This window comes from Anolis sagrei, chromosome 3 (genome assembly GCF_037176765.1).
Source record: "Anolis sagrei isolate rAnoSag1 chromosome 3, rAnoSag1.mat, whole genome shotgun sequence".
Taxonomy (NCBI): Eukaryota; Metazoa; Chordata; class Lepidosauria; order Squamata; family Dactyloidae; genus Anolis; species Anolis sagrei.
Window position 1 is genome coordinate 186,439,153 of NC_090023.1, and position 65,613 is coordinate 186,504,765.

Below are 65,613 nucleotides of genomic sequence, written 5' to 3' on the forward strand. Positions count from 1 at the left end.
GTGTAGAAGGGCCTGAGGGCTCTTCCACCCAGAATAACCCCCAATATTTGCTTTGGACTGGAATATCTCAGTCCACACTGCCATATATTCCAGTTCAGAGCAGATAATGTGGGATTTTATTCAGCTGTGTGGAAGGGGCCTGAGTCTAAACTGAGGCTGCATTTAGACTGCTAGATTATTCCGTTTCAGGATGAAGTGTAAATAAATACATTGAACTGGATTACATAATAACACTATGTAACAAAATTTGGAAAAAAATAATTTGTTCCTGGTTTGAAAGGGTTATTTCCGGTTTAAATTGTGTGGCATTTACTTTGAAAGTAGTTGTTTTACTACAGGAACTTCCACACAGCCCTATATCCCAGAATATCAAGGCAGAAAATCCCACAATATCAGTTTTGAATTGCGTTATCTGAGTCCACATTGAGATAATGTGGGATTTTCTGTGTTGATATTCTGGGATATAGAACTGTGTGGAAGTTTCTGTAGTAAAACAACTACTTTCAAAGTAAATGCCACACAATTTAAACCGGAAATAACAACTTCAAACCACGAACAAATTATTTTTTCCAGATTTTGTTACATAGTGTGTGTTTTAACATCTAACCTGAGAATGAGGGCCCATCCAGACAGGCCCTATATCCCAGGATCTGGTCCCAGGTTTTCTGCTTTAAACTGGGGGCCCTTTTACACAGCCCTATAACCCAGAATATCAAGGCAGAAAATCCCACATTATCTGAGTGTGGACTCAGATAACCTGGTTCAAAGAAGATATTGTGAGATTTTCTGCCTTGATATTCTGGGGTATAGGGCTGTGTGGAAGCGCCCTGGATTATATGAATCCCCACTGCCAGACAATCTGGGATAAACAGAAAATCTGGGATCAGATCCACAGCTGAATAAAATCCCACATTATCTGCTTTGATGTGGAATATATATCAATGTGGAGATAGGCCTTTTCCACACAGTTCTATATCCTAGAATATCAAGGCGGAAACTCCCACAATATCTGCTTTGAACTAGGTTATCGGAGTCCACACTCAGATAATGTGGAATTTTCTGCCTTAATATTCTGGATTATAGGGCTGTGTGGAAGGGCCCTGAGTCTCTTTGAACAGTGTAGTATGTGGTTTAGGAGCAAGATTTCCCCTGCTCAATATGAATGTATTGAAATCCCTGGGGCAGGAACCTATTTCCTATTGTTAAAGGGCCAGATTGCGCTCCAGAGGTGGTATAGAAAGGACTTCTTGGCAATAATAATAATAATAATGATGATGATGATGATAGACAGCAGAAGTAATTATAAAAGCTTACACAATACGAGGATTTAAAGATCTAACTGCAAAGAATCTGGCACAAGGTAGTACAACTAGGCCTATAAAGCGTAATTAGTATTATACATATAAAGTGAAATAAAATCCCTATGTAAAAATCCTGATCTTGGAGGCGAAAACAGTTCCAAGTCCTATCCTAATCCTTCCCAATAATAATGCAGAATTATTTATTTACTTACTTTATTGTTCTCACAGTGCAAACATGGCACAGATACAATTAAAAACCCCAGCAAATGCGCTCATAGAATCATAGAGTTGGAAGAGACCTCATGGGCCATCCAGTCCAACCCCCTGCCAAGAAGCAGGAATATTGCATTCAAAGCACCCCTGACAGATGGCCATCCAGCCTCTGTTGAAAAGCTTCCAAAGAAGGAGCCTCCACCACATCCCAGTTCAAAGCAGATAATGTGGGGTTTTATTCAGCTGTGTGGAAAGGGGCCCAGAATATCAGGTTAGAAAATCCCACATTATCTTCTTTGAACTGGGTTATCTGAGTCCATACTGCCATATATTCCAGTTCAAAGCAGATAATGTGGGGTTTTATTCAGCTATGTGGATGGGCCACCAGAATATCAGGTTAGAAAATCCCACAATATCTGCTTTGAACTGGATTATCTGAGTCCACACTGCCATATATCCCAGTTCAAAACAAATATAGGGTTTTATTCAGCTGTGTGGAAGGGCCCTTGGTTCCTCAGCTCCATATCATTGAGCCATAACAGTTCTAGGTGTTCCTTAGGCTTGGGATTGTTCTACATTGCCATATAACCCAGATTATCAAATCAGACAATCCACATTATCTGTTTTGGTCTGTATTATGTAAGGAGCCTTCTACACTGCCATATAAAATCCAGATTGTCAAATCAGACAATCCACATTAGTTGCTTTGAACTGGTTTATGTGAGGCCTCTTCTACACTACCATATCCAATCCAGATGATCCGATTTGAACCGGATTATATGACAATGTGGACTCATATAATGCGGTTCCAAGCAGATAATCTGGATTGGCTGGGCCTTTGTTCAGAGTAGGTTGCAGAATGGAAGCCCTGGGTCAATGCTATGGGATATTGGCAAGTGTTATTACAATCTCTCTGTCTCGCTTTCTCTGTGCCAGGATTCCATAGCTTCAAGTAGTGTCAAACCGGGTTAATTCCACAGTGTAGATGCATTTCTGGGTGCCTGCCAGGATTCCAGCAATGAAAGGGACGTTAGTTTGCTGGCTAGGATGCGGAATGAAGCCAAGCCCCTGAGCAAGGCCGAGGGGTCGGGACAAAAAGGAGTCCTTGGCCTGCGGTTCACCCCACAGACCTCTTTACTCTGAGGAATCCGCCCCACCAGCAAAGCCAAGCGACGGAGGAAATGCTGCTGCTGCTCAAGCTGATGATGCAGGGCTAATCGGCGGTTCAAACGCAGGTCAACGGAGGGGAAAGAGGTTAGCCTGGCCAAAGGTAAACACACACATACACACAGAGAGCGCGGAGAGCCGGGGCAGGCCTCTCCCGCCTTTGGGAGGCACTCCAGGCATACACACGTCCACACCTAGACTGGGGGAAAGGGGTTTGGGTGGCAAGAGGTAAACAGAGAAAGGGAGATCCCGGCAGTCACATATATAGGTGTGTGTGCCTTTGTATGCAGCATATATACACATACAAACACACACATAGTGGTGGTGGAAAAGGTAAATAAAGAAGGGAATCAGGGCAGTCCTTGAGAGGGACTACTAGATAATACACATCCAAATATACATTGTGAGGGAAAGAGGTTTTAATGGCAAGAGGTAAACAGTGGTCCTTTCTACACTGCCATATAAAATCCAGATTATCTGCTCTGAACTGGATTATATGGCAGTGTGGAGTCATATAATCCAGTTCAAAGCAGATACAGTAATGTGGACTACCTGGTTTGACATTCTGGATTATATGGCAGTGTAGAAGGGGCCAGAGAAAAGCGGGATCAGGGCAGTCTGTGTGTGTGTGTGTGTGTGTGTATGTGTATGTGTATGTGTATGTACACAGGCTAGGGAAAATCAGGGCATGTATGTGTGTGTGTGAGAGAGAGTGTGCAATCACATCTACACACACATTCACACATGTATACACACACACACACACATATAATATATATTCACACACATCCATACAAACACATATCCATACACAGACACATTACACACACACATCCATGTGCACATATATATTCACACACACAAACACATATATTCACACACATCCTTACATACACATATATATCTATATAATATATATTCACATACACATCCATACATATATTCACATACACACATATATTCACACACATCTATAAATACACACTATATATATATATATATATATATATATCTTCACACACACATATTCAAACACATCCATACATACACATATAATATATATATATATTCACACACACATCCATCCACACACACATATTCACACACACATCCATCCACACATACATTATATATATATATATATATATATTCACACACCCACACATGTATTCAAACACATTCATACACACATATAATATATATATTCACACACATCCATACACACACACCATATATATTAATACACACACATGCATATATATTCACACACACATATAATATATACATTCACACACACATCCATCCACACACACATTATATATATCCATACACACAGACATATATTATAGATACATATAATATATTCACACACACATATATTCACACATATCCATACACACATGTATAATATATATATTCACCCACACATCCATACACACACACATATTCACACACATCCATACACATACTATATATATTCACACACACACACATATATATATATTCACACATATCCATGTACACATATACGTGTTTACCTTTGGCCACCATCTAGGTTTAGATCTATATTGTGAATGCAGCTTGTCCCTACTTTCACTGCCTTGGCTCAATCCTCGGGCATCCTCGCTTGGAGGGGCACCAGGACTCTTGGGAAGGGAAAGCGCTCCCCGAAGGACACCTCTCCGGGTCCCATAGCGCTGAGCCATGGCACTTCAAGCGGGATCAGGCCGCTTTCCTTCGACAGTGTAGAGGCGAAACCAGAGTTCACAGCGGACAGGGCAGGAGAAGGGTTGGATCCGGCTCCCCCCCCCCCCCCCCCCGCAATGAGATCGGAGCCTCTGAATCTATGAATGTATCTATCTATCTAATAGAAGAGGACGGAGAGGGCTGGCTCTCGAGGGATCAGCAGAGGCGGGATTCAAAGGGAGAGAAAGCAGGAGATCCTTTGGAGAGGAAGCGGCGGCGACGCTGGGCTTTCCTTGAGCGGCGTGGAAGTGACAGAAACCCCTTTTCTTCCTCTTCCAAATGCGGGGAGTGAGAAGGCGGCGAGCGGAGGAGAAAGAGAGGCTCCAGGAGAGGCTTTCCCCCCGAATCTCGAGTTGAGCGTCACGTCTGAAGGCGCCTCGTGAAAGGAAGTTTCCCCGAGTCCTCCTCCTGGTGAGTCCGCCTTGAGATTGGAAGTCGGGAGAGAGGTAGGTGGGGAAGCTGGGCTGTGAATTAAATAATGCAGGGTGGTGATGATGATTAAGAGCAAAGAGTGTAAGCTTGCCAAGTTGCCATACATAGGGCAGTACAGATTCAGCCTGAGCCTGAAGGGATATTGCACTTCATCACACTAGAGAGAAAAAATCCACTTAAAAAAATTCTCAATAAAAAATGATTAAAAAAAAGAAAAAATCCAGTTTAAAAATTTTCAATAAAAATATAAAAAAGGAAAAAAATCCACTTTGAAATTCTCAATAAAAAAATATAAAAAGGAAAAAAAATCGACTTAAAAATTCTCAATAAAAATATTAAAAAGAAAAAAATCCACTTAAAAAAATTCTCAATAAAAAATTATAAAAAAGGAAAATCTCCACTTAAAATTTCTCAATAAAAATTATAAAAAAGAAAAAAATCTACTTAGAAAATTCTCAATAAAATATTTAAAAATCTACTTTAAAAATTCTCAATAAAAAATATAAAAAAGGGAAAAATCCACTTTAAATAATTCTCAATTAAAATAATATTAAAAATCCACTTTTAAAAAATTCTCACTAATATATATATAAAGAAAAAATCCATTTAAAAAATCTCAATAAAATTATACAAAAAATCCATTTTAAATCCTGGGGTTTGTAGTTTAGTGAGGCTATTAAAAGCTCCTCCCTAAACTACAAACCCCAGAATTCTGCACAAGGCAGAACCTGGATTTTTCTCTAGTGTGATGAGGCCCTATGTAACACAATTTTTGTTCCTGGGTTGCAAATGTCATTTCCTAATTGGTTCTATCATAAAGACATGGAAAAAGTTTATTAAACTGCCCAAACTTTGAGTCTCAACTACTTCCATATAGTTTGTAGCAGCCACCAAAATGAAGTTTCCAGAGTAGAAAAACAACTTTTGAAGTCAGTACCACACATTAAAACAGGAAATAATATTTTTGAACCAGGAACAGAATATATATATATATATATATATATATATATATATATATATAAAATACACATACAAATTGTGTTCCATAGTGTATAGAACTCTGGTATCTTCCTATCAAGGATAGGTCAAAAAGTAATGCCTCCAAAGTTGGGGAAAAGTGAGTTCTTGTAGGTTTTTCGGGCTGTATGGCCATGTTCTAGAAGCATTTTCTTCATGGCCATACAGCCTAAAAAACCTCTAACAACACAGTGATTCTGGCCATGAAAGCCTTCGACAATACATTGGGAGAAAGTTGAAGACTGTCTATTTCTCATGGAATAGAATAGAATCACTTTATTGTCATTGTACTGGGGGTGGGTCAAAAAGTAATGCCTTCATCAAAAAGTAATGCCTCTCTACCTCTAACTTTTCTTTCTTTCACAGCTATTGGATTATCTATGCATGATATGATAGAGGTAACCTTACTATCCTGTTTGAGTCTTTTCTTTTTTTCTAATGGACTGATTTGAACCAGGAATCTGAGCTCAAAGAAAGAGTCCTCATTGAATTTCTGGCAAAAGAAGGTTGTGTGTACCTAAAGAAATCCATCATTGCTTGAAGAATGTTGATGATTTGGCGCTTTGTGACCTGTATGGACTTCTGAAAAGCAACCTACAGTGGTTTCAGATTCAATGACTTGAATGACTTCAAACTACAAGAAAGGAGATTCCATCTGAACATTAGGAAGAACTTCCTGACTGTGAGAGCTGTTCAGCAGTTTTTCAGGCTGTATGGCCATGTTCTAGAAGCATTCTCTCCTGACCTTTTGCCTGTATCTGTGGCAAACATCCTCAGAGGTTGTGAGGTTTGTGGAAACTAGGAAAGTTGGGTTTATATATCTGTGGAAGGTCCAGGATGGGAGAAGGAACTCTTGTCTGTTGGAGCTAGGTGTGAATGTTGCAATTGGCCACATTGATTAGCATTTGATTAGCATTTGATGGCCAACAAACCTCGCAACCTCTGAGGATGCTTCCCACAAATGCAGGCGAAAGATCAGGAGAGAATGCTTCTAGAACATGGCCACATAGCCTCAAAACCTACAACAACCCAATGATGATGATGATCTTCTTGGGTGGGAGTTGGTTGTCCTTCGGCTTGCATGGAAAGGGTCAGTAGAGGTGGGACCACACTCTCTCTGCCTCAGGTGAAATCCCCCCCCCCCATATCCCAGCTTCTGATCCGAGATTGGCAGCTTTGAACTGGATTATACGAGTCTACATTGTCAGATAATCCAGGATAAGAAGAAAATCCAGGAATCTGATCCTAGGATCTAGAGTAGTATATATCTAGCCTCAGAGAAGGTGAGGGCAACCCCTTTTTCTGAGCACATTTTACCTCTATATAGGGGGTCAGGACCCTTGGAGGGTTGCCAAGGGGTTGCCAAGAACCATCAGAAAATGCAGTATTTTCTGTTGGTCATGGGGATTTTGTGTGGGTAGTTTGGCCCACTTCTATCACTGGTGGGGTTCCAAATGATCTTTGATTGTAGGTGAACTATAAATCACATAAACCAAAACTCCCAAATGTCCCCAAACTTCAACAGTGTTCACATTTGGGCATATTGAGTATTCATGCCAAGTTTGGTCCAGATCCATCATTGTTTGAGTCCACAGTGCTCTCTGGATATAGATGAACTACAACTCCAAAACTCAAGGTCAGTGCTCACCAAACCCTTCCAGTATTTTATCTGTGCAAGTATGGTTCCATTACATTGTTGGTGGAGTTCAGAATGCTCTGATTGTTGGTGAACTATAAATCCCTACAATCAACAACTTCCAAATGTCAAGGTCTATTTCCTCCAAACTCCACCAGTGTCCACATTTGGGCATATTAAGTATTTGTGCCAAGTTTGAGACCACAGTGCTCTCTGGATGTAGGTGAACTACAACTCCAAAACTCAAGGTCAATGCCCACCAAAACCCTTCCAGCATTTCCTGCTGGTCATGGGAGTTCTGTGTGCCAAGTTTGGTTCAATTCCATCATTGGTGGGATTCAGAATGCTCTTTGATTGTAGGTGAACTATAAATCCCAGCAACTACAACTCCCAAATGTCAACGTCTATTTTCTCCAAACTTCAACAGTGTTCACATTTGGTCATATTGAGTATTTGTGCCAAGTTTGGTCCATATCCATCATTGTTTGAGTCCATAGTGCTCTCTGGATATAGATGAACTACAACTCCAAAACTTAAGATCAATACCCACCAAACCCTTCTAGCATTTCCTGCTGGTCATGGGAGTTCTGTGTGCCAAGTTCGTTCAATTCCATCGTTGGTGGAGTTAAGAATGTTCTTTGATTGCAGGTGAACTATAAATCCCAGCAACTACAACTCCCAAATGATGAAATCAATCCACACCAGTATACAAAGTTGGGTGTATCTTGTAAGTAAAGGTAAAGATTGTCCCCTTGACATTAAATCCAGTTGTGTCCAACTCTGGGGTGTGGTGCTCATCTAAGCCAAAGAGCCGTCATTGTCCATAGACACCTCCAAAGTCATGTGGCCATTTGTGCCAATTTTGGCCCAGTGAATGAAAATACATCCTGGATATCAGATATTTACATGATGATTCATAACAGTAGCAAAATTACAAGTTGCTAAGAAAATAATTTCATGGTTGGGGGGTCACCACAACATGAGGAACTGTATTAAGGAGTTGTGGCATTAGGAAGGTTGAGAAATACTTTATATGGGGGGGGATATAGGGGAGGGGGGTCTTGGGGTCTTACCTCCCTCCTTTTGTGATTCTCCTGCGAAGGTTTTGGCTTCAGAGGAAAAGAAAGAAAGAGAGAAATCCTCGCTCTAAGGGCGCTTCTCTGGGAACCCCCCCTTTATCCCCCCCCCCCCGAGGCCAGGGCAAAGGTTGCCCCCTTCCGTGCCAGGGGTGGCTTGGGAGTGGGCCAAAAGGCAGCAGACACGCACTGCTCTTACGCAAGCTGAAGGTTCCCCCTCTTTCTTTCTTTCTCTCTCTCTCTCTTTCTCTCCCTCCCTCCTTTCGCTTCCCATTCACCCAGTCACGACAGGGCGGTTGGAGGGGGGCACCCAGGCCCAGACAAAGGCGGCCATAGAGTCCGAGGGGGGACGACAACCTCCCCCCCCTTGTAAGGAAGGAAGGAAGGAAGGGTCCTCCACATCTCCAACGCGGCTTTGCCTGACAGCCACGAAGCCCCATTGGAGACTGTGAGCAGCAAAGGGAGGTGGACCCACCTGGAGCCCCTTTCAGGAGGAGGAGCCCCATTCAGTGAGACTGGGATTTCGGGAATGATTGGGATGGGGGGGGGAGGGGGAGGCTGCCGCTGAGCTGCTAAACTTGTTGACCGAAAGATCGCAGGTTCCGATCCGGGGAGCGGGGTGAGCTCCCGCTGTCAGCCCCAGCTTCTGCCAAGCTAGCAGTTCGGAAACATGCAGATCTGAGTAGATCAATAGGTGGGAAGGTAACGGGCGCTCCAGGCAGTCATGCCCTTGGAGGTGTCTGCGGACAACGCCGGCTCTTCGGCTTAGCAATGGAGATGAGCACCAACCCCCCCAGAGTCGGACGCGACTGGAATTAATGTCAAAGGAAAACTTTTACCTTTACTAAGATGTTAGTGGACGTCGTGCCCGTTCTGTGACCGACTCCGGTTAGGACTTAAAAGGCGAGGCTAGGACAAGCATAAACTAGACCTACACCCCCGTATCATGCACGCGTTGGGATTTAATGCAGTTGGACTGCATTCGAATGTACTTGAACTGCATTCTAGTGCACTTGAACTGGATGATAATTCTCTGAAACTGTATTGAACTGCATCTTAGTGCCCTTGAATTGCTTTTTAGTGCACTTAAACGTCATTATAGTGCACTTAACTGCATTCAGCTGCATGATAATGCACCTAAACTGCATTGAGCGGCATTATAATGCACCTAAACTACATTGAGTTGCATTATAATGCACAGGAACTGCATGGTAGTGCACTTTAACTGCGCTAAACTGCATTCTAGTGCACTTGAAATGGATGATAATGCTCTGAAACTGTACTGAACTGCATCTTAGTGCCCTTGAACTGCTTTATAGTGCACTTAAACTGCATTTAGTTGCATTTAATGCACCTAAACGACATTGAGCTACATTATAATGCACCTAAACTGCATTGAGCTGCATTATAATGCACCTAAACTGCATTGAGCTGCATTATAATGCATGGGAACTGCATTGTAGCGCACTTTAACTGCATTGAACTGCATTCTAGTGCACTTGAATTGGATGATAATGCTCTGAAACTGTATTGAACTGCATCTTAGTGCCCTTGAATTGCTTTATATTGCACTTAAATGTCATTATAGTGCACTTAAACGGCATTGAGCTACATTATAATGTACCTAAACTGCACTGAGCTGCATTATAATGCATGTGAACTGCATTGTAGTGCACTTAAACTGCATTGAACTGCATCTTAGTGCACTTGAACTGCTTTATAGTGCAGTTAAACTGCATCGAGCTGCATTATAATGCATGTGAACTGCATTGTAGTGCACTTAAACTGCATTGAACTGCATCTTAGTGCACTTGAACTGCTTTATAGTGCAGTTAAACTGCATCGAGCTGCATTATAATGCATGTGAACTGCATTGTAGTGCACTTAAACTGCATTGAACTGCATCTTAGTGCACTTGAACTGCTTTATAGTGCAGTTAAACTGCATCGAGCTGCATTATAATGCATGTGAACTGCATTGTAGTGCACTTAAACTGCATTGAACTGCATCTTAGTGCACTTGAACTGCTTTATAGTGCAGTTAAACTGCATCGAGCTGCATTATAATGCACGTGAACTGCATTGTAGTGCTCTTAAACTGCACTGAACTGCACTATAATGTATTTAAGCTGCATTGAGCAGCGTTATAATGCACTTGAACTGCATTATAATGTTCTTAAACTGCATTGAACTCCACTATAATGCACATTAACAACACTGAACTGCCTTATAATGCACCTGAACTGCATTGAACAGCATTATAATGCACCTAAACTGCATTGTACTGCACTTAAGCAACACTCAACAATATTATAATGCGTTTAAAAGGACATTGAGCTGCATTATAATGCACTTAAACTGCATTGAACTACATTACTATGCACCTAAACTACACTGAGTTGCATTATATTTACAACACATTGAGCTGCATTATAGTGAGCTTAAGCTGCATTGATCTGCATTATATGGGTCTACACCAGGCCTGGGAAAACTTCAGCCATCCAGATGTTTTGGACTTCAACTCCCACAATCCCTAACAACCTGAAGTCCAAAACACTTGGAGGACCGAAGTTTGCCCATGCCTGGTCTACACTGACTATGCGATGCAGTTCCATGATATGGCAGTGTAGATCCAGCCTTAATGGGACCTGGTTTCTGTGGTATGGGGCCTCTTCTTTCAATGGAAGGGCTCCCCACTTTAACCGCCATGGCTCAATGCTATGGAGCTGGAGTTTGATGAGGCAGAGAAAAACTTGTCAAACCACCAATCCCAGGAGCCCTGGCAAGAAAAGTGAAGTCAAACTGTATTCATTCCTAGTCAAGGGAATCCTCCTTCCCTTCTCCCTCCCCCTTCCCTTCTTCCTTCCTTCCTTTCTCCTTCCTCTCTTCCTTTCTCCTTCCTTTTTCTGTTTTCTTTTTTCTTTCTCTCTCTCCCTTGTCCTGGCGTCGGGACTTATCACTACTACTACTACAACTACTACTACTACTACTACTACTATATAATTAATTGTTTCCGGGATCCTACGATTCTTTTGGAAGGAAGAAAAGAAATTGGGGAAAGGAATGGGAGAAAGTCAGGATGGTATTATTAGTAGTAGTAGTAACTATTATTACTACTATTACAATTCTTATTTGTATCCCGCTTTTACCTCCGTGATGGAGACGAACACTAATTGGAAAGGAGTAAAAAAAAACTGGGGGTGTGAGAAAGACAGGAAGGAAGTATTATTATTATTATTATTATTATTATTAGTAGTAGTAGTATCCTGCTTTTATCTCTGGGATGGAGACGGACACTATTCATTCTTTTGGAAAGAAGAAAGTAAATCGGAGAGGGGAGTGTGAGAAAGACAGGAAGTAGTTAGATTATTATTATTATTATTATTATTATTATTATTATTATTATTATTGGATTGCTGTGAGTTTCCCGGCCATGTTCCAGAAGCATTCTCTCCTAAATGCTCACAACCTCTGAGGATGCCTGCCATAGATGCGGGCGAAACGTCAGGAGAGAATGCTTCTGGTACATGGCCAGAGAGCCCGGAAAACTCACAGCAACCCAATAGTAATAGTAATAATAATAATAATAATAATCTAATAATAAACTCACAGCAACCGAGTGATGCCGGCCATGAAAGCCTTCGACAACACGTTGTTGTAGTATATTTGTATCCCGCCTTATTCATTCTTTTGGAAAGAAGAAAAGAAATGGAGAGGGGAGGGAAGAGGAGAGGGAGAAAGACAGGAAGGAATAATAATAATAATAATAATAATAATAATAATAATAATAATAATAATAATAATTTGTATCCCACCTTTCATCTCCGGGATGGAGTCAGACACTATTCATTCTTTAGGAAAGAAGAAAAGAAATCGGAGAGGGGAGAGGGAGAAAGACAGGAAGGAATTATTATTATTATTATTATTATTATTATTATTATTGGTATCCCGCCTTTCATCTCCGGAATGGAGACGGACACTATTCATTCTTTTGGAGATAAGAAAAGAAATCGGAGAGGGGAAGAGGAAGAAAGACAGGAATAATAATAATAATTACTATTATTACTATTAGATGATGATGATGATGATGATTATTATTATTTGTATCCCCTCTTTTATCTCCGGGATGGAGACAGACACTATTCAGTCTTTTGGAAAGAAAAAAAGAATTCGGATAGGGGAGAGGGAGAAAGAGAGGAAGGAATTATTATTATTATTATTATTATTATTAGATTATTATTATTATTATTTGAAACACAACAAGATGAGTCCACAGCAGACAAGATCACTCTGCTGGCTGTTGTATTGGATGACACGTCAGACACTTCCAAGTGTCTAGGACTCTGTGATGTATTATCATTATTATTATTATTATTATTATTATTATTATTATTGGTATCTCGCCTTTTATCTCCAGGATGGGGACGGACCCTATTCATTCTTTTGGAAGGAAGAAAAGAAATTAGAGGCGGGAGAAGGAAAAAGACAGGAAGGAATGATTATTATTAGATTATTATTATTATTATTATTTTTATTATTATTATTATTGGTATCCCGCCTTTTATCTCCGGGGTGGGGAAGGACCCTATTCATTCTTTTGGAAGGAAGAAAAGAAATCGGAGAGGGGAGAGGGAGAAAGACAGGAAGGAATAATAATAATAATTAATAATTATTATTTATTATTAATTATTTATTATTATTATTATTATTATTATTGGTATCCCGCCTTTTATCTCCGGGATGGGGAAGGACCCTATTCATTCTTTTGGAAGGAAGAAAAGAAATCGGAGAGGGGAGAGGGAGAAAGACAGGAAGGAATAATAATAATAATTAATAATTATTATTTATTATTAATTAATTATTATTATTATTATTATTATTATTATTATTATTATTATTATTATTGGTATCCCGCCTTTTATCTCCGGGATGGGGAAGGACCCTATTCATTCTTTTGGAAGGAAGAAAAGAAATCGGGGAGAGGGAGAAAGTCAGGGATGGGGGGGGGGAGGCACTAAAAGACAGAAGGGCTGCCTGTGTTCCCCTCCCGCCGCCCCTCGGCCTGACCTATATAAGAAGCCCAGGGCCTTGCTTGGTGGGGGGAGCTTTGCTAGGGGCCCTGGCTCGGAGTTTGGGGAGGGGGCACCTCCCTGGGCATCCCGGTGGGGAGGGGGATGCCCAGGGAGGTGCCCCCCCCCTTCCCCTGCCTCCCTCCTCCTGACCCGCGGGCCCTGCGGCCTTTCCCAGGCGCTGACCGGCCGGCGACCTACAGCCCGGACCGTGACATCTGAATGAACCCGGCCGGTTCCTTCGCCAAGTTCACTGTCCATCAAATAACGAGATACGGTGGTCTGAACACTGTTAATTACCGCAGGGAAGGAAGGAGCGGGGGGGGGGGGGGGACCTTTATTATCTCCGCAGCCATCTATTATACAGTCGTCAAGCCCGGGGAGAAGGGAGGGGGCCAGGGAGGGAGGGCCAAAGAGTGAAAAGGATAATTAAAGACATCTTGGAAGGAGGTCAAGAAATTAACAGCCTCCTACCAACGGGCCAAGAGAGATGGCCCTGGCTTGGGAAGAGGGTTGTTTGGGGAGGGAGGGTCCCGCTCCAAAGGCAGCCCATCCAGAGGAGGACGAGGATTATAATCTATAGAAATCAACATGTCATGTTCGTTTGTGGGATCAACAGAACTCCAAAACGACTGGACGAATTGACACCAAATTTGGACACAAGACACCTCTCAGGCCAATGAGTGACCATCACTCATAAAAATACTGAAAAACAAAACAGAAGGGACTTAAAAAGCAAACCCCCCCATACATTACAATGCACGCGAAAAACCACACATATATATACACAAACACAAACATATACATACATCTATGCGTATACACACACAAAACACATACACAGAAAGGGGAGGAGGAAGGAAAGAGAGAAGGAGGGAGAGAAAGAAAGAGGAAAAGAAGGAAAGAAAGAGGGAAAGAAGGAGGGAAGGAGAGAAAGAAGAAAAGAAAGAAGGGTATAGGAGGAAGGAAGGAGAGAAGGAGGGAGAGAAAGAGAGAAAGAGGAAAAGAAGAAGGGAAAGTAGGAGGGAAGAAGAGAAAGAAGGAAAGAAAGAAGGGTAGAGAAGGAAGGAAGGAGGGAAAGAGGGAGAGAAAGAAAGAGGAAAAGAAGGAGGGAAGGAGAGAAAGAAGGAAAGAAAGAAGGGTAGAGAAGGAAGGAAGGAGAAAAGGAGGGAGAGAAAGAAGGAAAGAAAGAAAGGTAGAGAAGGAAGGAAGGAGAGAAGGAAATAAAAAAGTGAAAGATTAACAGAACTCAAAAGCCACTGGACGAATTGCCACCAAATTTGGCCACAAGACACCTACTAACCCAAGGAGTGACCTTCACTCAAAAAATAATGATTTTGGCATTTGGGAGTTGTATTTGCTGGGATTTATAGTTTACTTACAATAAAAAAAATTCTGAACTCCACCAATGATGGAATTGAACCACACCCATGATCAACAGAAAACACTAGAAGGGTTTGGTGGGCATTGACCTTGAGTACTGGGAGTTGTAGCTCACCTACATCCAGAGAGCACTGGATTTTGAACATTTTGGATTGCTGTGGAAACAAAGATTGGCGAGAACGCTTCAGTTGAGATGACTTTTCCATATGATAACTCTTTTAGGAATGAATTTTCCTTCCGAGTGGCAGATTTCTCTCACTTCCTGTTGTCTCAGTCCCATTCTTAACTATGTGTCATTTGTAAATCTGAATGTTTGTAACTCGGGGACTATTAAACCAGGCATTGAAGAGCCAGACCCATTTATATTCATATAACCCATCCATGTTCCATTTTTGGGACATATAATGACATAAAACTACCTTTCAAAAGACCAGCTGCTCTACTGAGCTTTCGTGGTATTTTTTAAAAAGAGTTATTAAAAGTTGAGCTTTGGCTGTATCTATATTGTCCAGTTTAAACTGCATTATTGGGCAATGTAGATCCAACCATAGGCCGAGGAGCTTATTTAGAGTAACAAACTCTAAGGTGCATCTATAAGGTAGAATTAAGTCATGTTATGGAATCATAGAAGTTGTAGCTTGGTGAGGGACCAGCACTTATTTGGGAGAGAAGGCTAAAGACCTTGTGAAATGACAACTCTCAGGATTCCATAGCATTGAGCCATGGCAGTTAAACTTGTGTCAAACTGTATTAAATCCCCAATGAAGATGCACCCTACAAATGGCAAGATTCCATCTCTGGCCTGGAGAGCATTCAGTGCAGCCTTTTGGGATGAATCCTACAGGGAGCCTGTGCTAATTAAAGTTAGTCATTGACATTTGGCTGTTTTCTTTTTCTCAGTTTACCACAAAGATTCACCTTTAAAGGCAAGGTCAGGAGGGCAGGGGCTTCTGGTTCACTAGAGGGTCAGCCTGCCATCCGCATTTAGCTCAGCCTTATGGGGCAACGTTTTCTCCAGCTTTGACAAGGGAAGACACAAAAAGAGGGTGGAAAACCCTTATTCAAACTTCCTTCTGAAATCTGCTTTTCCAATGGGACCTCCAGGTAAGATAAGCCTAGGTGGGGTTCATATAAAGTATCTGCTGGGGTTTGGTTCCAGGTTAGACCACACCTGGAATACTGTGTCCAGTTCTGGGCACCACAATTGAAGAGATATTGACAAGCTGGAATGTGTCCAGAGGAGGGTGACTAAAATGAGAACAAGTCCTATGAGGAGTGGCTTAAAGAGCTGAAGAAGAGAAGGCTGAGAGGAGACACGATAGCCATGTATAAATATGTGAGGGGGTCAGGGAGGAGGGAGCAAGCTTTTTTTCTACATAAATAAAAATGTAATGTTCGTTTGTGGGATTAACAGAACTCAAAAACCACTGGACGAATTGACACCAAATTTGGACACAAGACTCCTAACAACCCAATGTATGTCCTTCACTCAAAAAAAATAATTTTGTCATTTGGGAGTTGTAGTTGCTGGGATTTATAGTTCACCTACAATCAAAGAGCATTCTGAACCCCACCAACAATGGAATTGAACCAAACTTGGCCCACAGTTCTCCCATGACCAACAGAAAATACTGGAAGGGTTTGGTGGGCATCCAGAGATCATTGTGGACTCAAACAATGATGGATCTGGACCAAACTCTACATGAATACTCAATATGCCAAATGTGAACACTGGTGGAGTTTGGGGAAAATAGAATCTTGACATTTGGGAGTTTTAGTTGCTGGGATTTATAGTTCACCTACAATCACAGAGCATTCTGAACCCCACCAACGATAGAATTGGGCCAAGAACCCCCATGTGGGCCACAGCAACGCGTGGCAGGGGACGGCTATTAGATAATAAAATGGCATCCCTCATAAAATGGCAAAATCAATGGGCTTTTGGGGTTTTTTTGGAATTTTTACTGAATAATTTTAAACCATAGACATGGAATCCTTGGATAGAGAAGGCGGAGTGTGACTGGATTTACACTGCCATATAATGCAGCTTGAACTGCACTGAACTGTATTATATGGGTCTACTGCATTTCAAATTGTGTAGAGCCACAGTGATGTCATGGGTTAAACACTTGTTCTGCTAAACTGCTGACCTGAAGATTGATTGAACTTCTGACCTGAAGGTTGCCAGTTCAAGCTCCCATCCGTGAGCTCCAGTTCCTGCCTACCTAACAGTTCAAAAACATGTAATGTGAGTAGATAAATAAGTACCACTTGGGGGGGGGGGGGAGAGAGATGCTCCAAGCAATCTTGCCAGCCACACAATCTGGAGATGACAACAGAGGCTCCTCGGCTCCAAAATGGAGGAAGCGCCTCCCCAGAGCCAGAGATGAGCTCCAACTCCAGAAGCCGGAAAGGGAAGGAGAATCCTCTGCCTTTGTTTGTGTTTGTGTGTCTATGATTGTATGTTGTTTGCCTATGTGTGTAAATGCTGTAATCTGCTCTGACTCCCGTAGGGGAGAAGGGCGGAATATAAATAAAGTGTCTTATTAGACCCACCTTCTAATAGTGTCCAGAAGCTCAACTGAGGAGGCATCTACGCTGTAGCATTCATGCAGTTTGACTCCATTTTGACTACCATGGCTCATTGTGATAAAAATCATGATAGTGTTAGTTTACAGTAGACTTTCGCATTCTCTCCTACATAGTGCTCACCAAACTAAAATCCCCATGAATGGGGGATTGACAATGAATAATACGTTCTGTAGGCTATATTTCAGATGAAGGAACTGCCAAAACCACCTCTGGGGGCCCTTCCACACAGCCCTATATCCCAAAATATCAAGGCAGAAAATACCACATTATCTGAGTGTGGACTCAGATACTTACTTAGGCGATCCCTCATTGGCCGAGTAGGATAGTCTTTCAGGATCAGAATACTTGTGGGTCTGTAGGTGGCTGTGGACCCCTATTCTTGATATGCATCTTCTTCCGCAGTGAGGGCATTAGTTTCCAGGTGGAAGACAGCCCCGGTCAGGGTTGGCTTGATGCGCCTTCCTCTTGGCACGTTTCTCTCTTTCACCCTCCATTGGTGCCTCTTCAAATTCTGCAGCACTGCTGGTTGCAGCTGACCTCCAGCTGGAGTGCTCAAGGGCCAGAGCATCCCAGTTCTCAGTGTCTATTCCAGACATTTTGAGGTTGGCTTTGAGCCCATCTTTAAATCTCAGATAACCCAGACTCAGATAACCCAGATAACCCAGTTCAAAGCAGATATTGTGGCATTTTCTGCCTTGATATTCTTGGTCATAGTGCTGTATGGAAGGGCCCTGAGTATTCCTTGCTTAAGAAAACTGAATAAAATTGAAAGGTTCATTGTAAATCCACAGGAAAGTTGGCAAACACAGGCTGGATCTACGCTGCTATTTTATCCAGTATCTGATTCCAGATTATCTGCTTTGAACTGGATTGGATGGCAGTTTAGATCCATATAATCCACTTCAAAGCAGATAATCTGGATTCAGAAATTGGATTATATGGCAGTGTTGATCCAGCCAGAGAGAAACTGGCCTGAATTCCATTGCTAGTCCTATCTTTTCAGTGGGATTGACCTATGTGGGCACTACCATTCAGCAGTCATTGAATGGGTGTACTAACCAATAGGATTGCAGCCTTATTTTGGTGACTAAAAGTTTCAGAATCTCCCAGCCAGAATGGCTGACAAAATTCATATCCATTAAGATTTTTTTTAAAAAATTATATAATAATCTTAATGGGTGCTGACTAAATTGGGTAGTCATCACTGGGCTGTGGCACAGCTAGCTGATAGCCAGCTGCATTAAATCACTACTGACCGAGAGGTCATGAGTTTGAAGCCAGCTCAGGTTGGAGTGAGCTTCCAGCCATTATTCTAGCTTGCTGTTGACCTATGCTGCCCGAAAGACAGTTGCATATGTCAAGTAGGAAATGTAGGTACTGCTTTATGCGGGGAGGCTAATTTAACTAATTTACAATGCCACAAAACCTTCCAGCACCATGCAGAAGAATGAGGAAGTACTCCATCAAAGGACCTGGCGTCTCAAGCGGATGGTGAAGTGGCAGCTCCCCCTGTGGCCAGAATCTAGCATACCCTCATGAAGCCGGAATAGCTGGAATGTTAAATTGCCTCTGTGTCTGTCTATATATGTTGCATGTCTAATTGGCATTGAATGTTTGCCATGTATATGTGCATTGTAATCCGCCCTGAGTCCCCTGCAGGGTGAGAAGGATGGAATATAAATTCTGTAAATAAATAAACAAACAAACAATGAACCAGTAAATCATCACCTCATTCTGAAAAAAAATGTATAATATCACAAAGGATTACCACCTCACCTGCTTCATAGGAAACCTGCTACAAAACAGGAGCTTTTTTTGTTGAGTTCCAGGGCCAGAGAAGCAGATGGTGAAAACAGATGAAAGACCTGCCTCAGGAGAGTGGGCTTGCTCCATCAGTATTTAACATTTACACAAATGATCAGCCCACTGCCAGAAGGGACAGAGAGCTTCATCTATGCTGACGACTGTGCCATCACCACTGAAGCAGGGAGCTTTGAAATGGTTGAACAGAGCTCTCTGAAACTTTAGATACTCTTACTGCCTATTACAGAAAAGAAACAACTGATACCTAATCCTTCTAAAATGTGCATGTGTGCTTTTCATGTTAAGAACAGACAAGCATTTCAAGCTCTGAGGATTACCTGGGAAGGAATTCCACTGGAGCATTGCAGCACACCAAAATACCTGGGAGTTACTCTGTACCATGCTCTGACATAAGAAGTACTACCTTAATATCAAGCAAAAAGTGGGTGCTGGAAATAATATCATATGAAAGCTGACTGGCACAACCTGGGGATCACAACCAGACACAGTGAAGACATCTGCCTCTGCGCTTTGCTACTCTGCTGCTGAGTACGCATGCCCAGTGTGGAATACATCTCACCACATTAAAACAGTGGATGTGGTTTCTAATGAGACATGCTGCATTATCACAGGATGTCTATGCCCAACAGTACTGAAGAAATTATACTGTTTAGCAGGTATCACACCACCTAACATTTGTCAGGAAGTAGCAGCCTGTAATGAAAGGACCGAGGCTTTAACATCTCCAGCCAATCCTCTCTTTGGATATCAGCCAGCAAGCCAATGCCTTAAATCAAGAAATAGCTTCCTAAGATCTCCAGAGATACTTGCAGGAACACCTCAGCAAGCAAGAGTCCAAAAGTGGCAGGTTAAAACCCGGAACCTCATCAGAGACCAGATGAGAAGTTCCTTCCTGGACACACACAGAAGGCGACTTTGACTTGGAAGGCGCTGAACAGACTGTACTGTGGCAACATGAGATGCAGAGCCAGCTTTAAAAATGGAGCTACAAAGTGGAGTCCACAACATGTGTGTGTGGAGGAGACCAAACCACAGACCACATACTACAATGCAGTCTGAGCCCTGCCACATACACAATGGAGGACCTTTTCATAGTGACACCAGAGGCACTCCAAGTGGCCAGCTTCTGATCAAAGGACAGTTAGTATAATGCCAAGTTTTTAACTTTGTTTGTGGTTTTTTTTTAATGCATTATAACTATATTCTTAATTTGCTTCTGACATAAATAAATAAATTGGCTGCCCTTTCATGGATCCAAAATCCATTGCCTGAGTTGACTACTGCATCCTAATGGCAACATCAGTCTGAAAACACACATGAAATAAGTACAATAAATCTTATTTAAAACTCATCAGGGGAAAGATATTGATAAATTATTCCAAGCCACGAATAGAGAATTTGTGCTACTCTCAAGTTTATGATGGTTTCCAGCTTCCATCAATTCTAAGCAGCATGGCCAAAATAATCCCAGTAATATCTAGAAGGCAACCAGTCTATACTGTCTTTCAGCACAGAAATATGGCTCCATGTATTAACTAGAGCCATGTTGCAGTTTCAAACAGATGACAGCAGTGATCTAGTCAAATATGGTTGAAGACCAAACGTTTGTGCTAGTTTTGGACTCTCTCCACGGGATGGGGTGAGCTCACATTGTTAGCTCCAGCTTCTACCAAGCTAGCAGTTTGAAAACATGCCATTGTGAGTAGATCAATCGGTACTGCTTCTGTGGGGAGGTAATAGTGCTCCGTACAGTCATGCTGTCCACATGACCTTGGAGGTGTCTACAGACAACGCCAGCTCTTTGGCTTAGAAATGGAGATGACCACCAACCCCAGAGTTGGACTCGACTAGACAATGTCAAGGGGAAACCTTTACCTTTACCTTATTGTGTTCACTTAAATGGACCTTCCAAATGTTACTTTCATGATACCATGATTCTAAATAGGAAAACATATTGCATATTGGATTATGACTCCGTAAACAAGGGTTTTAATCCCTGCTCATCCATAGAAACCCATCTTGAGGGAGTCACACTCTTGGCCTCAGGGGAAATCAATGGCAGCCCCCCCCCCCCAATTTATTTATTTATTTATCGTGTCAGGAGCAAACCAAACAGTTGTGTTGTATTTAAAAAATAAAACACACACACACACACACAAAGTCTGCAAACTTGGCATTCTATTAAATGTCCTTTGAGCAGAAGTTGGCCACTTGGAGTGCCTCTAGTGTTGCCATAAGAAGGTCCTCCATTGTGCATGTGGCAGGGCTCAGGCTGCATTGTAGTAGGTGGTCTGTGGTTTGCTCTTCTGCACACTCGTATGACGTGGACTCCACTTTGTAGCCCCATTTCTTAAGGTTGACTCTGCATTTTGTGGTGCCAGAGTGCAGCCTGTTCAGCACCTTCCAAGTCACCCAGTTTTCTGTGTGCCCAGGAAGGAGATTCTCATTTAGATTGAGGTTCTGTGTTTTAGCCTGCCACTTTTGGACTCTCGCTTGCTGAGGTGTTCCAGTGAATGTCTCTGTAGATCTTAGAAAACTATTTCTCTATTTAAAACCTTGCTATTGAGGTTCTCCATAGGACCACTAAGAAAATTTGTTTTGGCAAAAGCCAGCATGCTGTCCAAGTAAGGTGAGCATGTCAGCAGAACATTGGTGTGCTGGCGAGAGCATGAGTTTCATCTAGTTTTGACTCCTCATTACAACCATGAACTTTAATAAAACCAGCACACAATTTTGTTCACATTTATAGTGATTAACTGCACACCATAAATATATGCATTTTGCAGTTGTTTCTTCCATTACCACCAGGTGGAGAAAACTGCAGCATTTTAATTTTTTAGCAGTGGTAGTAGAAATTAGAAGGTGAGCCTGGGGCGTTCATGCCAGCTGTTCAGTTTCTCCAGATAGTATATATACAGCTAAGCGTTACCTGTGGACCTTTTCTTATTCTATATGCAGTTTAGCAGTGTTATTGTTCTCCTCTTACAATAGAGAGACTCTTAGACATTGTCACAAATCTAAATAGTTTATGAGATCTCATTGTGAAAAGGGCAACATGTATAAGCACAGATGAAAGTACAGAAACCAATTTAATCACCTGTTAGTGTGTAAAATATTAATGTTGTTGAAAAGCTCCAGGCTAAAAAACATAACAAAGGCCCCTTCCAGACAGATCCTGTATCCCAGGATCTGATCTCAGGTAGACTGGATTATGTGAGTCCGCACTGCTAGATAATCTGGGATAAACACAAAACCTGAGATCAAATACTGGGATATAGGGCCTGTCTGGAAGGGTGCATAGACATTTATTTTTTTCAAACTCAACAACAGGAGAAAAATATTGCTTATGATTTTTTGAAATATTGATGAAATCAGAGTAACATCTGTGCCAAGGGAGTCTATAAAACAGACTATGGATCCAGAGTAAACTTCACTAACTTGGGCCTCTTCTACACTGCCCTATTTCCCAGATTATCTGCTTTAAACTGGATTATATGAGTAATCAATGACAGATAATCTGGGATCAGATCCGGGGATATAGGGGCAGTGTGAAATGGGCTAAACATGTAGGATTATAATTGGTTTTTAAATGCTGTATGCTATTGCAGGCCTGTAGCGAGGGGGGGGGGGGTGTTAGGGGTTCAAACCCCCCCCCCCGAAATGTTTCAGATTTTTTTTAAAAAAAACCTAGTTTACTCATGAATTTTAACTGGTTAACCAAATCCCCATGCTAAGTCTATGAGATGCAAAAAATCAAGAGTCCCTCCAGAACTGCAAGCACTATCTCAAACAAATATTAGCAATTTATTCACACTGTCATTACTTGCAGCAATAGCCGATGTAGTTGTTCTGGTACAGCTGTACCAGGAGCTCCAACTTTATTTGCTTTGTATTGTTTGCTTGCAGTCCTAGGTTTCAGGGACTCTGCAGATAGGTGGCTTCTTTGGTTGCAGTCATAGGGCAAGTCACCTGTCCATCATTGTTAAGTTTTGGTCCCGCCCCTTGCTCAGGGCAATTGGGAAGGGAAGGGAGCCATTTTTAGTTAGTCTCAGCAAGGTAAGCTTATGTATAGGATGTGTGCAAGCTTCCCCTGTACAAAAGCTTCAACCCTTAAGACCTTCCGGGGGAGAAAGGTCTTAAGAGTCTCCAAAGAATTTCCAGGAAAACAGCCCTAAAGACCAAAGAACTCCAGCTGGAGAACATCTACTGCCTTGCTGGTAGGTCCACTCGGCGTTCGAGACAAGTTCGACCCGGTAGTGGAGCCCACATCAGTAAGGGTTTGATTACAGTCAGCCTGGGAGAAGTTAAAAAGGAGATTTTTCTTTAAAGAAGAAGTTATTGAAGACAGTTGCCTGTCCTTTGTGGGCAAGATTAGGAATTCACCTGTTGCCTAAAAGCTTGGAATCATTTGCTTAACTTTACTGAAGACAAGAGAAGTTTCTGTTTGATTGTTCATTAATAAAAGACTTTGTTGTACTTCTCAAGCCATCTAAAGACTGTTTGTGGTGGAATCCTCTGAGAACTTATCTTTAGGCCCCTTGGCTTCCCGCTGGGCAAAGGTTGCACATCCTGTTCTAAAGACAATTATTTACAGGCCCAGCGCACAACAGAACAGTAGTGAAGCAACCAAGTTGGGGGGGGGGATGTTGAATGCTCTCATTAAGGAGGCCAGACTTGGCTGAGGTGGTTGACAAGGGTGGAGCTGCAGGCTATTGAAGGCTGCTCTGCCCCCTGCTGTGCTCTTTGCTTCAGCGTGAGCTAGGAGGCAGGTTTCAATCCCCCCCTGCGAAATTTTCAACCCCCCCCCCCGAAAATTTCAACCCCTCCCGAATTTTTTTTTCTGGCTACGGCCCTGTGCTATTGCTATTGCTTATTGCTTATTGTGTCTTTTTTTGTTTTTGAGTTTTATTTTATTTTAACTGTTTTGTTTTGATTATTTGTTATTGCCTTTGTTTATTGATGTGCTTTGGTCTTGGCCTCATGTAAGCCACACTGAGTCCCTTGAGGATATGGTAGTGGGGTACAAATAAATTATTATTATTATTATTATTATTATTATTATTATTCCCCAATCCCAAATAATCCCAAACTAGTTTGAAACTGAATCTGATTCAACTGGATTGGTATGCATTGTACCTGTATGCTGAATACATGAAGTTTGTGAGTTACTTTGAAAAAAGACTATTTTGGTCTCTTGAGAGCATGATTTAAACCAAGATGTTTTAAGGCAGAGTAGATATTTTGGGGCAACTGAAGAGAACACTTATGAAACTCTATTATATATGTTTTTGTGCATTGGCATATCTTTGTCCCTAGCAGTTCAAAGACACAACTAGGTATATCAGTTTAACAGCTGAGAAACCTAATTGCCTTGTATGAATACCACAGTTTTTTAATTCTTCTCAGGAAGATAATACTTTACAAAAGGTTAGTGTTTCTAACAAGATCATGCCTTTCCAAAAGATACCTGGCTTTCACAAAAGGTTATGAATACCATTTTCCAAAAGATTATGTGACTAAAAGTTTTTGGCTTGGTTTTTCATTTCACATTTTCATATTGTTAGTTTTATTAAAAAGCTTGTTGATGCACATTGAACTATTCATTTTAGTGGTGTAGCAACACACTCGTATTCTTTCCACATTATTTCTGACTCAGTACCAAATTTTCTGTTAAAGAGGTAATGCTCAGGAAGACGTCTACTTCATTAAATGAGGAATATCCATATGCTGGCAGAGTTTTGTGCTCCACCAGTGTGCTTACTGGATCTAGGCCCTCTTCCACACAGCTGTATAAAATCCACACTGAACTGGATTCTATGTCAGTGTGGACTCAGATAATCCAGTTTAAAGCAAATATTGTGCCTTGATAGTCTGAGTTATATGGCTACATGGAAGTGTCTTGTTGTTGTTCATTCGTTCAGTCGTCTCTGACTCTTCGTGACCTCATGGACCAGCCCACGCCAGAGCTCCCTGTCGGCCGTTACCACCCCAAGCTCCCTCAAGGTCAGTCCAGTCACTTCAAGGATGCCATCCATCCATCTTGCCCTTGGTCGGCCCCTCTTCCTTTTGCCTTCCACTTTCCCCAGCATAATTGTCTTCTCTAGGCTTTCCTGTCTCCTCATGATGTGGCCAAAGTACTTCAACTTTGTCTCTAGTATCTTTCCCTCCAGTGACCAGTCGGGCTTTATTTCCTGGAGGATGGACTGGTTGGATCTTCTCGCAGTCCAAGGCACTCTCAGAACTTTCCTCCAACACCACAGCTCAAAAGCATCGATCTTCCTTCGCTCAGCCTTCCCTAAGGTCCAGCTCTCACATCCGTAGGTTACTACAGGGAATACCATGGCTTTGACTAGGCGGATCTTTGTTGCCAGTCTGATGTCTCCACTCTTTACTATTTTATCGAGATTGGACATTGCTCTCCTCCCAAGAAGTAAGCGTCTTCTGATTTCCTGGCTACAGTCTGCATCTGCAGTAATCTTTGCACCTAGAAATACAAAGTCTGTCACGGCCTCCACATTTTCTCCCTCTATTTTCCAGTTGTCAATCATTCTTGTTGCCATAATGTTGGTTTTTTTGATGTTTAGCTGCAACCTGGCTTTTGCGCTTTCTTCTTTCACCTTGATTAGAAGGCTCCTCAGCTCCTCCTCGCTTTCGGCCATCAGAGTGGTGTCATCTGCATATCTGAGGTTGTTAATGTTTCTTCCAGCAATTTTCACCCCAGCTTTGCATTCATCCAGCCCCGCACATCACATGATGTGTTCTGCATACAAGTTAAAAAGGTTGGGTGAGAGTATGCAGCCTTGCCGTATGCCTTTCCCAATCTTGAACCAGTCTGTTGTTCCGTGGTCAGTTCTGACTGTTGCTACTTGGTCCTTGTACAGATTCCTCAGAAGAGAGACAAGGTGGCTTGGGATGCCCATCCCACCAAGAACTTGCCACAATTTATTATGATCCACACAGTCAAAGGCTTTAGAATAGTCAATGAAGCAGAAGTAGATGTTTTTCTGAAACTCCCTGCCTTTCTCCATTATCCAACGGATATTGGCAATCTGGTCTCTCGTTCCTCTACCTTTTCTAAACCCAGCTTGAACATCTGGCAACTCTCGCTCCATGTATTGCTGGAGTCTTCCTTGCAGGATCTTGAGCATTACCTTACTGGCATGAGAAATAAGGGCCACTGTACGGAAGTTTGAGCAGTCTTTCGCATTTCCCTTTTTTGGTATGGGGATATAAGTTGATTTTTTCCAGTCTGATGGCCATTCTTGTGTTTTCCATATTTGTGTCTTAGAAAGTAATTTTCTCTTCCTGTTTCCCTTATAAATGAAATTAGTTTAACCTTAATTCCAGTTTTTAATCCCAATCGGAACAGATCAAACAGCCATGTGGGAAGTCAAAACATGATTCCATTGTCCGAGTTGTGTCTCATACTTAGAACTATTTGATGTAGGCCTTTGTTTCTATTTTCAGAGTGACATTTCAGTAGTTACTAATGTCATCTTAGTATTGGTTTTCCATTGAGAATAAATTACACTAAGTGTTTCTAAATGACTGAGCGATCCCTCCAGGTTTAGTCATTAATGTGAAGACGGAGCAAGATTCATTTCTAGCTGTGATGATTAATATGCTTTACTTGGAATTAGGTGATTAATGTTATTTCCTTCGGAGTACTCCTTCTGTCCTAAATATATGAGAGTTGCCGCTGCTTTTTTTCAATTATTCATTGAGGATAATGTCTTCTGAGTGTCTATCATCACCATATGAGGTTTTTATTGCTTTATATAGAATCACTAGCCATTCCCTGCCACGCGTTGCTGTGGCCCAGTCTGTGTATATGTATTTTGTATGTTTATGCTATGTGTATATGTGTTATATGTATATGTGTGTGTATATATTTGTGTATATGTGTATATATATGCCTGTGTTTGTGTATATATGTGGTTTTGTGCATGCGCTGTAGCGTCTTTTTGCTTTTTTGGCCTTTTAAGTCTCTTCTGTTGTGTTTTTCCATGTTTTTATGAGTGATGATCACTCGTTGGCCTGATAGGTGTATTGTGTCCAAATTTGGTGTCGATTCATCCAGTCGTTTTTGAGTTATGTTACTCCCAAAAACAAACATTACATTTTTATTTATATGGACTAGCCGTCCCTTGCCATGCGTTGCTGTGGCCCAGTCTGTATATATATTCTTTGTGTGTGTGTATATGTGTGTTTGCGTATATATATGTGGTTTTGCACATGAGTTATAATATTTTTTTGGCTTTTTAAGTGTCTTCTTCTGTGTTTTTCAGTGTTTTTATGAGTGATGGTCATTCATTGGCCAGATAGGTGTATTGTGTCCAAATTTGGTGTCGATTCGTCCAGTCGTTTTTGAGTTATGTTAATCCCACAAACGAATATTACATTTTTATTTATATAGATTATGTTCACTAGGGGCCACGGTGGTGCAGCGGGTTAAACCACTAAGCTGCAGAACTTGCTGACTGGAAGGCTGGAGGTTCGAATCCACAGGATGGGGGTGAGCTCCCATTGTTAGCTCCAGCTTCTACCAACCTAGCAGTTTGAAAACATGCAATTGTGAGTAGATCAATAGGTACTGCTTCCGTGGGAAGGTAACAGTGCTCCATACAGTCATGCTGTCCACATGACCTTGGAGGTGTCTACGGACAACGCTGGCTCTTCAGCATAGAAATGGAGATGACCACCAACCCCCAGAGTCGGACTCGACTAAACTTAATGTCAAGAGGAGACTTTTACCTTTACCTTATTATGTTTACTTAAATGGATCCTCCAAATGATACTTTTGTGATACCATTATTCTAAGTATAAAAAGAGAGTGATTTTCTAAGTGTTTAACCATTCTGGAGTGAGAAACTTGCTGCCTCCTTTCATGTATGTTTGTGTGTGTGTGTGCTGAGGGGCGAAGTGATCCTCCAATGCTACAAACTCCATCTATTTTTAGCTCTGACTCCAACCACCATCAGCTGTATCCACAGTGGAATATCTCCATAGGCAAGAGAACATTTATACATCTGGTGAACATTATACAAATATAAAGACAAGACAGGACTGCTATCTGGCAACATTTATTCCTGGAAGTTCTTGAACTTGCTGAAATCTTGTACAGAATTTCATCCAGAGTTCAGTTCTCTACAGCAGCATTTTGTTGGACATATACTGTATTACTACATCATTGACCATAGCAGCATGGTGGTCATCACAATACATTTAAAACATACAACACCACTACACAATACCTGATGGATCTAGGCTAACAATGATGAGATTAAGTGGATAATCCTAAAAATGGACCAAAATTGCAAGGGTATCTTTGAAGTACCACAGTCTAAGGAAGCTTTCCTTGAACTCACACACTCTAGATCAGTGTTTCTCAACCTTCCTAATGCCGCAACCCCTTAATACAATTCCTCATGTTGTGATGACCCCCAACCACAAAATTATTTTTGTTGCTACTTCATAAAAGTTATTTTGCTACTGATATGAATCGTAATGTAAATATCTGAGATGCAGGATGTATTTTCATTCACTGCACTAAATTTGGCACAAATACCCAATACACCTAAATTTGAATACTGGTGGAGTTGGGGAGGATTGATTTTGTCATTTGGGAGTTGTAGTTGCTGGGATGTGTAGTTCATCTACATTCGAAGAGCATTCTGAACTCCTCCAATGATGGAATTGAACCAAACTTGCCACACAGGACTCCTATGACCAACAGAAAATACTGGAAGGGTTTGATGGGCATTGACTTTGAGTTTTGGAGTTGTAGTTCACCTACATCCATAGAGTACTGTGGACTCAAACAATGATATAACTGGACCAAACTTGGCACGAATACTCAATATGCCCAAATGGGAACACTGGTGAAATTTGGGGAAAATAGACCTTGACATTTGGGAGTTGTAGTTCCTGGGATGTGTAGTTCATCTACATTTGAAGATCATTCTGAACTCCACCAATGATGGAATTGAACCAAACTTGGCATACAGGACTCCTATGACCAACAGAAAATACTGGAAGGGTTTGATGGGCATTGACTTTAAGTTTTGGAATTGTAGTTCACCTACATCCAAAGAGCACTGTGGACTCAAACAATGATAGAACTGGACCAAACTTGGCACGAATACTCTATATGCCCAAATGTAAACACTGGTGAAATTTGGGGAAAACAGACCTTGACATTTGGGAGTTGTAGTTATTGGGATTTATAGTTCATCTACAATCTGAACCCCACCAACAATGGAATTGGGACAAACTTCCCACACAGAACCCCCATGTCTTGAAGGAACATGCTGGTGTGAACCTCCCTCCAGCCTCACATGTTCTTCCTCTCCTGCACATGCTGCCATGTGCTGAGCATGCCTGCTCTTCCCTCCCCCACTTGGCCTCTCAGAAACAGCCCTCCCCTTGGCTGAAAGGCCAACCAATCACAGTAGAGGAGGTATTTTAGTGGGAGGATTCACTGACTGTTTCCAAAAAAAGGAGAGAAGACAGACGGAGAGATCTTCAGCCTTCTCTGCCAAAGGGGTTCCTAAGATCATCAGATATGTATGTTTTCTGGTGGTCTTTGGTGACCCCTCTGAAACTGCCTTGCGACCCCCAGGTTGAGAAACGCTGCTCTAGATAGGCCTACAACCCTACAATGTGTAGCCAGCATAGTTTCTGGCTCGCTTGTTTGAGGATAACAGCTGACCAAAACATTTTGAGGGTATATACAACTAGGAAAGGCTGAATGATACAGTCCAGGAATGGATTCACCATCTCAGAAAGAATTGCACAAAAGTCAAAACTATCTCTGAGATGCTGGGATGCCACACTAACTGAGCAGACAACAATAGAAATACCCCTTGCATTGCTCTTCTTAAAAATGCCACTTTCCTGAGTTACTAAACACATAACCAGACTTTCTTGCCCTCAGATAATCCTATATGCCCATTCCTTGGACATCCAGAGAATGGGAAAAACTACTAGCAGCTTTAATTTGCAGCTTGCTGACAGAGTGTTTCCTACTACGAAGTTGTTAGTCACGGCAGAAAGGAAAGCTGTCCATCCTTGGCCACTAAAGCATACTTGTTTGTTTCTAAGAAAATAGTCCATATGATCCAGATTAGAGAGATTATCTGCCTACTTCTCCACTTTTGCAATAACTTGCCTAGTTTTCACTTGCCTAGTTTCCAACAGACCTCACAACCTCTGAGCATGTCTGCCATAGATGTGGGTGAAATGTCAAGAGAGAATGCTTCTCGACCATGGCCATACAGCCTGGAAAACTCACAGCAACCCAGTGATTCTGGCCATGAAAGCTTTCGACAACACACTGCTCTAGATGTTTCGTCATACAAATCCCATCAGCCACGCTCAACAAAGCCATTGGCGAGGGAATTGTGACAATGTAGGAGAACATCTTCCAGTCTTTCAATAAGATACTTTTATAGACTTTGACTTAGATGATCCCTCGTAGTCCGAGGATGATGGTCCTCCAAGGTCATGGTGGTGGGTCCGTAGGTGACTGTGAAGCCCTATTCTTGATCTGCATCTTCTTCCACAGTGAGGGCATCGGTTTCCAGATGGAAGGTGGTCCTGGTCGGGGTTGGCTTGATGTGCCTTCCCTTGGCACGTTTCTCTCTTTCGCCCTCCATTCGTGCCTCTTCAAATTCCTCAGCACTGCTGGTCACAGCTGACCTCCAACTGAAGCGCTCAAGGGCCAGAGCTTCCCAGTTCTCAGTGTCTATGCCAGAGTTGTTAAGGTTGGCTTTGAGCTTATCTTTAAATCTCATTTCCTGTCCTCCAATGTTCCATTTTCCATTCTTGAGTTCAGAGTAGAGCAATTGCTTTGGGAGACGGTGGACAACATGGCCAGTCCAGCGGAGTTGGTGGCGGAAGACCATCGCTTCAATGCTGGTGGTCTTTGCTTCTTCCAGCACGCTGACATTTGTCTGCTTGTATTCCCAAGAGATTTACAAGATTTTTCGGAGGCAGCACTGATGGAATCGTTCCTGGAGTTGCATGTTATGTCTGTAGACAGTCCACATCTCGTAGGTGTATAGTAGGGTTGGGAGGACAATAGCTTTATAATAGTTTTATAGAATACCAGCACTGAAAATGGGTTTCATTAAGATTCGTCAGGATATGTTCATGAATTTACTTTATTACTGGCAAGGTTCTTCAATCCACACGCTGATCTTTCAGATGTTATATAGATGGAGCTTTAGGCCAAAGTAAACTCTTGAGTCCATGTCCATTTCCGATCTGTATGCCATGCTCCTTTTCGGTTGTCCTCATCTAAAGATGGGCATAATTCTCTTCTCTTACAGCTCCTCTTGTATTTTTACGAGGGTTGAATGAAAAGTAGTGCCTCTACCTTCGTAACTCCTCAACAGATGACAGTAATGGTATGCAGCAGTTCCTCTACAGTTCCATTTTGGCGGGAAGCCTTAGCATTGAACAGTTGTGTTGTTAAAGTGAAAAGTATGGAACCCTGCACAGTCAGTCAATGTGACTTAAGCAATGTGTAGTCATTGAATTCTTGACAGCAGAAGGTGTCACCCCAAAGGAGATTCATCAGAGAATGCAAGCTGTTTATGATGATTGTGTTGATGTGAGTACTGTGCATCGTTGGGCGAGTAAGTTTAAAGATGTTGAGGTGGGAATATCTGACTTGCTTGACAAACAAAGAGTTGGGCATCCTGTGAAAGCAACCACTGAGATCCACAAGCAAAAGGATGACAGATTGATTCAGGACAATTGTCGAGGACCCCCTGGTGGCGCAGTGGGTTAAACCCCTGTGCTGGCAGGACTGAATACCGACAGGTTGCAGGTTCGAATCCGGGGAGAGCGTGGATGAGTTCCCTCTATCAGCTCCAGCTCCTCATGTGGGGACATGGGAGAAGCCTCCCACAAGGATGGTAAAAACATCAAAAACATCCAAGCGTCCCCTGGGCAAAGTCCAGCCCCAGCTTCTGTCAACTTAGCAGTTCGAAAACATGCAAATGTGAGTAGATCAATAGGTACTGCTCCGGCGGGGAAGGTAATGGTGCTCCATGCAGTAATGCTGGCCACATGACCTTGAAGGTGTCTATGGACAATGCCGGCTCTTTGGCTAAGAAATGGAGATGAGCACTAATCCCCAGAGTCAGACATGCCTAGACTTAATTCTCTCACACCAGAAGCGACTTGCAGTTTCTCAAGTCGCTCCTGACATGATTTAAAAAAGGACAATTGTCGTATCACTCAGAGAGAAATTTCAAGCATAATCAACATTTCACAAAAACGTGTGAGTCACATTATTGCTTTGCTTGGCTATTGGAAGATCTGTGCAGGATGGGTTGCGGAGACAGAGTGTCGACTTCTTCCATGATGGCTTCAGAAAATTTGTTCATTGTTGGCAGAAATGTATCCAATTGTCTGGTGATTATGTCAAAAAGTGAATAGTGGTAGTTAAAGAGCACATTCTAAGGATTATTTCTGCATTTGATTTATTAAAATATTCCCATCCAAACCCAAGTAACGAAGGTGGAGGCATTACTTTTCATTCAACCCTCGTAGATCATCCATTCGGTCCGCAACTGGTCTATCAATGCTCCTTCCAATGACTCTTGCCTTGTGATGCAGGAACAGTCTTGTCCATAGTTGTGAGAACCTCTGAGTATCTTCATCAGTTATATCTATAACTTAAAGACCACTCTCAAAAATCTGCATATTGGCAGAATTCCTACTCTACCTGCATTTGACCTATAGATACTGAGTTTCTCCCTCTTGTCGTTGTTCCTTCCGAGACATTCACCTTTGTAACATCTCTTCTCCTAACCAGTAACATCACATACACAGCCACATACACCCACAAGAAAGTGCAACTACGAACCATAGAGGATGTTATTACTGTGGATGCATATTTCTGAACAAAAATGGATGCTAACAGACTGACAGAGCATTACGGATCAAGGATAGAGACGTCACTCTCTTTCTCCACTTGCATATTTCCCGAACCGATTGTTAGGAAGGAAGGGTTTTGTGCAGGCGGAAAAGCTACAGCTGGAAAGGAATTGGTATTTTGCCCCAGATCTATTATGATCCTAAGCTAGAAGTTGTGGTGGAGATATTGGTGCATCTCAAGTGTTTGGCTTGCTTTTTCTTCCCGGTTTCAAAGGATGAAAATGCAGCTGCAGGCCATCCACGGGATGTACGATCGGCACTGTTTGCATCTTAGGGAAATGAGCTGTGGCCAATTCCCAGCGAGCGGTGTTGACCAGTTCGATAGCAAGCATTTTGAGGATAGCCTGGGCCAATTCTTTGCCAATGCAGTGTCGGACTCCGCCACCAAAGGGAATGTAGTGAAAGCGGAGGGCGCCTCCTCCTTTGTGCTCCTCGCGCTCCTCTTGCGACACCCCAAATCTCTCTGGATCAAAGGTGTCTGGGGGACTCTGGTAAATGTTGGCAGTCTCATGTGTATCCCGGATACTGTACATCACGCTCCAACCCTTGGGGATCTGATAGCCCTAGAAGAAAGAGAAAGAAGAGAAACAATACAGAATCAGCACCAGAGACAGCAGCCTGCAGAGGACAACCTGCTAAATGAAAGCAAGGAGGAAACAAAAAAATTCTGGATTTTCTAGAACAAATGCGATTTCTTTGCAAGGGGGAAACCAAACTGGTCTTTCTGAAAGACGTTTCTAAATAATGATAATGGATGATGTAGAAATTTCAGAGCTTTGGTTATGGGAGAATGACAGTTTCAGGGAATATATAATGAAGTCAGGAGCCTCTGGTGGCGCAGTGGGCTAAAGTGCTGAGCTGCTGAACTTGCTGACCAAAAGGTCGCAGGTTCGCATCTGGGTGGTGGTATGAGCTCCCGCTGTTAGCCCCAGGTTAACCCGCTTCTGCCAACCTAGCAGTTCGAAAACATACAAATATGAGTAGAATCATAGAATCATAGAGTTGGAAGAGACCTCATGGGCCATCCAGTCCAACCCCCTGCCAAGAAGCAGGAATATTGCATTCAAAGCACCCCTGTTGAAAAGCTTCCAAAGAAGGAGCCTCCACCACACTCCAGGGCAGAGAGTTCCACTACTGAATGGCTCTCACAGTCAGGAAGTTCTTCCTCATGTTCAGATGGAAACTCCTTTCTTGTAGTTTGAAGCCGTTGTTCCGTGTCCTAGTATATCAATAGGTACTCCTCTGGTAGGAGGGTAACAGCACTCCATGCAGTTATACCGGCCACATGACCTTGGAGGCGTTTACGGACAATGCCGGCTCTTCAGCCTAGAAACGGAGATGAGCACCAACCCCCAGAGTCGGACACAACTGGACTTAATGTCAGGGGAAAACCTTTACCTTTATTTACCTTTTATAATGAAGTCAACAATGTACTATTCTGTCATTCCAATAACCATAGCTACACAAAAAGTACTTTAGAGCAAGGACAAACAAACATTAGACATATATCAACTGGTAGATCTCCACACAAGCTGTACTCGGTTAGAGAGGATTTCTGGCTCCCAACTGATTAACAACCACAGCAACAAAATCTTCCCCTCCTCCTGCAACATTATACTGAAATTCCTACTAGGCAAAAGATCTCATAAACTGCAATCCCTATCTTCTTCCTTTTTTTGTCATGTCAGGAGCGACTTGAGAAACTGCAAGTCACTTCTGGTTTGAGAGAATCGGCCATCTGCAAGGACGTTGCCCAGGGGATGCCCAGATGTTTTGATGTTTTATCATCCTTGTGGGACGCTTCTCTCATGTCCCCGCATGAGAAGCTGGAGCTGATAGAGGGAATACGTCTGCGCTCTCCCCAGATTCGAACCTGTGACCAGTCGGTCTTCAGTCCTGCCGGCACAAGGGTTTAACCCACTGAGATGCACAACACCAAGAGGTGGGGGTGTTTAAAATGGAACAAAGTGTGATAAAAAGGTAAAGGAAAATGTTTCCCCTGAAATTATGTCTAGTCAAGTCCAACTCTGGGGGTGGTGCTCATCTCTATTTCTTAGCCAAAGAGCCAGCTTTATCCATAAACACCTCCAAGGTCATATGGTCGGCATGACTGCATGGAGTGCCGTTACCTTTCCGCCTACCTCTGAGGATGCTTGCAAAAGATGCAGGTGAAACATCAGGAGAAAATGGCTCTAGAACATGGCCATATAACCCGAAAAAACCTACAACAACCCAGTGATTCCGGCCATGAAAGCCTTCGACAATACAAACCCTCAATAATCATCTACTAGTGAGCACTCCTGTTCATTGATCTGTCTAATATTTTCCTAGTGCACAGCATTAGTGTTAACATATCCATAACCCATTCTTTTTGACACATAAAAATTTAAAAAACCACACAAACTTCCTGACCTGCCTCTCACAAGCGCCTTGGGGATTCTTTAGTGAAGTATCTTCTGATGGTGCCACATGCTCTTGAGATCTCCTCCACAGTCTTTCTATGCAGATCAGTATTAATTCTGATAACTAATTCTGATTTTTTCCCCTCATAGGAGAATGAGGATTTTCCTGCATGCCAGAACCAAGCTAGGTTGAAAAAGATGCTTCCCCTACCCAAACACTACCATGGAATCACTTTTCATTTCATTTTCTATGTGCATTTCATCCAGAAGAGTTACATTTAATTTGGCACACATTCATCTCCAAGCAGGTTAAAGAGCTAGACCAAAACATACATTTTATTTCTGACTAGCCGTCCCCTGCCACGTGTTGCTATGGCCCAGTCTGTATATATATGTTTTGTGTGTGTATATGTGTGTATATGCATGTGCATATATTTGTGTATATGTGTATATATGTGGTTTTGTGCATGCATTGTAATGCATTTCTTTTATTTTTTGACTCTTTAAGTCTCCTCCACTGTGTTTTTCAGTGTTTTTATGAGTGATGGTCGCTTGCTGGCCTGATAGGTATATTGTGTCCAAATTTGGTGTCAGTTCGTCCAGTGGTTCTTGAGTTATGCTAATCCCACAAACGAACATTACATTTTTATCTATATAGATACTAGCGTCCCCTGCCATGCATTGCTGTGGCCCAGTCAGCTGATCTGGGAAATAAAGTAATGAGTAAGTATTGATTTCTAATATATGTAATTTCTTGATGCTTGTTGGATAAACAGTATTTCTTCTTCCTTTGTCAGTGTTGTTGTGGCGATTATCTGGTTTGCCTACTCTGGAACATGCAACATATCATTGCCCTTCTTTAGGGGTCCCTTTCAAATCTATGATACTATATCTGTGTGTGTGTGTGAATCATATATATATATATCTATATCTATGGCTGGATGGCTCTTTGTCAGGAGGCCTTTGACTATGTTTTCTTGCCCTGGTGAAGGTAGTTGGACTGGATGGCCTTTATGGGGCTTCTGTGTGGGAAGTTTGCCCCAGTTCTATTGTTAGTGGGGTTCAGAACGCTCTTTGATTGTAGGTGAACTATAAATCCCAGTAACTACAACTTCCAAATGTCAAGGTCTATTTTCCCCAAACTCCATCTGTGTTCATATTTGGGCATATTGAGTAACAGTGCCAAGTTTGGTCCAGATCCATCATTGTTTGAGTCCACAGTGCTCTCTGGGTGTAGGTGAACTACAACTCCCAAACTCAAGGTCAATGCCCACCAAACCCTTCCAGTGTTTGATGTTGGTCATGCGAGTCCTGTGTGCCAAGTTTGGTTCGATTCCATCGTTGGTGGAGTTCAGAATACTTTTTGATTGTAAGCAAACTATAAACCCCAGCAACTACAACTCCCAAATGACAAAATCAATTTTTTGAGTGATGGTCACTCCTTGGGTGAGTAGGTGTCTTGTGGCCAAATTTGGTGGCAATTCGCCCAGTAGTTTTTGAGTTATGTTAATCCCACAAACTAACATTACATTTTTATTTATATAGATATGTTGAAATCACATTAGTTTTTACAAGCCTATATATAATCCAAGCAGCCACCTATTTTATGGACAAAATCAATGTTGGGCTTTAATTACCATGTTAGTTTAGAGTATTGTAATATGGATGGAGATTTCAAATTATCCAATCAAAGCAGTTGATAAATATTTGTATTTTTAAAAAATTGATCTTGCATGAGCTCAGCACTCCTTCCTTCAGGTTCTACTCTTCCCTAAACCAGGAAAACCTCTAGATCACATGCACATACTCTCCATGGAATCCATAAAATTGATCAGACTAAGCTTTGGAAATTTGTCTCAACCCAACCACATAGATTCTACCCTTGTCCACCATGAGACCCAAATAGATCAACTCACATCCAGCTCAAAGGTTTGTAGGGCTGTCCGATAGCCTCCAGACACTGGGGGCAGCAAGCGCAGGACCTCCTTGATGACACAGTCCAGGTAGCGTAGACGACTCAACTTCTCCAAGGTCAAGTAGGGTTGGCAATAGCACTCAGGCCCTTCCAGGTTGCCATATAGCTGACTGACTTCCTCTTGCCTGGGTGCTGAATGAAGGCAATTTGTAGTCCCATGTGTGGTTTTCTGAGGTTCTGTAGCAGCAGAAAAGGAGTGATCTTCCCCTTCTGTCTCTTTGCATTTTTCTCCTTCCAGTCTGTGATGAAGGGGAAGCTTGGAGTCCCAATCTTTGTTTCCTTTTTCATGGCCATGCAGGTTCTTTTGGCCAGACTTGGAATTTGCTGGAGACTCCTCAGCTGTGAAGCAATGACATTGCTTGGTGAGGTCATGGGACGCCAGCTCCTGCTGGATCTTTTCCACGACCAAAGGGTGTTGCAGCAGGAGGAGGATCATGGAAGTGCTTGCACTGGCAGTGGTGAAAAATGCGGCGAATATCAGTTCAATTGCAGACTCCTGCAAGATAAACCAACACCAAAGGAGTGTGGATCAGAATAGACATTTTCATGGCACACAAAGACTGTATCAGATGGGAGGTCTACTCCCAAGCCTACCCACTGAGATTTAAGTTCAGATAGAACAGTAGGAGAGTTTTCACCAGAAAGGGGAACAAAAATAACATTATCTCATAACACTAAAGGTAAAGGTTTCTCCTTGACATTGAGTCTAGTCGTTTCTGACTCTGGGGGATAGTGCTCATCTCCATTTGTAAGCCAGAGTTGTCCCTAGATGCCTCCAAGGTCATGTGGCTGGCAAGACAGCATGGAGTATTGTCCCCTTCCTGCTGAAGCAGTACCTATTGATCTACTCACATTTGCATGTTTTTCTGAATTGCTAGGTTGGCAGAAGCTGGGACTAACAGCCGAGGCTCACCCTGCTCCCCAGATCTGAACCACCAACCTTTCAGTCAGCAAGTTCAGCAGCTCAGCAGTTTAACCTGCACCACCAGGGACTCATAACACTATATTAACAAAATTTGAAAAAAAATTTGTTTCTGATTTGAAAATGTTCGTTCCTATTTACTTGTGCAGTACTTACTTTGAATGTAGTTGTTCTGCTCCAAAAACTTCATTTTTGTGGCTGCCACAAACTATATTGAATTGGTTCAGACTCTATGACATAATCATTGAAAAGTTCTAGCAAAATGTGCTGCATGATATCCCACAAAAACAAAGTTTTGCCGTTTAATAAACTTTTCCCATTTTTAAAATGATAGAACCAATTAGGAAATGACATTTATAATTCAGGAACAAACATCATGTTACATAGTGTAATCTAAAGGGGATGAGGAATGATTTGAAAAAAAAATTCACGTGAGCCCATTATTCAGTTGTGCTGATCAGAACTATATGGCTCATGTGCTGGTACAGCTGTACCAGGAGCTCCAACTTTATTTTTTTTTTCTGTTATCTGTTTGCAGTTATAGGGCAGGCCTCCTGCCCATCATAATTAAGCTTTGGTTCCACCCCTTGTTCAGGGCTCTGGGAGGGAAAGGAGCCATTTTTGGTCAGTCTCACACAAGGAAGCTAGACTATAGGACGTAGACCAGGTCATCCCGTAGAAAAGCTTCTTTTCTCAAGAGCATCCAGGGAAAAAAGCATCCAGGGAAAAGGAGAATCCAGGGGAAAGGAACATCCGGGGAAACAGAAACAGAAATTCCAGGGAAAAGGTCCCAAGGCTCTGGCTGAGAGCTCACAGCCTCACAGCAATCAGAGGAAAAACAGCCCTGAAGTTTTCAAAGAATTCTCTGAGGGAGGACAGCACTACAGATCCACAGAATTCCAGCTGAAATATCTTCAAGCCTCAGCTGGTAGGTCTACTCGATACCCAGATGCATTTGGAATCGGTAGTAGGACCCACACCGAGGAAGCATAGATAGTAAACAGCCTGGGAGAGGTTAAAAAGGGTTTTTCCTACAGAGAAAGTACAGTTAATTAAAGTCAGTTACCAGTCCATTGAGGACTAGACTAAGAAAGCCTTGAAGTGTTGCTTGAACCATTGAAGATTTGTTGTTTGTTCTATAATAAAGACTTTGTTGTATCATTAAAGACTCTAAAGACCATCACTTCAGAAAAATCCCTGAGAACCTCTCTTTGAGGCACCCCTGGCTTCCCGCTGGGCTTAAAGTATACATCCTATAGAAAAGTACAGCTATTACAGGCCCAGCGCGTGACAGAACAGCTCATATAAGGTTTCTGCTCTCTTATGTGTAGGCTTGTGTAATAAAACTACCTTTTTAGCTGGCTAGGCCGAAGCCTGCTTGGCAGTGTTTGGCCTCCTGGTTGTTGAGCAGAGAAGGAGGAGGAGTCAGGCTGACTCCTGATTGGGTGTAACAATGAGGGGTGGAGTCAGCTGAATGGAGGGAAAGGAGCTGTCTTATCTGACAGGGAGAAGAATCTGAGTTTGAGACAGAGTAGGATGCAGATTTTGGAGAGCAGGGAACTGACAGAAAGGAAAGGGCTTTTAGCTAGTCTCTAGGTTAGGGAATAAGGAGAAGACATTGGGCTAGAGCTTTGCTAGTTTAGAGAGAGACTAGTAAAGGAGAGCTGTGTCTTATTGAGCCTAAGAGAGGTCTCAAAGATACCTTATAACCCTGTGTGAGAGGCAGACTGAGGTCTGTGCTGTGTATAACTGTGTCTAATAATAGAACAGTTGGTTAAAGAGACTCACAGCTGATTAAGCTATTCTGTCAGGAGAACTGTTTGTGTTTAAGCAACCAAGTTACTGCAACTGCATCAAGATTTTGTACCACTCATTCCATCGAGTTGTTGTTATTCTCAAGTTAAAATAAACTCTTTATTAGTTTACTGTTAACTGGTGTTCGCCTCAGTCCATTCGTTTCCCACAAAAGTCATTCTCTCAACACATCTTTTAGTCTCCAGTCAGCCATTGAAGTTCAAGTGCTCAAACATTCTTTTACTTATTATATAATCACACCCTTTTGGTTCCTCAGGCCGGCATTTCTGAGGTGGTGGCAGCTATATTTTTACCAAGTACATCGGTCACTTAGGGTCAGCCTTTGTTCCACGCTATATCCAAGGGCGGAGGTGTGATCGTGGTGTCCACCCTGCCTCGATAAGCTTCTAATTCCTATTAGAGCTTGCTACCCAAAAGTAGTGGTTCCCAACCTGTGGTCTATGGACCACCAGTGTTCCACAAGTACGAGAATATGGTTCACGATCTCCCCATTACTACACCGTTGCCTTGAAACTATGCTACAACGAGAACAGCTGGATCCACAGTTGTCAGCCCAGAGTCAAACTGAGATGAATCAAGGCATTTTTCCAATCCAACTTTACCATAGAATGACTTCTTTTCATTTTATATCAATGTTTAATCCAGGAGAGCTGCCTTTGCTATAGCACACATTTCTCTCCAAGCAAGTTTAAGAGCCAGGCCAAAACAACAAAACATGAAGGCCCTGCTTTGATATTAAGGGGTGCCATAAAGTCTATGTACTCCATGCGTAATTACACTGGCTTCCTAATCTCATCATCTAGTTTATTTAAAAGGAGTATATTTTCCAAAGCACACGCAGAGCTCAGAATGTTTCAATAGCCACAAGCAATTTGGGTGCTAAGACACATTCATTCATTCACGTTTAATAATAATTTTATAATTACCCTTCCAAGACAGTTTACAACACCCAATAAAACAACACAATGAAACCATACAAAAACAACATTAAGGTGTTAAAATATAATCACTTCACACAATGAGTAAAGACAAAAATAAAAAAAAACTTTTAAAAGATATAAAAATAAAATTAAAATAAAAGATAAAATAAACAAATAAAATAAAATAAAATAAATAATAATAAATAAAAAGATAAATAAAAAGATAAAAGGAGCAGCAAAACAGAATTCTCAAATACTGGCAGCAGACAAACAAGCAGCAAATTATCCCAAAGATGATTGACATTTTAAAATACATCTTTAAAGCAGAGATTAGAATGACATTTCTTCCCACAATCCTACCAAGAAAGCTCATGATATATTTGCCTTAGGGTTACCATACTCACAAAAAACAGGAAGGTACAGAACAACATATCTACATTTTAGGCCAAAGTAAGTGTTAATTATTCTATGCATCATATGAAGATATCCTCAAACAAAGCAAAGAGAACTCTTCAAAGCAAAAATATCTAACAGCGTGTAAGGAAATATAATAAGATCAAGCATACACCTTCAGGCAAACTTTAGATTCTGCCACCAATGATAGAAAGATATTCTATCTATTCCAATGAGTGTTAAGTTATGTAAATACAGAGAAAGAGGAAACAAAAAGGAAGTGTAACTTTTAGCTAATGGTGACTGAGGTTGGTGGCTGGGGAATCGATTCCAGCATTTATTGACAGCTTAAAGGAGACTTTCATGGCAGTGAATCTGTTTTGAGATGAGTTTCAGCACCACGGACAGTTCCCTTAAAATTCCAGGTTTGGTGTAAAAGGAAAAATAGCTTTCTATAGTAAACTTAAATAGTAAAGTCATACACAAAGCAGTGTATTGTATATCTTTATATCAGCCTTCCTCAACCTGGGACCCGTGGCTTTGCAGGTGTTTCAGACTCCAACTCACAGAAGCCATAGCCAGCTTGTCCGATGGAAATCATTCTGGAAGCTGAAGTCCAAAACACCTGAAGGGTCACAGGTTGTGCAGGCCTGCCTTATATAATGCTGGCTATGCTGGTTGGAGACGACTGGAGTTGTAATCTGACACATGAGGAAAGCACGTGTTTGAGAAAGACTATCAACATAGCCAATTCACATAAACAACACTATTATTTTATTCCCCAAGGCCCCTTGTGCACTACAATGTAAAATCCAGGTTATCTGCTTTGAAGTGGATTATATGGCAGTGTAGACTCATATAATTCAATTCAACAACAACAAAAATAACAGAAAAGCTTACAAAGTATGAGGATTTGAAGATCAAACTGCAAAGGCTCTGGCACAAGCCAGAAAGGTGGTCCCAGTGGTATTGGCACACTGGGTGCAGTGCCTAAAGAACTTGGTTTGCACTTAAAAACAATCAGCATTGACAAAATTACCATCTGTCAGCTGCAAAAGGCCCCCTACTCGGATTTCCGCGCATTATTCACCAATACATCACACAGTCCAAGACACATGGGAAGTGTCCGACATGTGATCAAATACAAAAGCCAGCATAAGGATCTTGTTTGCTGTGTATTAGTATTGTTATATATCAAATAATAACACTTTATTTATTTTTCTGCCCTATTTCCCTGAGGGGACTCAGGGCAAATTCCAGCATACACAAAGGCCAACACTCAATGCTTAGAAACAACCAAACATAAATAAAGGTAAATGCTTACCCTTCCGGCTCTGGGGAGTGGTGCTCATCTCCAGTTCTGGGGGGGGGGGGGGGTGCTTCTGTGCTGAAGAGCCTGTGATGTCTGTAGACACCTGCTAAGTCATTTGGTTGGCATGACTGCATAGAAATTCCTTTGTGTTTTAATGTTTGATTTTATAGTGTTGTCAATTATATTGGTTTTTGCATTTTATGTATTTCATTTTCTGGTTTTGTTATGTTTTTGTAATATTGTGTTATTGTACTGATGGGCATGGCCTCATGTAAACTGCCCCGAGTCCCCCTGGGGGAGATGGAGTGGGGTATAAATAAATAAATAAAAATAATAATAATAATAATAATTATATAGAGCGCTGTTACCTTCCCACAGAAGCAGTACCTATTTATCTACTCACATTTGCGTGTTGTCAAACTGCTAGGTTGGCAGAAGCTGGGGCTAACAGTGGGAGCTCACCCCATCCCATGGATTCAAATCACCAATCTTCCAGTCAGCAGGTTCAGCAACTCAGCAGTTTAACCCACTGCACCACAACAGTTTATCTACTTTTATAATTTGGATCATATGACAGTGTTGAAGGAGCCCAAAAAATGTTCATATTCAACATTTTTTCCCACTCTCCTTGGTTTAGGTAGCTGCATATATTATATGAAAACCCATCAATCAGCCCATGTGGTTCTGTTTATCATCTGGACCCTGGAAACGTTTACTTCTGACTGTTCCAACACATTTCAAGTGTCAAAGCAACAGTGGTTGACTCAATGGCATTATTACCCATTTCATTCTTTGCTTTCAAATCGTTTCTCATTGATGTGGTTTGTGCCTAAGAGTCAGAGTAAAAAAATAAAAACTTGCAAGGAGTAACATTAATTTCAAGTGACAATTTCCTCAAATGTGGTTGGGATTATGCCTAGTATTGAACTGCCTTGCTTCCACCCCCACCACCCTATTTTTAGTGTGGCATATAAATAAAAGTACACTTATCCAGCCTGTACCTTATTCTGATTTGTAGAGGAGAGACTTAGTACAGAATGAATAACACTATGTAACATTATTTTTGTTCCTGGGTTATAAATGTCATTTCTTAATTCATTTGATCATACAAACATGGGAAAAGTTTGTTCAACTGCCAAAACTTTGTTTTTTGTGGGACATCCTGCAGCACATTTTGCTCTAGTTCTTCAATGAATATCTAATAGAAACTCAACCAATTCAACAGTTTGTGGCAGCCACAAAAACGAAGTTTCTGGAATATAACTACTTTCCAAGTAAGTCTCTCACAATGAAACAGGAAATAACACTTTCAAATCAAGAACAGATTTTTTTTCAAATTTTGTTACATAGTGTAACAGGCCTACTTTGAACCTTTTCACTTTCATCATGTTTAAAGCTGTCAACCTACTGAAGTCTCTAGGTTGGGTTTTCCATCAGCTTTGTTTAGCTCAAACACCACTGCTTTTCAAAGGAGTTACTACTTAGAAATATGAGCAAATCTTCAAACACCAGACTTGTCGGCTGCAAATATTTCAACAGACAACATTGGATTATTCCCAGGATGAACACAGGAGTCTGTTTCATGTGCCCACAGATCAGAACAGTTTCACAGAGACCCTGAAACTCTTTATGAATGTGAGACTCAATGGTAGTAGGTGAATTGCTTTTAATGTTGCCTACATGCAGCTACATGCAAGAGGAAGGCAAATTACTTTCCCCGTCTATTAGTATTCAAGTACCTTTGCCTAGGAAGGTGGTTGTGTTTTTCTTCTCGAAAATGAACAGAACTTTGCTTGCCCAAAAGTTACATTCCCTCCTTAAAGGAAAAGCATCCTATAAATTAAGAAAAACCCATTTTCTGATTGAGTCTAGTAAAGCCTGGGTTTAGTCAATGCCACAGGAAGGCTATTGTGAAATCTAATATATGGGGAATCCAAGAGAGAATTATTCCACCTTTCTCATAAATGTATTTTTCATTCCTATCTCACCCAGGGTTTTAACCTTAACATTTTATCTCATACATCTGGCCCACCTATTGTGTTTGATTTTACTATGCCATTTTATATTGCCTATTTTATTTTATTTGTTATTTTATATATTTTGTTATAATGTATTTCTTTGCTATTTTGTGTCTAATTATGTTGTATTACTTCGGGCTTGGCCTCATATCAGCCACCCCAAGTCCCCTTTGGGGAGAGGGTGGTGTGTTATAAATAAAGATTATTATTATTATTATTATTATTATTATTATTATTATTATTCCACCACAATGCACGGTTGTCATATGTTTTCAAGTTTCCAACATATGGCAACTCTGCAGAAGGGTTGTCTTGGCCAAACGTATTCAGAGGAGTTTGCCATTGCTTTCCTCTGAAGCTGAGAGAGTGTGACCTGCCAACTGAGTTTCCATGGCTTAGGGGGAATTTGAACTCTGGCCCTTTGGACTCAAAACTATGACACCACACAGGCTCCTCCAAAATGCACTTTAAAGAACTTTGAAGAAAAGGAAAACCTAAGAATCTCTGCCATAATTACATAAAGGAATGCCCTCTGCACATGGCCAGAGACACCTATGCATTTATCCTTCTTTACAGGCACAGGATCTAAGCCTCACAATGGCAGGGTCTCCTATTTCTTGTAGGAGAGGGTAGAAGACCTGCTTTCCCCCTTCTAGACTCTCTTACCTTCAGCTCCTGCATAGTACATTCCTTCCCACTCTCCTTGGCACCATGGATGATGAAGTCAAGGGCATCGCTGTGGGCTTCGGGATCCTTCCGCTGCAGTTTCTCCAGGATCGCTTTCTCCATGTAGTTATGCAAAAGGTCCCGGGCCTTTATTCCCTGCAGGGAAGATGGACAGGGACGTTCAGGGAAAGCTGAGAGAGAGGCCCCTTCTACACTGTTTTATATCCCAGGATCTGATCCCAGAGTAACTACTTTGAAGTGTCAGATAATCTGGGATAAGCAGATAATCTGGTATCAGAGGCCAGAGAGAGAGAACATGTAGGACTAGTGCCTTGGGAGCTGCCTTGATTAACTTTCCCTTTCTGTAGTGTAGCTTCCAGCCTGTCTCCACTACTCTGTCACTCATGAGTTTCTCCCAGCGCTGCCTCCAGAAAATGCTGCAAATCTCTTAGGAAGACAGGCAAACAAATGTCAGCATGCTGGAAGAAGCAAAGACCACCAGCACTGAAGCGATGGTCCTCCGCTATCAATTCCGCTGGACTGGCCACGATGTCCGGATGCCCGACCACTGTCTCCCAAAGCAGTTGCTCTACTCTGAACTCAACAATAAAAAAGGGAATGTTGGAGGACAGGAAAAGAGATTTAAAGATGGACTCAAAGTCAACCTTAAGAACTCTGGCATAGACACTGAGAACTGGGAAGCCCTGGCCCTTGAGTGCTCCAGCTGGAGGTCAGCTGTGACCAGCAGTGCTGTAGAATTTGAAGAGGAACGAATGGAGGGTGAAAGAGAGAAATGTGCCAAGAGGAAGGCGCATCAAGCCAACCCCGACCGAGACCACCTTCCACCTGGAAACCAATGCCCTCACTGTGGGAGAAGACGCAGATCAAGAATAGGGCTCCACAGTCACTTACAGACCCACCAGAACACTGATCCTAGAAGACTATCCTACTCAGCCAACGAGGGATCACCTAAGTAAGTAAGTAAGTAAGTCTCCCTTACAAATATACCTGTTTTTATGTCTGTCTCATCCTGCATTTTATTATTATCTGTACATGTGGCCTGCTCACTGTGATTGTGTCTGATTTTTCTCTGTATTATTTTGCTTTTTAAAAAATTATTATTATATTTTTATGCTTTACTTATCCTATTGCGATGTTCATTTCATGCTTTTGTGTTATGTTGTTTTTATGTTATTGTAATTGCACTACAGGGCTTGGCCTCATGTAAACTGCCCGGAGTCCCCTTTGGGGAGATGGTGGCGGGGCATAAACATAGATGATGATGATGATGATGATGATGATGATGATGATTATTTATTACCATATTTCTCCAAGTAGGAGTGCACCAACTTTTCGAAGCCAATCTATTCTTGCTCAAAGGAAACCGTGAATCTGAATGGATCTGCCCACTGGTTTGCCAAACCATCAGAGCAAGGCTGACTTGTTGTGGCTTAAATGAATTATAGTATCATCATCATTATATTTATTTTTGTCCTGCTTTTATCTCTTGATTGAGTCACGAAGCAGCTCACAACATAGAATCATATAACTGGAAGAGAACACCACTACCCCCATCAAAGGTGATTAACCCAACCTCCTGCCATGCAGAAAAATACAATCAAAGCACTTCTGACATTATTTGCTTTGAAGTGGATTGCATGAGTCTACACTCCCATTTAATCCAGTTCAAAGCAGATAATCTAGATTTTATATGGCAGTGTAGAATGGTTTAAATCACTGAAGCCACTGCCCAGCAGCCAGACGAAGAACACATACGAAAGTAGGAGAAAACAACATCAGTGCTTTGTGGTGTATGTAATCCCCACCTTGGTCTCCAATTGGTTCCAGGATTTCCATAAAGTCATCAACACAATCAAGCAACTTTCTTAAATACTGCTTTGAAACTGCAGCTGGATCCACACTGCCATACATTCCAGGATCGGATCCCAGATTATCTGCCTTGAACTGGATTATACAAATCTACACTGCCAGATAATCTGGGATAAGAAGACAATGTGAGATCAATGTATTGGCAAAGGCTTTCACGGCCAAAAATCACTGGGTGGTTGTATGACTGTGTTCTAGCAGCATTCCCTTCTGATGTTTTGCCTGCATCTGTGGCTAGCATCTTTACAGGATCCTCTGAAAATGCCAACCACAGATGCAGGCAAAACATTAGGAGAAAATGCTGCTAGAACACGACCATACAGCCCGGAAACTACACAACATCCCAATCTGGGATCAGATCTTGAAATATAGGACAATGTAGATCCTGCCCTCATTCAATGGCTAGTGTGGATAGGACAATGCACCTGACAGCAGCCCTACCTTACGTAGGCCGCTGAAGGGGACATTGAGGGGCAAAGAGAAGAGGTTCTCCACTAGCTGCTCAAAGGTGCTGGAGAGTTCCTTGAACTGCTTCTCATCCAGACGGAGGCCCAACAGGATGCGGGCCGCGATACGGAAGGTCATGGCCTTGGCTGAGGAGTAGACCACCACTGGACCCCTCTCCCGGCACCAGACACGTAGCTCCTGGCTCACCACCTTCTGGATGGCCGGCAGGTAGGTCTCCAAGGCAGCACGGCTGAAGACCCTGGACAGGATCTGGGGTGGAAAAGGAAGGAGAGAGTCAGGACAGAGGGTCGCCTTCCACCTGGAAACCAATGCCCTCACTGCAGGAGAACATGCAGATCAAGAATAGGGCTCCACAGTCACCTACGGACCCACTGCCAGATCTTGGAAGACAATTCTACTCGGACAACGAGGGATTGCCTGAGTATTGATTATTAGAAAGATGCCCTGTGTTAGCTACACAGAGAAACTACTTCAAATCCTATCTGTAACTGGACTAATAAGCAATGTACCTGTAAGCTGAATACATGAAGTTTGTGAGTAAACTAACTATGTTACTTTTTAAAGAAGTCTACTTATTTTGCCTCTTGAGAGCATGATTTAAACCAAGATGTTTTAAGGCAAAGTAGATGTTTTGGGGCAACTGAAAGAACAATTCTGAAACTGTGCTATATATGTGTGTTTTTTGTACATTGGCATATCTTTGTCCCTAACGGTTCAAAGAGATATCTAGGTATATCAGTCTAACTGTTGAGAAACCTAATTGCCTTGCATAAATAGTAGTGGATGTTTACCACTAAGGAGAAGGCTGACTCAAGTGAGTTTTTAACTTCTCAGAGAGATTCCTGATTTTCCCAACTGGTAATGAATGCCATTTTCCAAAAGGTTATAGAGATTTCTGTTTCCCAAAAGGTTATGGTATCATTTTTCCAAAAAAAGGGGGGGGGTCAGGAGCCACAGTGAAATTAGCTGGCCCTTGAGAGCTTTCTTCTTGGAAAAGCCTGCAGAAGGAAAGCAGAGAGGGGGCCAGTGTGGTCTCCCTGGGCAGGGAGTCCCGGAGGCCTCTCTTCTCTTAGGCAGCAGACACAAAAGACACACACAGACAGAGGCCCAGCCTTCTGACCTTCCTGCGTTGCCGGTGGGCATCTGCATGGGCACTGAGGAGGGTATGGGAGCCCAGCAGGATACGGGTGCTGAGTGGCCACTGGGCGCTGACCAGGCTGTGTTCTCCTAGCAGGATCTTGCGCACGTTCTCCGCCCCGCTGACCCGGATGACCGGCTTCCCCAGCAGGTGCGTCTTGAATACCGAGCCATACTTCTGCCTCCGGGAGCTGTGGAAGGCCGAGCCCTGCAGGAGAGAGACATATAAAATCCAAATTATCTGCTCTGAATTTGATTATGTAAAATCCAGATTATTTGATTTGAACTAGTTTATGACAGTGTCAACTCATGTCATTGACTTCAATGCAGTTCATCTGCATTCTGAAATTGGATGATATGGCAGTGTAGATCCAGCCTTAGGCCCCATCCACTGCCATATAAATTGGCTCTGAATTGGATTATATACAATCCAGATTATTTGATTTGAACTAGATTATATGACAGTGCCGACTCATGTCATCGACTTCAATGCAGTTCATCTGCATTCTGAAACTGGATGATATGGCAGTGTAGATCCAGCCTTAGGCCCCATCCACTGCCATATAAATTGGCTCTGAATTGGATTATATACAATCCAGATTATTTGATTTAAACTAGATCATATGACAGTGCCGACTCGTGTCATTGACTTCAATGCAGTTCATCTGCATTCTGAAATTGGATGATATGGCAGTGTAGATCCAGCCCTAGGTCCCATCCACTGCCATATAAATTGGCTCTGAATTGGATTATATACAATCCATATTATTTGATTTGAACTAGATTATATGACAGTGCAGACTCGTGTCATTGACTTCAATGCAGTTCATATTCATTCTGAAATTGAATGATATGGCAGTGCAGATCCAGCCATAGGCCCCATCCACTGCCATATAAATTGGCTCTGAATTGGATTATATACCATCCAGATTATTTGATTTGAACTAGATCATATGACAGTGCTGACTCGTGTCATTGACTTCAATGCAGTTCATCTGCAATCTGAAATTGGATGATATGGCAGTGTAGATCCAGCTCTAAGTCACATCCACTGCCATATAAATTGGCTCTGAATTGGATTATATACAATCCAGATTAGTTGATTTGAACTAGATTATATGACAGTGCCGCTTTATGTCATCGACTTCAATGCAGTTCATCTGCATTCTGAAACTAAAACAGTGTCGATCCAGCTCTAGGTCCCATCCACTGCCATATAAAATCCATATTGTCTATATTGAACTGGATTATACAGCAGTGTGGACTCATATAATCCAATTCAATGCAGTTCATCTGCATTCTGAAACTAAAACAGTGTCAATCCAGCTCTAGGTCCCATCCACTGCCATATAAAATCCATATTGTCTATATTGAACTGGATTATACAGCAGTGTGGACTCATATAATCCAATTCAATGCAGTTCATCTGCATTCTGAAACTAAAACAGTGTCGATCCAGCTCTAGGTCCCATCCACTGCCATATAAAATCCATATTGTCTATATTGAACTGGATTATACAGCAGTGTGGACTCATATAATCCAATTCAATGCAGTTCATCTGCATTCTGAAACTACATTACATGGCAGTGTAGATCCAACATTAGGCCCTGTTGACACTGCCATATAAAATCCATATTATCTTCTTCGACATGGATTATATGGACTCATAGAACACCATGTAATGTAATGTTTGTTCCTGAGTTATAAATGTCATTTTCTTACTGCTTCTATCATAAAAACACAGGAAAAGTTTCTTTCACTGCAAAATTTTTGTTTTTGTGGGACATCCTGCCGCACATTTTGCTCTAGTTTTTCAATGAATATCTCATAGAGTTGCAACCAATTCAACATAGTTTGTGACAGCCACAAAAACAAAGTTTCTGGAGTAGAACAACTTTAAAAAAAAAAAAAAGCACAGCATAATTAAATGGGAAATAACACTTTCAAACCAGGAACAGCATTTCTTTTCATTTTTTTACATAGTGTAATCCACTTCAATACATTGTGATGTTGAAGGCTTTCCTGACTGGAATCACTGCTGTGAGTTGCTGCGAGTTTTCCGGACATCATGGCCATGTTCCAGAAGCATTCTGGAACATGGCCATACAGCAACCCACTTCAATACAGTTCATCTACATTCTGAAACTGGATGATATGGCAGTTAGGGCCCCATTGACACCATCATATAAAATCTGGATGATTTGCTTTGAACTGGATTCTATCACAGTGTGGTGGACTCATACACAGACAGTCCCTGAGTTGGCTCAATGGGTTAAAACCTTGTGCGGGCAGGACTGAAGACCAACAGGTTGGAGGAGATTCGAATTGGGGGAGAGCGCAGATGAGCTCCCTCTGTCAGCTCTAGCTCCCCATGCAGCGACATGAAAGATGCCTCCCACAAGGATAGTAAAACATCAAAACATCCGGGCATCCCCTGGGCCAATTATCTCACACCAGAAGGGACTTGCAGTTTCTCAAGTTGCTCCTGACACCAAAAAAATAAAAAATAAAAATCCCTGGGTTACAAACATCCGACTTACAAACAACTCATAGATAAGAATGAAGTGATACAACAGGAAGTGAGAGAAATCTGCCCTTAGGAAGGGAAATTCACTCCTGGAAGAGTTATCCTGGGGAAAGGGGGTCTCCACTGAAACTTTCTCACCAATCCTTGTTTCCACAACAAGCCAATTTCCCCCCAAATCTAATAATCACACGGATAGAAAGGTGAAATCTTCTGAACAAGGGTACAGACAACAAAGCAAACACCATAGCAGTGTTAACCCTTCCCTATGTTTTTATATATCTATATAAATAAAAATGTAATGTTCGTTTGTGGGATTTATTTATTTTTTTTGGTCGTGTCATTAACAGAACTCAAAAACCACTGGACAAATTGACATCAAATTTGGACACAAGACACCTAACAACCCAATGTATGTCCTTCACTCAAAAAATGATTTTGTCATTTGGGAGTTGTAGTTGCTGGGATTTATAGTTCACCTACAATCAAAGAGCATTCTGAACTCCACCAATGATGGAATTGAACCAAACTTGGCACACAGGACTCCCACGACAAACAGAAAACACTACAAGGGTTTGGTGGTAATTGACCTTGAGTTTGGGAGTCGTAGTTCCCCTACATCCAGAGAGCACTGGACTCCAACAATGATGGATCTGGACCAAACTTGGCACGAATATTCCATAGGCCCAAATATGAACACAGATGGAGTTTGGGGGAAATAGATCTTGACATTTGGGAGTTGTAGTTACTGGGATTTATAGTTCGCCTACAATCAAAGAGCATGCTGAACTGGGGAAAACTTCCCACAGAGAACCCCTATGACCATCAGAAAATACTTAAAGCCATCCAGTCCAATTCCCTTCACCAGGGCAAGAAAACATAATCAAAGCCCTCCTGACAAAGAGCCATCCAGCCATAGATAGATAGGTATATATGATTCACACACAGAGAGATATAGTATCATAGATTTGAAAGAGACCCCTAAAAAAGGACAATGGTATGTTGCATATCCCATAGTAGGCTAACCAGACAATCTCCACATCAACACCAACAAAGAAACAACAAGAAATACTGTTTACCCACAAGCATAAAGAAATTACATATATTAGAAACCAACACTTTCTCGTTACTTTATTTTCCAGATCATCAGACTGGGCCACAGCAATGCGTGGCAGCGGACAGCTAGTATATATATATTGCTGAAGTAACATTTAAATATGTACCTGTTCCAACTTACATACAAATTCAACTTAAGAACAAAGTTACAGAACCTATCTTGTTCGTAACTTGGGGACTGCTTGTCATCCACTGCAATGCAGTTCATCTGCATTCTAAAATTGGATGATATGGCAGTCATCACCACTGGCCAGCTTAGGGCTTCATACAACCGGCAGCAAAGGTGCCTCTGAGTAAGTCCAGAGTGCCTTACCAACAGGAAATCTAGAGGACACATTAATGTAGAATGAATACAGTGTAGTGCCACTTTCACTGCCGTGGCTCAAATCCTATGACAGTGTTTCTCAACCTCCCTAATGCCGCAACCCCTTAATACAGTTCCTCATGTTGTGGTGACCCCCAACCATAACATTGTTTCTGTTGCTACTTCCTCACTGTCATTTTTCTACTGTTATTAATCGTAATGTAAATATCTGATATGCCAGATGTATTTTCATTCACTGGCACAAATACCCCATATGCCCAAATTTGAATACTGGTGGGGTTGGGGGGGATTGATTTTGTCATTTGGGAGTTGTAGTTGCTACGATTTATACTTACAATGAAAGAGCATTCTGAACTCCAATGATGGAATTGAACAAAACTTGGCACACAGAACTCCAAAGACCATCAGAAAATACTGCAAAGGTTCGGTGGGCATTGTCCTTGAGTTTGGGAGTTGTAGTTCACCTACATCCAGAGAGCACTGTGGACTCAAACTATGATGGATCTGGACCAAACTTTGCACAAATATTCAATATGCCCAGTTGTGAACACTGGTGGACTTGGGGGGGGGGATATAGATCTTGACATTTGGGTGTTGAAGTTGCTGGGATTTATAGTTCACCTACAATCAAAGAGCATTCTGAACCCCACCACTGAGAGAATTGGGCCAAACTTCCCACACAGAACTCCAAAGACCAACAGTAAATACTGGAAGGGATTGGTGGGCATTGACCTTGAGTTTGGGAATTGCAGTTCACCTACATCCAGAGAGCACTGTGGACTCAAAAAATGATGGATCTGGACCAAACTTGGCACGAATATTCCATATGTCCAGATGTGAACACTGGTGGATTTGGGGGAATATAGATCATGACATTTGGGAGTTGTAGTTGCTGGGATTTATAGTTCACCTACAATCAAAGAGCATTCTGAACCCCATCAATGATAGAATTGGGTCAAACTTCCCACACAGAACCCCCATGACCAACAGAAATACTGTTTTCTGATGGTCTTTGGCGATCCCTCAGACAACCCTGGTGACCCCCCAGGGGTCCCGACCCCCAGGTTGAGAAACACTGTCCTATGAAATCATGGGGGTATTGTTTGGTACTCTTTGGCAGAGAAGGCCAAGTATTCTGCAGCAATGAGCCCTGCCAGTGAAAGTGGTGTCACACTACATCCATCCTATAGGGAAGATATACCCTCAGCTAGACCTGGTGCTTGTGAGGCTAAAATGGGAAGGACTAGGATTGGGTGGATGTGCACTGCCTTCAGCTTATTAAAGAAAGGGTGGGTTAGAAATGAAATGAACAAACACTTTAGTTCAATGTCTTTTTCAATCTAGTTTGATTCTACTTTAACAGCCAGGGTTCAATGCTATGTGATTCTGGGAATTGTAGCTTGGAGAGGAACCAACACTCTTTGGTAGAGAAAGCTAAGGCTCTTGTCTAAGTACAACTCCTATGATTCCATAGCATTCCATAGTATTAGCAGCTAAAGTGGTGGTAAAGGTAAGGTAAAGGTTTCCCCTGACATTAATTCCAGTCGTGTCCGACTCTGGGGTGTGGTGCTCATCTCCATTTCTACACCGAAGAGCCGGTCTTATCTATAGACATTTCTAAGGTCATGACTACATGGAGCGTTGTTACCTACTTGCTGGAGCAGTACCTATTGATCTAATCACATTTGCATGTTTTCGAACTGCTAGGTTGGCAGAAGCTGGGGCTAACAGCAGAAGCTCACGCCACTCTCTGGATTCAAACCTGAGATCTTTTGGTCAACAGTGGTGCCAAACTGCATTAACTCAACAGTGGAGATACATCCTAAGAAGGGCTCTCAAATACACCTTGGGTGCATCTCTATTGTAGAAATGATGTAATTTGACATCATTAGGGCTGAGTCTATCCTGCCATATAATCCAGTTCAAAGCAGGTAATCTGGATTTTATATCGCAGCGTAGATCCAACCTAAGGCCCCTTCTACAATGCCATATAATCCAGATGATCAAAGCAGATAATCCACAAATCATCCGGGCATCCCTTGGGCAACGTCCTTGCAGACGGCCAATTCTCTCACACCAGAAGCGACTTGCAGTTTCTCAGGTCGCTCCTGACACGACCAAAAAAAACTGCTTTGAACTGGATTATCCGAGTCTATCCTGCCATATAATCCAGCTCAAGGCAGGTAATCTGGATTTTATATCGGAGTGTACATCCAACCTAAGGCCCCTTCTACAATGCCATATAATCCAGATGATCAAAGGAGATAATCCACATTATCTGTTTTGAACTGGATTATCTGAGTCTATCCTGCTATTTAATCCAGTCCAATGTAGATAATTTGGATTTTATTTTGCAGCGTAGATCCAGTTTTAGGGCTCTTCCACACAGCCAAATAACCCGGAACATCAAGGCAGATAATCCACTTTGAAATGGATTATTTGAGTCCACATGGCCATTTAATCCAGTTCAATGTGGCTTTTATACAGCAGGTAATCTGGATTTTATATCAAAGTGTACATCCAACCTAAGGTCCCTTCTACAACGCCATATGATCCAGATTATTACCTACCAGGAGAGCCACTCAGGAAGTCACAACCAAAGCATTCCCAACAGACGGCCATCCAGTCTCTGTTTGAAAACCTCCAGAGAAGGATACTCCACCACACTCTCAGGCTGAAACTATACTGCCCTTTATCCCAGGATCATATCCCAGATTATCTGGCAGTGTAGACTCATATAATCGAGTTTAAAGCAGTTAATCAGATGTATTGTCGAAGGCTTTCATGGCTGGAATCACAAGGTTCTTGTAGGTGTTTTCGGGCTATAGGGCCATGTTCCAGAGGCATTTCTCCTGACGTTTCGCCTGCATCTATGGCAAGCATCCTCAGAGATAGTGAGGTCTGTTGGAAATAGGAATAGGATATATAAACCAATTTTTCTATTTCCATCAGACCTCACTACCTCTGAGGATGCTTGCCATAGATGCAGGCGAAACGTCAGGAGAAATGCCTATGGAACATGGCCCTATAGCCCGAAAAAACCTACAAGAACCTAGTTAATCAGATCCTGGGATAAAAGGCAGTGTAGACCCAGCCTGAGAGTGTGGTGGAGTCTCCTTCTCTGGAGATTTTTAAACAGAGACTGGGTGACCATCTGTTGGGAATGCTTTGATGGCTGATCTAGCAGGAGGCAGCCTATCCCACTGTCTGTGCATTGTTGGAATCTCTTTCCCTGCAGCTTGACTTCATTGCAGAAAGCAAGCTTGCCCCGTCCTCAATGGGACTAACTTGCAACTATATCAACCTGGCTGTCAGGGCTGGCTCTGAGCATGCGCGGACGCGCTTCCCTTTCTCTCTCCCCCCCCCCCCTTTACTCACCTGGACCAGCCAGTGGAGGGTCTCCCCGAAGAAGGGCCAGCCCATGGATCCGCGGGGCAGGGGCAGGGCGCAGGCGCGGTCGCGGCTGAGGCTCCAGCGCAGGGCCCACAAGGGACGGGCCAGGGCCAGCAGCAGGGCCACAGCCAGCGCGGCGCCCACCGCCGCCTCCAGCCAAGACCGCGCGCCCGGACCCTCGGGCGGCAACGCAGCTGGGGGCGGCGGGGGAGGAGGAGGCGGAGGAGGCGGAGGAGGGGGCAGCATCTTCTCCCTCGGAGTCTTCCTCGGGGTCGCCCGGAGATGGGTTCAGCGCCCAGCTGTGCAGAGGAGACAGGGAGGGAAAGAAGGAAAGGGAAAGAGAGTCAGGGAGGAAGTGGGGGGGGGGGGGGGACTGGACAGCGCAGCCCTCTCTTTCCAAGAGGCTGGAGATGATGTCCTTGCTTTCCTTTCTTCCTTTCCTTTCCTCCCTCTTTCCTTCCTTTCTTCCTTCCCTTCTTCCCTTCCTTCTCTACTTCTCCCATCCTTCCTTTCCTCCCTCTCCCCTTCCCTTTCCTTCTCCCCTTCCTTCCCTCTTTCCATCTCCCCTTCCTTCCTTCTTTCCTTCCTTCTCTCATTCTTTCCTTCCTTTCTTCTTCCCTTCTCTCCGTTCTTTCCTCTTTCCATCTCCCTTCTCTCCTTCCTCCCTTTCTTCTTTCCTTTTCTCCGTCCTTCTCTCCTTCCCTCTTCCTGTCTTCCTTCCTTCTCTCCTTCTTCTCTTTTTCCTTTCTTTTTCCTTCTCTCCTTTCTTCCCTCTTTCCATCTCCCTTCCTTCCACTCTTCCTTCTCTCTTACCTTCCTTCTCTCCTTCCTCCCTTTCTTCTTTCCCTTTTCCCTTTCTTCCCTCTTTCCATCTCCCTTCCTTCCATCCTTTCTTCTTTTTTCCCTTTTCTCCTTCCTTCCTTCTCTCTTTCCTTTCTTTCTTTTCCTTCTCTCCTTTCTTCCCTCTTTCTATCTTCCTTCCACTCTTCCTTCTCTTTTACTTTCCTTCCTTCTATCCTTCCTTCCTTTCTTCTTTCCCTTTTCCATTTCTTCCCTCTTTCCATCTCCCTTCCCTCCATCCTTCCCTTTCTCCTTCCTTCCTTCTCTCTTTCTTTCTTTTCATTCTCTCCTTTCTTCTCTCTTACCCTCTCCCTTCCTTCCATACTTCCTTCTCCCTTTCCTTCCTTTCTTCTTTCTCTTTTCCCTTTCTTCCCTCTTTCCATCTCCTTTCCTTCCATCCTTCCTTTTCTTTCTTCTCTCCTTCTCCCCTTTCTTCCCTCTTTCCATCTCCTTTTCTTCCAGACTTCCTTCTCTCATTCCATACTTTCTTCCTTCTTTCCTTCTCTCCATCCTTTGTTTCCTTTTCTCCTTCCTTCCTTCCCCCTTTCTCCCCTTCCTTCCTTCTCTCCTTTCCTCCAGCTTTCCATCTCCCTTCCTTCCATCCTTCCTTCTCTCCTTCCTTCTTTCCTTCTCCTCATCATTTCTTTCCTTCTCTCCTTCCTTCTTTCCTTCTCCTCATCATTTCTTTCCTTCTCTCCTTCCTTCCTTCCCTCCCTCATTTCTTTTTTCCTTAATAATCATCATACAGTTTTATTTCTATTCCTTCCTCTCTCCCTAAAGCGACTCAGGGCGGATTACAACACACAAAAAACCACATGGAGGCAAACATTCATTTCCTCACCACAAAAAAAGACAAGGATACAATTAACAACCCACCCAATCCCAAATCCTTTGCTTCTCACCTTTCTTCCCTCCTTCCTTCTCCCTTCTTTCCTTCCTTCCTTCCTTCCTTCCTTCCTTCCTTCCTTCCTTCCTTCCCTCTTCTTCTTTCTCTCTGTCCTTCCCCGCTTCCTTCCTTCCTTCCTTCCTTCCTTCCTTCCTTCCCTCCCTCCTCCCAAATCCTTTCCTTCTTACTTTCCTTCCTTCTTTCCTCCTCCCTCCTTTCCTTCCCTCATCTTCTACCTTCCATCCTTCCTCCCCTCCCTCCTTTCTTTTCTCCTCCCAAATCCTTCCCTTCTCACCTTTCTTCCCTCTTTCCTTCTCCCTCCCTCCCTCCCTCCCTTCTCTCTTCTTCTGCCTTCTTTCCTTCTCCCCGTCCTTCCTTCCTTCCTTCCTTCCTTCCTTCCTTCCTTCCTTCCTTCCTTCCTTCCTTCCTTCCTTCCTTCCTTTCCTCTGGATCCAGCTGTCAAACGAAGCCTCCCTTCCCTTCCCTACCCATGTGGAGAGCCAGGATCCTCCGCCGTGCGCCCTCTTCTTCTTCTCTCCTCTTCTATCTCTCTCTCTCTCTGCCCCCCTTCCTCCCTTTCCCTCTGTCCCCTCCCACCCTCCGCCGACCCCCGGTTAAACTCTTCTCCTTCTTGGGGCCGGGCTTATATAGATATTGGGGCGAGCCACCACCTTTGGGGGGAGAGGGGGGGAGGCGGTGACGTCTGCGCTGCCTCTTGCAAGCCCCGGGAGGCAGGGATGCCTGTCATTGGCGCCCGAGAGGGTCCGCGTGCAAAGTCGCGCGCCAGGGAGGAGGAGGGAGGGGGGAGCCCAGAGTGAGAGATCAGGGAAGGCATTCTCACCCAGGTAGCCAATCAGAGAGGCGCCTCCTTCCTCTACTCCTGCCCCTCTCCCTTTTAAAGCCAAGGCAATGACTCTGAGGAACACCTGGAAACCTATTGGACCCAAGGAGCGCTTGGAGTGTGGAGGAAGAGGTGTGCTGTTTTTGTGAGGTGTGCTGGGAAAAGCATGCCATTTCTGTGTCGGGTGGGTCAAAAAGTGTTGCCTCCTGAGCCATAAAGACGTGGTGAATGAACCTATAACTGCAGAAGTTGCTACAGAAGTTGCCCTCTACTCAAAACTACCCTTCAACATAGTTACAGTCAATGTGTACATATTTGCACCACCGTTTAACCCAGGCATCCAACCCATTTTGGAAAAAATGTCAGGGTTTTGCTCCCTGACCCCTGATTTTAAAGCTGTTTTAACAATGACAGATTCATTCAAGTCACTGAATCTGAAACCACCATAGATTGTCTTCCAGAGGTCCAAACAGGTCAAAGTGAGAAGGGGCCAAATCATAGGTGATGATGGATTTCCTTAGAGGCACACAACTTTCTTTTGGCAGAAATCCAATGAGGTGCTCTTTCTTTTAGCTTCATATTCCTAGCTCTAATCAGTCCATTAGAAGAAGAAAAAACTCTATCAGAAGTTTTTGACCCACCTCCAGTACAATGACGAAGTGATTGTATTCTCTTCCATGAGGGAAGAGTACTCACAATTTCTCCCAACTTTGGAAGACTTTAATTACATTTTGGTGGTGGCTTTACTTTTTGACCCACCCCCAGTACAATGACAATAAAATGATTGTATTCTCTTCCATGAGGGAAGAGCACTTTCACTTCCCCCCAACTTTGGAAGACTTGCATTACTTTTTGGTGGTTGACTTTTCTTTTTGACCCACTCCCCAGTACAATGACAGTTATTGTATTCTCTTCTATGAGGGAAGAGCACTTGCACTTTCTCCCAACTCTGGATGACTTACATTACTTTTTGGTGGTTGGCTTTTCTTTTTGACCCACTCCCCAGTACAATGACAAAGTTAGTGTATTCTCTTCTATGAGGGAAGAGCACTTGCACTTTCTCCCAACTCTGGATGACTTACATTACTTTTGGTGGTTGGCTTTTCTTTTTGACCCACTCCCCAGTACAATGACAAAGTTAGTGTATTCTCTTCTATGAGGGAAGAGCACTTACAATTTCCCCCAACTTTGGATGATTTGCATTCCTTTTTGGCAGAAGCATTTCTTTTTGACCCACCCACAGTACAATAACAAAAAGTTATTGCATTCTCTTCTATTAGGGAAGAGTACTTACAATTTCTCCCAATTTTGGAAGACTTGCATTACTCCTCACTACCTCTGAGGATGCTTGCCATAGATGCAAGTGAAACATCAGGAGAAAATGCCTCTAGAACATGGCCATACAGCCCAAAAAAACCCACAAGAACCTACTTGCATTCCTTTTTGGTGTAGGCTTTACTTTTTGACCCACCCCCAGTACAATGAAGTGATTGTATTCTCTTCCATGAGGGAAGGGCACTTTGCACTTTTTCCCAACTTTGGAAGACTTGCAATCCTTTTTGGTGGAAGCATTTTTGGTGGAAGCATTTTGACCCACCCATAGTATAATGACAATAAAGTGATTGTATTCTCTTCCATGAGGGAAGAGCACTTTGCACTTTCTCCCAGCTTGGAAGACCTGCATTACTTTTTAGTGGAGGCTTTACTTTTTGACCCAACCCCAGTACAATGGCAATAAAATGAATCTATTCTCTTCCATGAGGGAAGAGCACTTGCACTTTCTCCCAACTTTGGAAGACTTGCATTACTTTTTTGGTGGAAGCATTCCTTTTTGACCCACCCCTAGTACTATGATAATAAAGTGATTGTATTCTCTTCCATGAGGGAAGAGCACGTGCACTTTCTCCCAACTTTGGAAGACTTGCATTACTTTTTGGTGGAAGCATTCCTTTTTGACCCACCCCTAGTACTATGATAATAAAGTGGTTGTATTCTCTTCCATGAGGGAAGAGCACATGCACTTTCTCCCAACTTTGGAAGACTTGCATTCCTTTTAGATTGAGGCACTCCTTTTTGACCCACCCCTATTAGTCTGACAAAGATATTGTATTCTCTTCCATAAGGGAGGAGCACTTGCACTTTCTCCCATCTTTGGAAGACTTCCTTTTTGATTGAGGCATTCCTTTTTGACCCACCTCTAGTACAACAACAAAAAAGTGATTCTATTCTCTTCCATGAAGAAAGAGCACTTGCATTCCTTTTTGATGGAAGCATTTCTTTTTTTTACTCAATCCAGTACAATGACAAAGTGACTGTATTCTCTTCCATGTGGGAGGAGCGCTTGCATTATCTCCCAACTTTGGAAGACTTGCATTCCTTTTTGATGGAGGCATTCCTTTTTGACCCCAAGTACAATGACAATAAAGTGATTGCATTATCTTCCATGATGAAAGAGCACTTTCACTTTCTCCCAACTTTGGAAGATTTGCATTCCTTGTTGATGGAGGCATTCCTTTTTGACCCACCCCAGTACAGTGTCAATAAAGTGAGTCTATTCTCTTCCATGAGAGAAGAGCACTTGCACTTTCTCCCAACTTTTGAATACTTGCATTCCTTTTTGATGGAGGCATTCCTTTTTGACCACTCCCAGTACAATGACAATAAAGTGATTGTATTCTCTTCCATGAGGGAAGAGCACTTAAACATTTTCCCAACTTTGGAAGACTTGCATTCCTTTTTGATGGAGGCATTACTTTTTGATCCACCCCCAGTTCAATGACAAAGTGATTGTATTCTGTTCCATGGAGGAGGAGCGCTTGCACTTTCTCCCAACTTTGGAAGACTTGCATTCCTTTTTTGATGGGGGCATTGCTTTTTGATCCACCCCCAGTACAATGAAATAGTGATTGTATTGTCTTCCATGGGGGAAGAGCGCTTGCACTTTCTCCCAACTTTGGAAGACTTGCATTCCTTTTTGACCAACCCTCAGTACAATAACAATAAAGTGAATCTATTCTCTCCCATGAGGGAAGAGCACTTGCACTTTCTCCCAACCTTGGAAGACTTGCATTACTTTTTGATGGAGGCATTACTTTTTGACCCACCCCCAGTACAATGATAATAAAGTGATTGTATTCTTTTCCTTGAGGGAAGAGCACTTGCAATTTCTCTCAACTTTGGAAGACTTGCAGATGGTAGCATTACTTTTTAACCCACCCCCAGTACAATGACAATAAAGTGATTCTATTCTCTTCCATGAGGGAAAAGCACTTGTACTTTCTCCCAACTTTGGAAGACTTGCATTACTCTTTGATGGAAGCCTTACTTTTTGACCAAGCCCCAGTACAATGACAAAGTGATTGTATTCTCTTCTATGAGGGAAGACCACTTGCACTTTCTCCCAACTTTAAATGTGATGTTATTAATTACTCAAATGTTGTATTTCATTATTCTATTTTCACTTGACTTAGCCAAAGGTTTGTTGACCGAAATAAAGGCTACTGACTGACTGACTTTCTCCCAACTTTGGAATACTTGCTTTACTTTTGGTGGAGGCATTACTTTTTGACCTACCCATAGTACAATGACAGGAAAGTGATTGTATTCTCTTCCACGAGGAAAGAGCACTTGCACTTTCTCCCAACTTTGGAAGACTTGCATTCCTTGTTGATGGAGGCATTCCTTTTTGACACACCCCAGTACAATGTCAATAAAGTGAATCTATTCTCTTCCATGAGGGAAGGGCACTTGCACTTTCTCCGAACTTTTGAATACTTGCATTCCTTTTGACCAACTTACAGTACAATAACAATCAAATGATTCTATTCTCTTTCATGAGGGAAGAGCGCTTGCACTTTCTCCCAACTTTGGAAGACTTTCCTAATTAAGCCTTCTCCTGAAAAAGAGAACTGGATGATCGGACCAGGAGAAGACATAGTTGCGCATTGGAGTATTAACCTTGCTCTACAAAAAGGACTCATTCCGCAAATAGGAGAGAAGAGATGGAGTGCTGCCTTGCCCTTCCCAAAGGAGAGCCACCAAAGAGAGTAGGGACCCATCTTTACGTAGCATTTGATGCGGATCAAACCCCCAGGAAAGACAGCTCTTAATGAGTATTAGTGCCCAGTTTTGTGCCACCATCGGGGCCTTGAGGATTTCCTGGGGAATCACCTGCGGGTGCCCATGTCGGTTTGCAACGGCCTCGGTGTGGCTGAGGCCAGCCAAGTTGCCCGGCAGGTCGGCGCCTCTCCTCTCGGGGCCCCTCGGAGGCAAAGGTCGGGCAGAGAGGCCAGCCGGGCTCGGTGCCTCCCTGCCCTTAATGCCAGGGCTTGCCCGGTCAGCGGGAAAGAGCTGTCTCTCTCCTGTCTCTCTGGCTGCCCCCTTGGATTGGAGAAGAATGCGGGGGAATGGGAAGGCAGGCAGGCCCAGGCCTCCGAGGGCCCCCAGTTGGCAAGGCTGCCCGGCCCGCTCTAAAGGGCAGCTGGGCTTGAGGGGAAGAGGGCTGCCAAGAGAGGGAGGCTCACAGCTGGCACCAAAAAGGGAAGAAGAGAGGAAGAGCGGGATCCTGCTCTGGTCCGGTTAGGGCTGTGCATCATCAGGTCAGCCCTTCTCCCTCAACCCAACGTCTCCAAGGAGCCATCCCGCTGCTTGAGTCGGTCCAAATGGATCCAAAGAAGACTCTCCCTTTCATTATTCCCTCCCTCCCTTCTTCTTGGGTTTTTTTATTGGACTACTTCTACTCCCTCCTTTCTTTTCATTCTCTCCTTTCTTCCCTCTTTCCATCTCCCTTCCTTCCATAATTCCTTCTCCTTTTCTTTCCTTTCTTCTTTCCCTTTTCCCTTTCTTCCCTCTTTCCATCTCCCTTCCATAATTCCTTCTCCCTTTTCCTTTCTTTTTTTCCTTTTCCCTTTCCATCTCCCTTCCTTCCATAATTCCTTCTCTCTCTTTCCTTTCTTTTCCCTTTCTTCCCTCTTTCCATCTCATTTCCTTCCTTCTTTCCTTCCTTCCCTACTTCCTTCCTTCCTTCTTTCCTTCCCCATCCTCTTTCCTTTTCCCCTTCCTTCATTTTTTCTCTCCTTCTCCCCTTTCTTCCTTCTCTCCTTCCTTTTCTTCTCTCCTCCTTCCTTCACCCCTTTCTTCCCTCTTTCCATCTCCCTTCCTTCCTTCTCTTCCTTCCCTACTTTCTTCCTTCTTTCCTTCCATCCTTTCTTTCCTTTTCCTTCCTTCATTTTTTATCTCCTTCTCCCCTTCCTTCCTTCACCCCTTTCTTCCCTCTTTCCATCTCCCTTCCTTCCATAATTCCTTTTCTCTTTCTTTCCTTTCTTCTTTCCCTTTCTTCCCTCTTTCCATCTCCCTTCCTTCCTTCTCTCCTTCCTTCGCTACTTTCTTCCTTCTTTCTTTCCCCCACCCTTTCTTTCCTTTTCCCCTTCCTTCCTTCTCTCCTCCTTCCTTTCTTCTTTCCTTCTCCCCTTTCATCCCTCTTTCCATCTCCTTTTCTTCCAGCCTTCCTTCTCTCATTCCATACTTTCTTCTTTCCTTCTCCCCATCCTTTGCCTTTTCCTCAAACTTGGCCAAACTTCCCTTTCTGGGTGCAAAAGGTCTCGTTTGGGTGCTTAGAAAGGCCGCTTCTACACTGCCATATAATATCCAGATAATATGCAATAATAATAATAATAATAATAATAATAATAATAATAATAGTGTCCAACGTGTGATCCAATACAACAGCCAGCAAAGTGATCATGTCTGCTGTGGACTCATCTTGTGTTTCAAATAATAATAATAATAATAATAATAATAATAATTCAAAAATAATAATAGAAGTGTCCGGCGTGTGATCCAATACAACAGCCAGCAGAATGATCTTGTCTGCTGTGGACTCATCTTGTGTTTCAAATAATAATAATAATAATAATAATAATAATAATAATTATTCAATAATAATAATAGAAGTGTCCGACGTGTAATCCAATACAACAGCAAGCAGAGTGATCTTGTATGTTGTGGACTCATCTTGTTGTCTTTCAAATAATAATAATAATAATAATAATAATGAACAAAGTATGGATTGCTGATGTTGCAATCCCTGGTGACAACAGGATTGAAGAGAAACAACTGGAAAAGCTGACACGATATGAGGATTTAAAGATCTGAACTGCAAAGACTCTGGCACAAGCCAGTCAAGGTGGTCCCAGTGGTGATCGGCACACTGGGTGCAGTGCCTAAAGACCTTGGCCTGCACTTAAACACAATCGGTGCTGACAAAATTAGCATCTGCCAGCTGCAGAAGGTCATCTTACTAGGATCTGCCAATACATCACATAGTCCTAGACTCTTGGGAAGTGTCCAACGTGTGATCCAATACAAC

The 65,613-nt window shown here is 42.6% G+C and overlaps 1 protein-coding gene across 2 annotated transcripts; it reads right to left on the reverse strand.

The window, feature by feature from the left end:
* Window positions 1-28,522: 28,522 nt before the first annotated feature.
* CYP26C1 (cytochrome P450 family 26 subfamily C member 1) lies at window positions 28,523-59,003 on the reverse strand. 2 transcript variants are annotated; one of them, XM_067465739.1, is made up of 7 exons: window positions 58,894-59,003; window positions 56,665-56,978; window positions 49,304-49,528; window positions 48,157-48,432; window positions 45,829-45,984; window positions 37,724-38,278; window positions 28,523-33,968 (listed from the first exon to the last, which is right to left on the reverse strand). In XM_067465739.1, the coding sequence occupies exons 2-7, from the start codon at window positions 56,923-56,925 to the stop codon at window positions 33,582-33,584; spliced, it is 1,860 nt and encodes a 619-aa protein (XP_067321840.1). In that variant the 5' UTR covers window positions 56,926-56,978; window positions 58,894-59,003; the 3' UTR covers window positions 28,523-33,581. The 2 variants fall into 2 exon arrangements, with proteins under 2 accessions (XP_067321840.1, XP_067321841.1); XM_067465740.1 differs by lacking the exon at window positions 58,894-59,003 and adding an exon at window positions 58,422-58,570.
* Between the last annotated feature and the right edge of the window lie 6,610 nt (window positions 59,004-65,613).

What these genes read in the sequence shown, in the direction of transcription:
- CYP26C1 (XM_067465739.1), bottom strand. Translation starts at nt 56,925, where the DNA reads ATGCTGCCCCCTCCTCCGCCTCCTCCGCCTCCTCCTCCCCCGCCGCCC. An exon ending in CCCACCGGCAACGCAGGAAG is followed by an intron (nt 48,433 to 49,303) that starts GTCAGAAGGCTG and finishes TTTCCACCCCAG; the next exon opens with ATCCTGTCCAGGGTCTTCAG. An exon ending in TACAAACCTTTGAGCTGGAT is followed by an intron (nt 33,969 to 37,723) that starts GTGAGTTGATCT and finishes TCTTTCTTCTAG; the next exon opens with GGCTATCAGATCCCCAAGGG.